This window comes from Nelumbo lutea, chromosome 3 (assembly GCF_056320005.1).
Source record: "Nelumbo lutea isolate HS-2025 chromosome 3, American lotus-T2T, whole genome shotgun sequence".
NCBI classification, from domain to species: Eukaryota; Viridiplantae; Streptophyta; class Magnoliopsida; order Proteales; family Nelumbonaceae; genus Nelumbo; species Nelumbo lutea.
Window position 1 is genome coordinate 56,058,571 of NC_142686.1, and position 72,089 is coordinate 56,130,659.

Below are 72,089 nucleotides of genomic sequence, written 5' to 3' on the forward strand. Positions count from 1 at the left end.
GACTCGGGCTGGGCTATTTTGGCAAATCTCGAACTCAGCTTGAATTTATTGCGAGTTGGACTTTTTGGCCCGAGGTTAAGTCCGTGGGCCCATACACCTGTTCAAACCCGTCCGGGGGTTCGGGGCACCCGGCCCATGAACAGGTCTACTCACGGCCATAGTACAGGTCTTTGTCTCAAGACAATGTAAGGGGTCTTTGTCACAGACCCTATAGTACAGGGGGGTTTATGTAATTTACCCAAAGATAAGTAACGACGAGCCGCGCGGCCTAAAGCTGCAAAAAGGCGAGAATTTCTCAAATCAAAACCATCGTTGCGAGGAGCCAAAATTGTTAACGTCTCGTCCTCCACTGTTCGCCACTTCGGCTCTTCTCTCTCGCTTTGACGCACAAGAAAAAGGTGAGGATTCATCAATGGCACTGTTACTTTCATTCTCTCCCCTTTTTTTTGTTTCGTTACTAAAATTCACTGGAAGGAATTGCAGTTCTCGTTATTCAGTTCAAGCTGCTGTTTCTAGGTTTTTTCTTGCTTTTCCCGATAGTTTAGACCAGGGTTTTGTTTCCGTAGTCCTAGTTATTCTTTTTTCCCCTCTTAATTTGATATCATAGGGTTTTGGGTGAAGCTCTATCATTTTATCAGTTACTTCTTCGAAATTCTATTAGTCCATACGGTGAAAGATCAGGCGTTTTATTATTTTACTCCAGTTGGGTCTGAGTAGATGTTTTTTCATAGAAAAATTACATCTTCTGTAATCCATTTTTGAAATTTTAGTACGATGTGGCTACTTGTTTTCTTTGTCTGGTAGTTGGGCCCCTAGTCGTCTACCCTAGGAGCCTCCTAATGTGTTACCGAATGGTTCAATTAGAGTTGTAACCATTGTTATGATAATAATCTGTTCTGTATTCGCTTTGTTATTTTAGGGGTTAAAAGACAGTTGGATAGAATTAACACTTAATGTCACTTAGATTGACTCTCGGGGTTATGATTTGGAGGGCTTTGCAGATCAAGTTATAAATTTTGTAGAGAGGACACGGAAACTTCTGATCGTTATATCATTAGCTTTAGCATTTATTCGTTTTGATAGTATTGAGTGTTGTGTTTTTGTTTATAACCTGGCAGCTTGTACATTCAAGGGACACGTTTACTGACTTAAAATGGGTTATGAAACTATTGTTGCCCAAATCCCAGCTACAATGGATTACCCAAGCTATGCTTCGACTGACTACACTGGCTCTGGTTCAAATGCCATTTCTGATGGTGTTGCTTTTGCCACTGGGGGTGCTGCGGATTCAACTACTCCTGTCATTCCAACAGATACAGCTAATCTCGAGCCAGATGGTTCTGGTTCAGGTCATGAAAATCCAAACAACAAAGATACTGGTTCTGTTATTCAAGGTACTTCTGTCTCAGTAGCTTATGGAGCTGTTGAAGCCCCTGATACTTCCAAGAATCTTGTCATCCAGGAAAGCGCAGAAGAAAAATCAAATCAAGCTGTTCCTATGGGTTCCTCTGTAAATATCAATGGTGCTACTGGTGCAGGATATCATGCTTCTGCTGGAACTGGTGAAAATGGGAATGTTTCAAATGAGTTTGGTGGAGCTGCTTCTGATCAACAGTTCAAGGAGGATTCTGGTATATTATAAGATTTCTAAATATCTTTGTGATAAAAAAAATAGATATTGCATCTGACTTGTTAGGAGTAGTATCTTTAAAATCAGCAATGCTTTGGAAGCTCACCTTAGTGAGCTTTAGGGGAAATACCTTCAGTGTCATCCTTGGGGCTCATGCAGAAGTCATGAAGCACATCCATTGGTGCTGACACCTTGAGATGTCTTAAGTGTGTTTCTATATGTATTTATTTGCTTCATGCTTATACCTAAACTTGCATGTTTAAAGTCTTAAGTGTGTTTCTATATTTATTTGCTTCATCCATTGATGCCGAAGTCACCTTCCTTGTGTTTATACATATTTGTGTTCTCCTAATATCCACAATCACTTTGTTTATGCTTTTCCTACAACCATTTTTATGCTTTTCCTGCATAGAAACATAATCCTCTTCTACTTTGATGCTTTTCTTAAAAATAGATGACACAGGAGGCTTAGTCCTCACATCTAAAGGTCTTGTTGCATTGCGTCATGCCTCCATGTTTTTGAAGCATTGGTTTTTTGTAATCCTCTGCTTGATAGTTTTTTAAGCGTTGGTTGCAAAGTTTTTGGGGTGATGGCAGTGTATTTGCACAGGTTAAACTTTCTGCAGTTATATTTTCTATATGGTTAAAATTGCAACCATGGCTGCAGGTATGATATGTTTGGCTGTAAAGTAACAAGTTATTGTATATGTTTTGACTTCTTGAAGGCTAGAATATATTTCATTTTAAAGATACGTATTTATTTGTCATTGTCATGTAGACCTAGTTCACTAATGTGGTTCTCTCAATATTCACTGTCGTGGTTCTTTCCAAAAAAGAAAAAAAAAATTCATTGTGCTGGTTACTTCTAGCATGTTGAAGTTTAGTATAACTGTTTATTGATGGCCTTGCATTCTGTGTGCCATAAAGTTAGGAAAGCGATCAAGGGAAACTCTATTTGTTATTTGCTTTTTTTCTGTTTCTTCACACAATGCTTCATAAACTTCCAAACCTAATTTCTTTTCCCAGGTTGACACCATGATTTGTCTAGAATGGCTACAACTTGAGCATTTATGGATTCATGATGGGATCACCCTGCTAAGAAAGTTAATTATGGGGCATATGGGCAGTTAATAGAGGTTGTCTTCATGGTGCCCCATCCAGGATTAATGATCTTTATGCTATATTGCTATCTAATAATTAGAAATGAACTTTATGGCGATTATGGGCAATTGATGGCGGTTTTTCAATTCCCGTACCAATTTCAGAATTTTTGGGTTATAGGGTTTTTTATAAATATTTTGGTTTATTACTGTTTCAAAATTATTATTTATAGTAATTCTCGGATGTGCTGTTTATGGTAATTCTCGTAATTATTATTTTTAGTAAACTCATGGTTTACTATTTTTAGTAATTTCTGATTTTTTAAGTTAATTTAGTTTTAGTGGGATTAGGTAAATGTTATTAGAGTTGTCGTTGCAATTAGGGTCCTCATTGGAGAGTCTTTTTTAGTCATCTATTGATTTATCTTAGTTCTAAGGCAATTAGAAGTTGTTTTGGGTCAATTTCCTAGTCCAAATTAGAGTCTGAAATGGGACATCCGAGTTAGTAAGTTGAGTCTATAAATAGAGTCATTGTAATTGGAGTTCAAGGAGAGTTGATTTGATAAAACAAAGAAAACAAAGATGGTTTGAATTCTTGTTGTTAGAAAAATTTCTCTCTTTTTTTTTTTCTCTCCTCTCTCTTATTTCTTCTTTAAGGCGATCTGTCTATTTGTTGTTTATCCTAACAGCAAGAGTTCACCTCTCTCCTAATGTCTTACTCTTCCCCCCCCCCCCGATTTCTTTTGAAGGGCTACACAACGGGGGGTAGCCCATCCCCCAACCCAGGTGCAGGTAGGATGCGATCCCATGTCTCCGCTATGACCAGCAGGAGACCTTACCAACCAGCTGGTTTACACCTTGCTTTTAATTTCTTACTCATTCTTTGGTGCACAACAAGAACTCTTCTTGCTTTTCCATCTATTTTCATCTCTAATCACCCACATCCCTCATTCACCAAACACAGTCCATCACCAAATCCTATGTTAGTAGGACTTACTAATAAAAGGTGCAAAGGAAAAATGTTATGTTTGTACAAAAGAAGCCATGAAATAAAATAAACTATTACTTAAAACTAATAAAACAATAAAAAACATAGTTTTCAAGGAGCCAAGGCGAGGCTAGGTGACAGGGGGGCGCCTTGCCACCTAATCACCTAGGTGATGGATTTTTTAAGTAAAAAACATAGATCCTGGGGTAGTTCCCTACATAACCATATTTCCTTAACAATTATTCATAATTTTCATAAGAAAAGTATAAAGTTCATGTTAAAGTATAGAAAATTAACATATTCATGAGAAGAAAAAGAAGAAAGAAAAGAAAATTGAAAAAATATAGGGGCTGAACCCTTATTTCTGTTATAGGAAAAGAAGAAAAGAAAAAGTAGAAGAAAAGAAGATATGGAAGAAGACAATGTGTTGATTAGACAAAATTTTAAGTTCTATCTTACTTATTGGTTCATGTTTTGATGTCTTTGAGGGTTCAATACAGCATTTAGTAATGCTTGTGTTGATTAAACCCTAACAAATGAGAAAATAATAAAAAAGAAATTAATATTTAAACACACAAAATGTATATATTTTTAATAATGTATATTTTATAATTATAATCTCAAAAGATAAATAATAAAAAAGTATTTTATAATAGAAAGTACAAAACGGCTTGGTAATTAGGCGAGGCAAGCCTAGGGTACCTTGCCACCTTGACAACTATGATCTCAAATAACTCTTAGAATCTCTTTACACCATGATTATTAGTTATTAGAGAGTCTATTATTATCTTGAAATAATCTTCTATTCCATTTCCATCATTTATATTTGACTGCTGAAAATCTCTTTATTCTCAACTGTCTGTTTATTTGTTCCATAGTGTTGCATAGCATTCACAATAATTCTGTTGAAGGTTTAAATTGCAAACCATTATCATGTCTTTTTGATCTTTTTGTTTCTGATATCTCATTGTCAGCACTTTCTACTGAAGAAGAACGGTTGTGGAGCATTGTTAGAACAAATTCTTTAGACTTCAATGCTTGGACTGCTCTTATTGAGGAGACAGAGAAGGTGGCAGAGGTATACCATATGATTCTTTACATAGGACAGAACTGACCAGGCTGCATCCTCATTTTTTGCTTATCATTAATTGTTTAGAGAAATGAAGTTTGTTGGTGATCTTGTGCTTTTGAAGTTTTGATGGCAGTAGCCAATATATGAATATTGGCCAAGTAATACTAGAATATAAGTCTGATGTAGGATTAGCAGTGGACTTTCAGGATAAACAAATGAGGGTTTAATGGATTGATGGAATCTACCCCTATGCAGGATGTATGCACTGTCAAGAAATGGCTTAAGGAAAAGGATGGGATTGTGGGGAACAGGGGATATGCTGGCTGAAGGGTTAAAGCACAAAATGGCAGGCTATATATGTTGATAGGTGATAGTTGGTCATTTTCCATAGTAGAAAACTAGGGTTAGAAGAAGAAATGTGATTGACAATTAAAACATAAAAAAAAGAACAAATGTGATTGTTTTTTTTTTATATGATTAGAAACATATTTCTGGCAATAATAAGACAAGAATCATCAATGTTTTCAACTGGTAACATTCTTAAAGGATGGGAGATGGTGGCATCTACCCCTATGCAGTGGAATATTCAAGTCTCTCCTTGGATAGGTCCTCCACATGACAACTTGACAAGATTAAAATGAATTTTGATGGCTGCAGCTTTGGAAACCCAGGGCTGTGTGGCATTGGAAGTATGTTTACAAACCATAATGGCTATATCTTAAAGCTGTTCACTTGATGAGCCAATTAAGAAGATCATGGGTACCTTTCATTGTTGGATGGCAGCCATGGATCATTTTAGCAATGTTTCCCATCATAATTATTTTGACTTTAGCAGGGTGGCTGTAATTGACATATGGTTTCTGTATAGTGATTCACTGAACATGGATATACTTGGACAGAGTGACATGATTCGAATGAATACCACACCTTACCTTTTGCTCCCCCCCAAAAAAAGAATAATGGCTATATCTTAAAGGCTTTTTATTTTCTGGACCTGTTGGCTATGGTTACTTCACCAGAGCAGAACTGATGGCATTACTTCCAGGTCTAAGGTTGGCAAAATCCTTGGAATTCAGGAAATTGATTATTGAAGGGGACCCTGGAAGTAATATTGCATGGCTTCAAGGCCTTGTGGAGGGTCCATGGAGGCTTGGGAACCGAATTAGAGAAACTAAATCTATGGTCCTGGTCTTACAGGCCAAGCTAAGTTGGCTGCCTAGGTCTACAAGCTCCACAGTTGACTCCATTGCTCAGGAAGGAGCTAGCAGACAGTCTCTGTTGTGGGCTAACTATACGCTTTGTTGAAAGGAAGTAATTTACTGATGTGTATGTGGGGACGGTAGGATACTGGCTCATCAAGGAATGTGCATTCTATTGTACTGAACAGTAAATAAAAAACTTGTATTAGATTTTCCAGATAAAAAAAACAGGATTCAGGCAATAAGCATGATAAATAAAATATGGTAGAAACTAGTTTATGTATTAGTATGAATAATAGATTACAAGAATGGAGAAAGAATATATGGGAAAAGAGGAGAGAGAGAGAGACTGAGAGAGTCATATATTACCATGGGACTTCAGGATAAATACTATGTTGAGGGCTTTTTCTTGGCATATAAGGGGGTTGGGGGGACTTTAGGAGAAGTTGTGAGAAATTTGGTGAGGGAGAATAGGGTGGGTCTTTTACTCTTATAAAACAAAAGTGGGAAAAAATAGAGGTGGCTTACATTTTAGAGTTATGGGGGTCACATAGTTGCAGCCCGGATTTCCTACTAACCCCATTTTGCTGCCCTTCCTACTAACTCAATGACTTGATGACAGTTGTCCCATCTTCGTGTGACCACATTATTACGTACAACAATTTCCACGTGAGACATCTCCTCCTCTCCCCTTCTAGTGCTCACCACAGTTATCCCTCCACACAGGATTCCGTTCGACGAAATGCTTGAAAGATTTCATATCCGGGAAGTTAAATGCTAGAGTTTTTAAACTTTTTTGAAGCTGGTCAGCTCCTTGGCCCCAGCTCTTATTCATCTGAGGTCCATTAATCCCTCTTCCTACTTCCTGCATATGTATTATCAAGTGTTCCAGCCCAGACAGATTTGATAACAAGCCACTGGGAGTCATCCTTTGACCTTTGGGATTTCTAGGTAACAAGATCATAGGCGAGAGGGCTTTATAGATTCCCCAACAGCTGGGGGTCGATGCTGTCTCTTCACCTTTGGGAAGACCAAATGACACACTCAGACTCCTAAGAGGACTCAGCTGCCCAATCTCTGTAGGCAAATCGTCCATCAATTCATCAACATGAAGCACTTCAAGTTCCTTGAGAAGTCCTATCTGGGATGGTAGAGACCTTATGCCAGTCAGGTGTAGATATAATCTTCGAAGGCTTACCAAGTTGAAAAAGTGGAAACTCCATGATGGGAGAAAAGCGATGGCAGCTCTTCAATTTTAGTGTTCGACAGGTTTAGGACTTGGAGATTACCAGTTCAAAATCTTGCACAGTGATTCTTCCGTATCTGCAACAGTGCCATTCAAAGCTAACTCCGACTGGGTGAACTCCCAGTCACCAACATCAAACGCATTTTTCAAGGACCCTCCGATGACAAGAATCACGAGTGGCAAACCATGGCATTCCTTAACCACCTTGCGAGCTACTTTTTCTATTTCAGAATCAATCAAAACATCAGCTCCTACCTTTTGATGAAACAGCTCCCATGCTTCATCTTTCGATAAAGTTTCAACCTTGATCTTCTCATCTATGCCCATCTAGTTACAAACTTTCATCAATACAATCTTACACCCATTCTCTGTGCTTGGGTCAGGGACTCCAACTTTCGTCAAATCAACTTCCTCCCATAAGTCATCCAACAGAAGCAAGAACTTCTTCTCCAGGTGTTGAGCACTAGAAGGGGGAGGGGGAGATGTCTCACGTGGAAATTATTGCACATAATAATGTGGTCACACGAAGATGGAACAACTGTCACGAAGTCATTGAGTTAGTAGGAAGGGCTGCAGAATGGGGATGGTAGGAAATCCGAACACACATAATTGTGGATGGGTTAAGTGTGAGGTGGATGGTCTTTCTAGGGATTTGTTAGTGATTTGGGATTCTAAAGTTCGGTAAAAAATGTGAGTTTTTAAGGGTTTACATTTGGTGTTAGTAGTGCTGGATCATTTGGAAACAAAGAGTAGACTGTTGGAATCAAATGTGTATAGTCCAATGGGGAAAAGAAATAGAGGGGCATTTTGGGTGGAACTTGAAGGGGATCTAAACAAATTGGTTGGCGAAGAAGTAGAGGTGGGTATGAAATTAGGTGTTGCTCTTCTTGGCAGAAGAACATGCTAGCAAAATCATATATATACACTTAAAGCACAAGGGGGCACAAGGAGAGGTGGGTATGAAATAGAGGGGCATTTTGGGTGGAACTTGAAGGGGATCTAAACAAATTGGTTGGCAAAGAAGTAGAGGTGGGTATGAAATTAGGTGTTGCTCTTCTTGGCAGAAGAACATGCTAGCAAAATCATATATATACACTTAAAGCACAAGGGGGCATAAGGAGAGGAGACGTGGCCGCTTGTGGAGATGGGAAAAAGCATATACACTTGTGTAAATGACCCGATTGGTGAAAGCCATTGGAGGTGAAAAATGTGCGAGCTTCATGCGTAAGGTTGGTCATCTAGACAAAGCCCGTTGGATAGAACCTGGAGCCATGTTGTTAGGTTGGACAAAGACAAAGGTAGAGTCCGATGTCCAATGAACAAAGGCAGGTTGCCTGAGCCCGATGGACAAAGGACAGAGGCCGAGTTGAACTCGATGGACAACCAGGTTGCCAGACCCGTTGGACCGATGAACAAAGGCATATTGCTTGAGCTCGATGATCTGTTGGATAGAGCCCGATGGATAAAGGACAGAGGCAGAGTTGAGTCCGATGGACAACTCGAAAAGAAATGCTCTCGCTATATCTCCCTCTTTGTCTATCTATCTCTATCTCTGTGTGTATCTCTGACGTCGACTAACAATTGACTGAAGAGAGAGGTGGCAGTGGAAGGGATATTATCGAGGGAGATAGGAGCGGAGGGGGAAAGAGACTGAGATCTGACTGAAGTGAAGAGAGAGGTGGTGGTGGAAGGAAAGAGAGAGGGAAAGAGACAGAGGAAGGAAATAAAGAGAGAGGGTGCCTAGAATTGCAGTGTTGAATGGCCACCTTCGACAGAAAAACAGGGATCGATTCTAGTTATCTCAGTTAAATGGCCACCTTTGATGTTCGATTATCAGAGGCCATCTCTTCAGGCCTTCAGCAGTTCGATCATCAGGTATTTCTTCTTCACAGAAAAACCAGGGGCTCTGCCCAATCTTTTTTTTCATTGTCTTATTGTCTCTTCACTTTTTATACCGAATAGGGGTTCCTCTCGCCCCCTTCTTCTTCTACTTCACAGAAAAACAGGGGCTCCACCCAATCTTTTTTTTTTTTAAATTGTGTTTCTTCACTTTTTACACCGAAAACAGGGGTTTCGCCCACTTGCTCTCTTCTTCTTCTTCTTTTTTTTTGGATCAATAACAGAAATTTTATTAAGATTTATGAAGCTTTATGTATAATAAGGGGGAGATAAAGAGTCTTATCTCCCCATCAGTAAATTACAATGAAAGAAGATTAAAAATTAGCCCAAAAAATAGCTTCCCTATTCACCCCTTGCTTGGCCAACCCATCTGCAAAAGAATTAGCAGTCCTTTTCACCTAGCTGTATCGTATCTCAATGCCCTTACATAGCCATAAGAATTTTTTCTTTTCATTATTGTAACTCCACAAGCCACTGTCCTCTTTCTTCAACCAGCTAATCACCACCTTTGAATCAGCTTCCAAAATTAGCCGACTGATATTTAGTTCCCTTGCTCTTTGAACCCCTTCCAAAGCTGCAAGGATCTCAGCCCTAATAGAGTCTCATTCTCCAATAGGGTCTCAGAACATAGCAATAACAATCCCTTCCTCATTCCTGAAAACTCCTCCAATCCCAAAGGGCCTTGGATTCCTTATGCCACTGCCATCAAAATTCACTTTTATAAATCTGGAGAGAGGAGGGGACCCCAAGGGACTAAGAGTCCTCTTACACAGAGTAGAGGTTGCTATCTCTTTCCAGTTTCTTAGCAGGTCAGCTATAGGAAAGTAACATTTCCATAGTTTTTAGCCAGTGGGCAGCCCTTAAAAGTATTAGGTCTAATAGTTCTTCCAGGGATCTTTCCTTTTCTGAAAATATTCGTAAGTTTCTTTCCTCCCATAGTGACCAACACACGGCTGCCCTAATACTCCTCCACATCACCTTTCCTCGCTCCTTAGGCCATCTGAAAAACGAAAGGGAGAGCAAACCTGGGACACTCTCAGGAGGGTTCCAAGTACACCCAAAGCGAGAGAGTACCCACTCCCGAACAGTTTTAGTAACCTTACAAGATACCAAAATGTGGTAATCGGATTCCCCATCATCTTTACAGAGAGAGCATCTATTACGAAGTAAACAAGAATTGGGTCTCTTTTTCTGAAGTAGATCATTTGTATTTATTCTTTCCTGGAAAGTTTCCCATCAAAAAAACCCAACTCGAGGAGGAATAGGCTTGCTCCAAATTTCCTTAATCGGAAAGGACACACCAGGAGGGACAGGTGACTGAGTTAAGGTTTCAAAAAACGAAGCACAAGAGAAGGTTCCTGAAGTAGAAGGGATCCAAATTCTGGTGTCTTCCATATTAGGATCAAGGAAGATATTCTCAAGGATGGCTAATAAAGGTAAGAGGCTGTCCAAGTCTGTATCCCTAATTGCCCTTTGTAGGCCGAGGTTCCACCCAAAGCCATAAGTGGAGTCTGAAGGAACTAAAAATGAAGAGATAGGTTCATTTTTCAAATCTGACAGATCATACAAGGAAGGAAACTGGTCCTTCAGAGGTGAAACCCCAACCCAAAGATGTTCCCAAAATTTTATTCGATTGCTAGAGTTAACACCATACCTGATTCAAGGGGAGAAAACTGGAAGCAGATCATGGATGGATTTCCACAGAGAAGCAGTTGTAGCCCTTGCCACAATTCCAGAATCCCAACCGTTGTCTTCCAACCCATGTATGCTAGCCATGATCTTTGTCCACAATTTTTCCTTTTCCACTGTGAACCTCCACAACCATTTTCCCAACAACGCCATATTCCTTTTCTTGATGTTTCCAATCCCAAGACCTCCTAGTTTTTTACATCTAATTACCACCTCCCATCTCACCCTATGATCTCTCTTCTCCTTTCTCGTCTCCCACAGAAAATTCCTCATTAATTTTTCCAATAAGTTGGAGACCTTGGTGGGGATCTTAAACACTGACAAATAATAAACAGGTAAGTTAGCTAGGGTGGACCTAATCAGAGTGACCTTCCCTCCTAAGGAAAGATAATTTCTCTTCTAGGACGCAAGCCTTTTCTCAAATCCCTCCACTACCGGAGTCCAAAAGCTTTTATTCTTAGGGTTATCTCCTAAAGGGAGGCCCAAGTACATCACAGGCCAATATGAGATTGCATAACCTAACACACCTGCATAACTCCTTAACTCCCTCTCCTCCACATTCACCCCCACCACACAACTCTTATCAAAGTTCACCTTGAGGTTAGACATCTGCTAAAAAAGTTGTATTGCTAGTTTTGAATTCCGAATCTAGCTTATATTCCCACCCTCACAAAACAAAATTGTGTCATCTGCAAACTGGAGATGTGTTAGTGGAACCTCCTCCCTGCCAACTCTCCACCCTTTTATCAGATTCCTCGAGTATGCTCTATGTATCAATCTCCCAAGTACATTAGCCATCAAGGTAAAAAGAAAGGGGGAGAGTGGGTCTCCTTGTCTTATACCTCTCAAAGAAGGAAAAAAGTCAACCACCATTCCATTCACCAATATAGAATAGTGACAAGTCCTAATACAGCCCCAAATCCAGTTACACCACCTTTCTCCAAAGCCATAGCTTCTTAACACCTCCACTAAAAAAGACCAATCCACCAAATCATAAGCCTTCTCCAAGTCCAATTTGCATACCACTCCCTTCTTAGATTTCCTGAAGCTCTCCAAACTCTTATTTGCAATGAGGATTTGATCAGTGATCTGTCTTCTCTCTACAAATGCTCCTTGGTTGGATGCAATAATAGAGGGGATGACCTTCTTCATCCTGAGGGACAACACTTTTGCAATTATTTTATACAAGCTATTCACCAAACTAATAGGTCTGAAATCCTTAGGTTGTGATGCCTATTTCTTCTTTGGGACCAAAGCAATGAAAGTTGAGTTCAGGCCCAGATTAATTATTATATACTGTTGCCTTTATCTCTTTCAGATCAAACGTCTTTTCCAACCATTCTTTGTTCTTTGCACTTAGAGTCGGCCACTCCAAACCCTCCAACCACACTCTCTCATTCAAAGGCCTTCTGAATATAGATTTGAAATGAATTACTAAGACCTCTGCTATTTCTATTGGGTTTGACAAGACTGCTCCTACTTCCAATTTTGATATGAGATTCTTTTTTCTCCTCCCATTTGCCATTGAATGAAAAAATCTAGTGTTTCTATCTCCCTCCTTTAGCCACTTACACCTAGATTTTTTGCCTCCAACTTATTTCCTCCTTAATCAGAATATCCTCCATTTGCCTCCTCAACTCCCATCTCATTTTCCTGTCTTCTTCTCCAAAGGATCCCCTCTCTTCCTTCATTTCCAAATCCTCAATCTGCTCTAGCAGGACTTGTTTCCTTTCCTCTATTCTCCCAAACTCCAACATATTCCACTCCTTTAATTGTGATTTTAGAAATTGAAGTTTCTTGTGGAACCTCATTCCCTCCCACTCTACTACCGGATTAGATTTCTCCCACCACTCCCTGATCATCTCACTGAATCTCGGATGGGTCAACCACATATTTTCAAACCTGAATGGAGTGGGTCCATCACCTCTCAATTCCTTCTTACACATCACTATAGGCCAATGGTTTGAAGTAATTCTTGGGAGTGCCCTAGATGCTAGGTTACCCCAATGTTCTTCCCGGTCTGTTGAAAACAAGAATCTGTCCAGCTTGGAGCATACTGGTCTCGACTGAAGGTTGAACCAAGTGAAGTTATTATTTAGGAGTGGAATTTCTTTAAGCTCGAAAGTATCCACAAAATGGTTGAACTTTCTCATGATAGTTGTCACTCTCTGTCTGGGGTTGTTGGTTTCCTCTGTAAACCGCACTACATTAAAATCCCCTCCTAGAGGCCCCTAACATCACTCAATTCCTCCCACCTCTGCCTGTAGTCATTGGGGCCATAAACGTTTGTTAGTACCCATTCGTACCTATCTTCCACCTGTCTGAACTTCACGGAAACAGAGTAATCACCTATTAGCTCCTCCACGCCGATTAATATGTCTCATTTCCACAGTGTTACAATCCCACCTGAGGTTCCCCAAGATGGAGCGGCCACCCACTTGATTCCCCTATCTCTCCACACACTCCTTGCCCATCTGCAATCAAATCCATTCTTTTAGACTCCTGGATCATTACCACATCTGGGTTAAACTTCTTAATCACCTCTTTAATTGTTGCTCTCTTCCTAACACTGCCCAAGCCCCTCACATTCCAACTTAGAATTCTCATTTTAACTTCTCAAGCTCAACCCCTATTCCTCCACCCTCTACTTAACCCCTTTCCTTCTATCACCTCTCACTTCAAACTTCTTGTCCCCTTCAATATCTCTTTTCAACCTCTCTACTTCACTCAACTTTCTTTTCTTTACCTTACTATCCTCTTTTTTATGCAGATAACTTTTAGATCATTTTGATTCTTCAGTTTACACCCCAGCTTTTGCACAAATTCTGCAACTGATTCTTCCTTGCTAGTTTCCTCCTTATCTAAAGTTCCTCTCTTCTCACTCCTAGGGATCTTCTCACTCCTTTCCTTATTTCCTCCATTATTTGTCCTTTCTATCCCTTCCGTAAACCTTCTCTGCATTTCGTTCCTTTCCACTTCACCCATTAGACCCTCAATGATTTCCCAAATCTTTATCTCCCTACAAGTTTTCTCCACCACTTCCTCTCCTTCCTTATCCCCTTGTTCCCTCACTGTGACTTTCTGACCATGGGCCTCGGACACTTGGTTGAGAAAGGAATCTGGAACAAGGGACACAGAGCATTCATCAGTAGCAAAAACTGAATTGACAGAGTTAACACAAATACCTGAGGTCAACTGAGGGTAGAGAGGGGTATTCAAATGAGGAAGATTGGTTGTCACTCCCTGTTCAGAGAATTTGGATCTCCCTATCTCTTCGGATTGGAGGAAATTAATCCCCGTCATTTGGTCTGCACAAAGACCTCTTCCTGTACCCAATTGTTTACTTCTTTGTGATGTACTCTTGTTCAGTTCAGAGTAAACTTGGGCCGACTCCTTCTTGGATTCTTGCAAGACACTAGAACTTGGGAGGGGCACGTCCAGTTTTGGGCTAAGGACTCTGTTACAGGTGTTTGTTTCGTTCACCCACTCCTCCCTTTTTTCCTTTTGTTTCTCCACTGCCTCCTCAAGAAACAGAAGTTCCAGATTTAATGTTCTCCCATTTTGATCTTCAATATTATCTTCATTTTCCGAGCTGCCCAAACTTTCAAATTCTTCTGAATTCTCATCACAATCATTCTCTGAGCTGCAGCTTATCCATCCTTTGTCTTCCTCTTCCCTCTCTTCTATTCTGTTCCTCGCATAACGCGGGCTTGGGTGGTCAAGACCAAGGCTTTTATGCTCGTCACTGGCCTGTCTACATTCCCAACTCAGAGTCCGATTAACCCCTGTCACGCGTCTGTTCTGGTGTTTCAGGTGTTCGGCCGAACCCTCCTAGATGATGATAGATGACAAGTTTCATCTATCATCGAGTTTTCACAAAGCCGCCCCACGTGAAAACTTAAGTTGTCACGTGAGCCTCTTAAGGTGCAACCGGGTTCCCCTCTTGTCTCACCCCTTTTTCTAGCCGGTTCAGAAAAAGGATTTCTTAACGTAAACCACTTGGCCCTTTCCCCTTCTGGCCACGTCAGCAAAGGAAGGGCCACCCCCGAAACTCAGTTTAGTTTCAAAGAAATTTGAATTGATAGCCTCAAAGGGAAGGCTTCGATACAAGTAACCTCCCTGCGACTGTTCCCCTTCCTCTTTCACTCTCGCATGCGCATCAGACTTCCCCTCCAATCCCTGAGAGCCATGTGTGCTCCAACCTGCGAGCTCCTCTCCGTCTCCTTCTTCTGTTTGTCTTCCCCACAGCGACACTTCAGCTTCTGAGGCCGCCCAAAGTCTATACCAAACACCATCTGAGTGCACTTCAAAAGAACGAGGCACATTTTCTGGTTTGATACCTGCGACTTTGAGTTCTACAGCACGCAAGCACCTCAAGTTCACCTCCAGCAGGACACCCCCCAAAGCTCTTGTGAGTCTCCTGAGAGTTGGTTCGTTCCAGAGATTAAAGGGTAGCCCTAGAAGCTTGATCACAAGACTACCAGCTTTTGGCTCTACTTTGTTGCAAACTGAAACCCAGTTTTGAACCTGTATTAGTCTTCCTTCTACTTGGGTGGTGCTAAAGTTCAATTTCTTATTGCCAACATCTAAGATGGCTTTCTTCTTTGCAAAGGGTAGCAGCATTGCTTCTTCTTCTTCTAGGCCCAGTTTCTCAGCAACTGCAACTAGTATCTTCGACCAGTCCCTTATCGCCTTATCTGCCATTAAGACCATCTTGTTCTCCCACTTGCCTCTCCCTTCTTCAAATGCTAATCTCCGGTGTTCAGTTGAACTAGCTACCAATATTTCCGGACTTTGATTCTTATGAGGCTCCGGGGAACAAGACTTTAAGGGGACATTTTTTACTGGCTTGCTATCAGAAACTTCCACTAGAACTTTCCTCTCAATCTCCACAAGAAACGCCTGAAGACTGAGAGCAAAGGACGCCCAGCCTTGCCCCTTTTTTCCTTCTGGAATACAAATCACTTGGCTTTTGTTAGTGCCAAAGTGCTCTGTAACCGAAATAAACCACCCTCTTCCATTCCTTAGAATAGATTCAAATCTTTTTCCCCGACGGATCACCGAGTTCCTCCATCCTTCTTCCCGGATGGAATTACAGTTCCATTAACAAATCCTTTCAACCAAAGACACACTTCACCTGGTAGGAAGACTGTCGCCCTGCTGCCTTCTCTGATTTTCAGATGAGCCTCCCCCTTTGTCCTTCCCTGCTCGAATAGGAATTTTTTTTGCTTCAATGGAAGTCTCCACACGCCACCTCCCTGCTGGCCAAGTTTCTCTCCTCTCCCGTGCTCCCCATCTCACCTCTCATTCTTCGTCTTCTTCTCTAGGCAAACCATCAATCTCTCGCTCAGTCTCTCTCTATCTGTCAATCTCTCTCTCTCATATCTCTCTCCCATACCAACCCAGGTTCTATCGGCGTTTAATGCTGGTTTGTTTTTATTCGCCAGGCCCAGGCTCAGGAGTGGCTGAACCTGTCAAAGCCCAAGTTGCCCAGTCCAAGTTACCACAGGAAGTCTCTGTACGGTGATATCACTCACAGGGCTCTTCTCGTCGACCACTGATGAGTGATGACCAATCTTGGAGGGAGAACGGGAGAACAGCGGGTTCAGCTACAGCAACCGAGCTGTCCTCTCACTGCAACTGCTGCGTCTGTTGAGCCGCCGCCTCCACCCAAGGAAGAAGATGTTGCCGGTGTTGCATTAGCTTCATTTTCTCCGTCGGCCTCACCACTGCCTTCCTGTGGCTCAACTTACACATCGATCATCCCAGTGATGATGAGTGGTGAGAACGAGCTTGAGATCAACGCCATTCTTGGCAGCCACCCGAAGGATCTTCTTTGGCTCCACGGGATCGACAACTGCAACTTCTTTAGGTGTCTTGTCGATGATTCTGCAATACAAGAGGTGACGATAAGAAATACACGATAAGAAATGCATGGTTCTACAATACAAGATGTCTCGTCGATGGTCCAAACTGCGAAGAACTTACATGTACGAGTAGTTGTCTTCGAGGCAAAGAACGGGGAGGATCTTCATGGCGAATTCTTCATTTCTTCTTTGTTTGTTCGTAAGTTCATTAGGGTCCGGTCCCTTCAGATTTTCTTGTTCCTACGATATTTAGTTGGAGAATCTCTCACTCTCAGGCAAGGTATTCAGCTCGTTGCCCGCCACGGACTCGAACCGTAGCTAGCCGGTGACACGTACCGTGGCAACAAAATAAAAGCTCTAGATCTTTAGAACCAATACATAAGTTCTACCCCAACGCGCGGTTGATGAGCGTTGATATGGACATTGGAAAAACGACAAACGAAACTTCAAGTGTTTTGAGAGATTTATATCTATATATATTATATATAATGAAACCAATAATTATTATATTAAAAGTATTATAAATTATGAATAGTAATAATATAATATTAATAATGCTAATATTATAATATAATCATATAATATTACTAACATTATAAATTATTAATAATAATAATTATTAGTATTAATTAATAATAAATTAATGATTAATTCATTAATTTTTAATCACTAATTATTTATGAATAGTTAATTATTTTATGATTAATTAATACCTATTATTAATAATTAATATTTATTACTAACAATTAATTAACTATTATTAATATTAATTAATTAATTAATAATAAGTAAAAATAATTAATTAATGAAATATTATTAATTAACAATTAATTAGTAATTAATACTTAATATTAAGAATTAATAATAATTCATAATCGATGAATAATTAATTCAAAGATTATTAATCAATAATTATTTATTTTTATGATTAAACAATACATATTATTAATAATTAGTATTTTTATTAATTATAATTAATTAATTATTAATAAGTAATAATAATTAATTAATATTATGATTAATTAATAACTATTATTAATAATTAATTAACTACTATTAATAATTATTGATTGATTAATTAATTATTACTTAATTATGAATTAATATAATTATTATTAATTAATGAAACTGTATGGTGATAATTAATATTGTAATTAATTCATTTTTATTAGAATATTACTAGAACATATTATAATGAATATTATTAATAATTAATATTAGGTAATTATTTTTGCCCCTGCATAGCAGGAGCCCCTTGCTAGTATTTTTGGAACTGGAAGAGGAGAGGATGTGAAATATAGAGGGCTGGATGGGCGTTGATATGGACATTGGAAACACGACAAACGAAACTTCAAGTGTTTTGAGAGATTTATATCTATATATATTATATATAATGAAACCAATAATTATTATATTAAAAGTATTATAAATTATGAATAGTAATAATATAATATTAATAATGCTAATATTATAATATAATTATATAATATTACTAACATTATAAATTAATAATAATAATAATAATTAGTATTAATTAATAATAAATTAATGATTAATTCATTAATTTTTAATCACTAATTATTTATGAATAGTTAATTATTTTATGATTAATTAATACCTATTATTAATAATTAATATTTATTACTAACAATTAATTAACTATTATTAATATTAATTAATTAATAATAAGTAAAAATAATTAATTAATGAAATATTATTAATTAACAATTAATTAGTAATTAATACTTAATATTAAGAATTAATAATAATTCATAATCGATGAATAATTAATTCAAAGATTATTAATCGATAATTATTTTTTTTTATGATTAAACAATACATATTATTAATAAATAGTATTTTTATTAATTATAATTAATTAATTATTAATAAGTAATAATAATTAATTATTATTATGATTAATTAATAACTATTAATAATAATTAATCAGCTACTATTAATATCTTTTGATTGATTAATTAATTATTACTTAATTATGAATTAATATAATTATTATTAATTAATGAAACTGTATGGTGATAATTAATATTGTAATTAATTCATTTTTATTAGAATATTAATAGAACATATTATAATGAATATTATTAATAATTAATAGTAGGTAATTATTTTTGCCCCTGCATGGCAGGAGCCCCTTGCTAGTATTTTTGGAACTGGAAGAGGAGAGGATGTGAAATATAGAGGGCTGGATGGGGTTTTGGTTTTCCATATTGTTTTTGTTTTGTTTTTTTTTTTTTTTGTTTTTTTTTGTTTCTTTTTTATTGTGGGGATGAGACATGCTTAAGTTTTAAGAATTTAGTGTTTACTTTTAGCTGGTTAGGTGGCAGTAGGGGACTATGAGGGTCAACTGTATGGGCCCTTGTTAGTTTTTCTTTTGTAGATAATCTAACTAATATTTTTGATAACAATGTGGTGTCTTTGATCAATAACTGATGTTGAAATGAGTATACAAGGTCCTGTTTTTCCATGTCTTCTTTTTGAACTTTTGCTCATCTCTGCGTTTGGCCTTAGCAAGCTTAAGTAGTTTAACAGAAGATACAGAGTTTGCATTTTAATTTAAAGATTCCAATCATTTCTGGCTGGAGTTCTTGTATTTTACTGAGCATAAGTTTACATTTCATGAAGCTCTTTATTTCTTGCAGGGTTAATATTAGTGTTTTCCTTGTTTCAGGACAATATATCAAAAATCCGAAAAGTTTATGATACTTTCTTAGCAGAATTCCCATTGTGTTATGGTTACTGGAAGAAGTATGCAGATCATGAGGCGTGTTTGGGTTCTATTGACAAAGTTGTGGAGGTGTATGAACGAGCAGTTCAAGCAGTCACCTATTCTGTGGACATTTGGTTGCATTATTCTATTTTTTCTATATCAACATATGGAGATCCTGATACCATTAGAAGGTAATTTAGGTAAACTTGTTTGTAGTGTTACATACATGTGTGTCTTTCTTGTTATAATGAGATTCTGGTGATTTGTTACTATTTCTAACCTTGTTTTGGCATGCCTGTAACAGTTGTGCCTCCGTAAGGAAATATTTGCTGGGACACACTTAAGAAATCCGGTTTTCTGATGTGCAAACCCATTTGTTCTGAAGCTACTATATACAGTAGCTGTTTCAATTTTTTTTTTAAGGATTCAACCTTGTGGCCTCAACATGTCCTTTCCCTTTCCACTTTTCTCCGAGGCATGTTTAGTAGTCATGTAGCTTGTCACGAATTTGCGTTTTTTTTTTTTTATTCTCACACTAAGGATATAATGGGTGCATTAATATTCAAAATGCTCCTGGGAAGTTCACATTCAGTTTAAGGGCTAAGATGGTCTGTATCTCTTCTCCATTTCAAGGGCATATTATGTTTTTTTTTTTTTTTTTTTTTTTTTCTGTCAGGAAGGTAATTTAACTTAATAAGTTTCATATTCTGTTAAGAGTAAAATTCGTTTTTTACTTCCACCTTTAACTTAGATAAGTGTCATAGGTGTCATATGCTGCAGTGTCATAGCTGGCACTACATATTTACATATGCCATAACCATCTTCAACATTCTTATGATGTTTTAGGTTGTTTGAACGTGGATTGGCTTATGTTGGGACAGATTATTTGTCCCATTCTCTTTGGGATAAATACATTGAGTATGAATACTCACAGCAGGAGTGGAGTCACCTTGCCATGATTTACACAAGAATTCTAGAGAATCCTATTCAACAACTGGATCGCTATTTCAACAGGTGATTTCTATTGTTAGCAGTTTACAGATTCATGCTTTCAACTAACTATTTGAATGATCAGGCTTCTGAAATCTGTATTTTCATCTGTATCATGTTTCAAATATTTTATGGGTAGGCTTATTTCTGGTAGTATAAATTGTTTTCTGGTTATCAAAGAAAGAATTTGTGACTGGGGATCTAGAATTCTTTGATCTTAGAGTGAGTTACCTTTTGCTCCTGGTAGTTCAGTTATCTTGGTACTCCCATGTTGTATATGAATTGTACCATGACATTGTTTTTGTAACCGTCAGGTTCTATTGTGTGTGTGTGTTTTGATTGATAACATGAATTTATTTCATTGTTTAAAATAAATGTACAAAGAAATATACATCAATGAAGAGGAAAACAGTTATTCTCTTCCCCTTTAAGATATATTTATGATTTAATTACAACTCAGCCCCAAAAAACTGATTTCTATTAATTTCTTGTTTAGCCAGATTATCAGCCAAAGCATTGGCTGTTGTTTCAATTCATTGCACCTGTGCATTTCTCTAGTTAACCATTTGAACTTCTTGATTTGATTCCTAAACCTCCATGGAGCTTCTTCCTTATTCCTCAACCAGCTCACCACCACCTTAGAGTTCCCTTCTATCACTAGCTTTCCAATCTCTATATCTCTTGCCTTTTGTATCCCTTGAGTCATAGCCTTCCATATCTCTATTTTGTGAGGTTTATTTTTGATTTGTCAAAGCGGGGTCCAGATCTCCTATTACCTTTTTTCCTTAACTTTCTCCCACACTACCATTTAGTCTGTGACAGGTGTCCCCTTACATGTTTTATTAATACTCATTCATATGAGAGTACACATGTAATGGGGCACCTATTGCACACTGAATGGAAGTGTTGGGGAAAGTTGAGGAAAAAAAGTGTAGGATACCAAGAGTTGTCAAGGAGTTCTCATGCTAGGGCTGCAACAAATTGGTCAAATTTGGATTGGGGTATATTTGATTTCATTCAACAAGAAATCTGACAGATTCAAATTTGACAAGAATCCAATGGATTTTTCAGAATGAGATTCAAATTTGATCTGTTAATAGAATGTTTTCTGATTTTGAACAACAAATGGTCATCTAATCTCATATTATTGCTTAAGAATGAAGAAAGAAATAGAAGGCAAAATGTTCAATAGAATCTTAGAAGAAAAGTTCAAAAGCGGTGGATAAGTTGGGATCTGGGGAGGAGAACTTGGTGGAATGACAGATGTTGAGTTGCAGTTTGTCTTGTAAGTTGGCTATGTGTGATCATGGGAACAAAGTGGTGGAGTCAGGTTCGGCCAAGGACAAGGGGGTGGCATTGAATTTGAAGGAGGTACAATGAAGATAGGAGAAGATGCTTCAGCAATGTCTGTGGTGACGAAACTCCACCTGGTTATAGTTGTCCTCAGCTTATTGATCAGAGAGTTAAAAGTATCAGTTAATGTTGTCATCAGAAGTAGCCACAATCGATTCTTCATAGATCGACTGAAGATGCAAACCATGATACAAAAAACTATTAGAAATGTTGTCGTGGGGAGATTGAGATTTTTGTCCATCCTTAAAATGTCGTTGCTGGGAGGTTGAGATTGGCCTTGATGGAAGGCTTGCTGAGAGGATGAAGACTCTAAATGCAATTTTGATAGGAAGGTTCATTGGAATGGATTTGGACGGGAAGAAAGTGGTTGTCTGGGCTTCTTTTGAATTCGGTAAGGAAAGAGTTTGGGGTGTCATAAGACTGAACAGGGGACTGTTTTTGTTTATGTTTTGTGGGAGTGAGGAGGCGGAGTGGGGTTATGGAGTCCAAAGCCAAGATGAGTAGGGGCTGTGATTTACATTTAATTTGGTAGTTTCCAGCGGCAGGACCTGTTCAAGAAGGCAAGAGGAGGGGACGATGCAGATTGGAATTCTGGGCATCCCTTTGCATGTATGGAGTGTTGATTCCTTCAGAGTAATTGGGGATGCCTGTGGTAAGTTCTTGAACGCGGATGAAAGGAATAGCAGATAGGATAAACTGCATGTTGCGAGAATTCTGGTAGAAGGATGAGGTCTCTAACATCCTGAACTGTTTAGCTTTGGCTTTTGCAGGTGAGAAGTATGACTTGAGGATCTTTGTCAAGGGAGAGGATGATACGATTTTTAGAGCTTGTGTTGGAAGGAGAGAAAAGGTAGGAAGGTTGAGGAGAATGAAACAAAATTAGAGCTTCAGGATGTTTGCTCTGCTGAAGAGGGGAAGCCGAAGGGTCGTTAGAGGGAGGAAGACGATGAGGGAGAAGATACAAGCGGTAAAGTGGTAATTTCTGGTGGGGCCGGAGCTTTATTTAAGAAACACATGGCTGGAGCTGGCAAAGGGAATTTGGAAAGTCATAGCTTAGAGGATGAAAGTTTAGGCGAAGCTTTTGATTGGTCTTAGTCATTGAATGTGACCTTGGGTGCTAGGAGTGGGGACCACTTGCCGAGTTTGAGGTTTAAGTATGTTTGTGGTGGGCTTAGGCACAATAAATTATTGGTATGCAAAGGGTTAGACACCAATATTTTGTAGTTCAAGAGGAGAAAGAAGAGAGATTTTTACAGGTTTTGTTGTGATAAGGTTGAGGGTTGGGTTTGGGTCATTTCTAAGTTTGACAACTTTGGAAAAAACTAATGAGCCTAGAGAATGAGAAGAGTCAAGCCGGTGAGGAAGTGCTTCGCCATCTTGTGTGTAGTGGACCTAGTAATGATTTAGAGGAGAAAAGTGTTGGGAAATCAGAGGAGTAGACAAAGTCAAACCGGATAATAGGTAAGTCTATTCGTTTTGGTTCTTTCATGGTTGAGATCCTTGCTGATTTGCCTCAAGTAGGGTGTTGGTTTCGTCTGAATGGGAAGCTGCTAGTCTTTAAGGAGATAGGGGAGGAAAGGAGGCTGGGTTCAAGGAGAGGAGGAAGATGTAAAGGGGGAAGAAAGCCTTAAGGAGAGGAGAGAAGGGGAGAGTCTCAAAGAAGGGGTAGCCAAGAGGTTGGAAGCGACTTGTCAATCTAAGGAAGCGAGTAAAAGAGAAGAGAGTGGTGGGTTAGAAGTTTGAGAAGAGTATTTAAGTTTTGAAGTCCCAATTGGTAGGCTTGGAGCTGATTTAGGCCGAAAAAGAGATTTTGAGAGCAAGGAAAAGGATGATGTTACTTCAGAGAAACTAAAGAAAGTGAGAGAGTCTAGTAGTTTCAAAAGTTTTTTTTTTTTTTTTCAAGATTGAAAGATGGATTGGTTGGTGCTGGCCCTACTAACAAATTCAGGAAAGTTTACAAGAAGAGAGTTTCAAAAGGTAAAAGACTGAGAATGTTGAGATCCGAGGAGCCAATTGTCAAGTTTCAGCAGGGGTTGAGGTGCAATGGACGCTGGATTTTAAGGATGGTTTGGAGTCAAGGTCAGAACTTGAGGAAAAGGAATAAAGGGGCGATTGATTTAGTGAGGAAGGATTAATTGTGAATTTCTCAGTTAGTGTGGGTGAGAAGGGAGGAAAGCGGAGGTTGAAAGTTTGGTGGATAGGGATGTTAGGGTGGGTAGGAGCTTGGGTTTGTTTGTTTGTTTTTTTTTGGGGGGGGGATTGAGTTCACTAGAAAAGGTTTCGAAGCTTTTGAAAGAAGCAAGAGGGAAGACAGTCTGAAGAAGATCGCAGTTGGAAAGGAAAGTAGTGAGACAAGGAAGGAGATCGATCTTCTCTTGTTTTGGACGGCTTTCCCTTGAAGAAGAATTTTAAAATTGCTCGTTTTCGATGACTTCTTTTTGTTCCTTTTGTATTGTGCTTTTAATTATGCTTGTTGTTGTGGTTTGGGCGGGTGTTATCTTTAATGCCTAGCTGTTGCTTGTAATCGATCTTCTCCTTTTTCTCTTTTAATAAAAATTTCCTTTTGTCTTTCAAAAAAAAAAAAACATAGTGGAGGAAAGGTCTGCTCTGGAAAAATTGGTTGATAGGGAAGTCCAAGTTGGCAAGATGTTGGGTTTGTTCTTCTTGGGTGGGGAGGAGTTCACCAGGAAGGAGAGTGTTTCTAGTGATAATTAAAGCATTATTGATGAAGCTTTGGAGGTGGTTTAGGAGTAAGCTTTTGAGCTTGGAAGTAGATTGTTTCAGGGGGGGGGGAGCATAGTTGTGAAGGCAGCACCTAGGCATGCGTTTAGGTGACAAGGCACCCATGGATGCTCGCATTGCCTAATAGCCAAGCAGTTATGTATATTGTGTTAAAAAAATGCTTTTATATTCTTAATTTTTGTGAGTTTATAATTATATAAAATAGACATTATTAAACTAAAATATTCATCTTGTGTGTTTGTATGCTAATTTATTTTTATTATTTTCTTATTTGTTAGGGTTTAATCAAGTAAGTCAACACAAACATTGCTAACTGCTATTATCGAACCCTCAAAGACTTCAAAACCTGAACCAATAAGGAAGAAATTAAAATTTTGTCTAATCAACTCATTTTCTTCTTCCTTTCTTCTTCCACCTTTTCTTTTTTTCATATAACAAAAATAGGGGTTCAGCCCCTATATTTTTTAAATTTTCTTTTCGTTCTTTTTCTTCTCATGAATATGTTGATTTTCTATACTTTAACATGAAGTTTATACTTTTCTTATGAAAATTGTGGAATTGAATCCCGCCTGCACCTAGGTTGGGGGATGGGCTACCCCCGTTGTGTAGCTCTTCAAAGGATATCAAAGAAATTCTGGATAATTATTAAGGAAATATGGTTATGGAACAGACTGCCTTCTAGCTCCTGGTGGAGATTATAATCCCGGCTGCAGTTCAGACTGCCTTCTTGGGTCTGAATTGCAGTTTGTTTTTGTTTCTCTGTGCTGATTAAAATTACATTACCTTTTCCAAAAAAGAAATATGGTTATGGAACATAGGGAACTACCCTAGGATATATGTTTTTTACTTGAAAAAATCCATCACCTAGGCGACTTGGGGACAAGCATATTTATCAAGGCCTAGGTGATAAGGCACCATTGGAGGCTCACCCCAGCTAATTGCCAAGCAGTTTTGTATATCATGTTATAAAACGTTTTTATATTCTTATTTTTTTTAGATTATAATTATAAAATAGATATTATTGAACTAAAATATTCATTTTGTGTATTTGTGTACTAATTTTTTTTTATTATTTTCTTATTTGTTAGGGTTTAATCATCACAAACATTGCTAACTTCTTCCTATAACAAAAATAGGAGTTGAGCCCCTATTTTTTTTTTTTTGAAGTTTCTTTTCTTTCTTCTTTTTTCTTCTCATGAACATATTGATTTTCTATACTTTGGATGAAGTTTATACTTTTCGTATGAAAATTATGGATAATTATTAAGGAATTGTTGCTACCGAACCCCCCCTTAGGATATGTGAAAAATCGATTGCCTAGGCGCCTGGGCAACAAAGCCCCCCCTTGGCACCTTGAAAATTATGGGGGTGGGGGTTGTTTAATCCAAAATGGAAGGGTTGTTATGGTGTTACTTTCTCTCGAATGATTCCTTATCTGTTTTTTTTTTTTTTTGACCAATTCGAATGATTCCTTATCACCTTCCTATTGTATTCTCCTTTTATTTTTAATTTAAAAAAAATTATTATTTTTCTATTAAAAAAGAAAAAGAAGGTGAAACCTGAACATTTTGACTCAGATCCTAGATCCCTAATATAAAATCTATGGCTTGAGGAACAAAAAAACCTTGTTCTAAGATCTTCCAACTACTGCCAATGATGCTAGATGGTCATTTTGGAATGCAAGAGAGTCTCAGATGTTCATCTCTTTAGGTTTAGGTTTAGCAAAGGTTAAGGGGACTGAAGAGAATGAAAGAGAGAGATTAGGGTTTAGGTGTTAGAGTAATTAACATAGCATATATAATGTTATATATACTTATCATCAAAAAATATTATATCAAATATGAAATATATATTTGAATCTTGATCTGATCTGATTCACTGAAGACCAAATGGATATTCAAATCCAGCAATAAATGGATCAAATCTGAATTTAAATTGGATGTAATCTGTTTCATTTGCACCCTAGATCATACTTGTTTGAGCTGTTGAAATATGGGTATGAGTCTTCGTAGCTAGGTGCATCAGGAATTTCTACTTGGGGTTCTTGAGAAGCTGCTTTTGCAGTGCTATGTGCACAAAACTTGCTTATCTATTTGTCCATGCAGCTCAACATGGCTCAAGCTCTCCAAATGATTTGGCCCTTGCTCTATTTAGACGCATAATATAATTAATTATGTGACAACTATATGCTTTCTCTATCCTTTCTTTGCATTTTTGTTCCAACTTCCATGTATGAGTGTTTTCATTGCCTTTATTCAAGGCATTATTTAAAACAAATAAACCACTAGATTTCTTTGGGATTAACCCACTGATTGAATACAATCAAAATTTTGGTTTCTAACTATCTCGAGTCTGCAGTTCTTACTGATCTACTTTTTGGCTCTTCGCTGAGGATAAACAGAATTTATGTGGATACAGACGTAACCTTTCGCATTTTGTTTTTCACAAATTGGCACTCTCAGACTCATTATTCACATTCTCAAGCTTGTCAGGCAGAGATTTTACTGTTGCACCAAGCAATAGCCCTTTTTGTCCTATAGAAGATACACATTGCACCTGGGACAAACTACGTAGTATCTTGCTTAATTACGAAGAATTAGATATCTTGATTAACTGAAGCTTGTATACAAGTCTTAGGGATTGTTTGATAATGGCTGAATTAACTGAACTGAATGGATTATTGATTTGTTTTGTGAGATCCTAAATGGTTGAATGACATGCTGTTTTGATTATTATACCCCTAACTATTTTAGTATATAACTATTTTGCCCACTGAAAGACAAGGCAATAAGACATTAAAGTCAGGTGCATCAGCTATATATGAAATGGCCCCTTAGGGGCCTTTGAACAAGGTTTTTGTGCATGTCATCATCATCATCTAAGCCTTGTCCCATCTGTATGGGGTCGGCTACTTGGCTACATGAATCCCGTTTTGCCATTCTGTTCTGTTTGTGTGCATATGTTCACATATAAATAGTCATGTGTGCATGCAACATGCATATATACACAAAAGATACATGTACATGTATATTATATTATTATTTTTGATTGTTTGTTTGTGTTGGTTTCTATTTATATTATGTTATATTATATTTCTATTATTTTATATTTATGGTGCCATCAATATTACAGTTTTAAGGAGTTGGCTGGAAGTCGTCCTTTATCTGAATTAAGGACTGCTGAGGAAGCTGCTGCCATGGCTGCTACAAATATGGAAGCTAGTGGGCAAGGAGTTGACAGCGAGGTTCATCCTGATGGCGTAGAACAATCTACTAAACCTGTAAGTGCAGGATTATCAGAAGCAGAGGAGATGGAGAAGTATATCGCCATTAGGGAAGAGATGTATAAGAAAGCTAAAGAGTACGACTCTAAGATCATTGGTTTTGAAACAGCTATCAGGAGGCCATACTTTCATGTACGACCCCTAAATGGTGCAGAGCTTGAAAATTGGCATAACTACCTGGATTTTATTGAACAACAGGATGACTTTAACAAGGTATGTGAGTTCACTTCAGCACTAATGGAAAGTGCTTGCTCTCTTCATGGTTTGTAGCTTTTAGTCGTCTAGCTTGTTGTTTATTGACTTACAATTAAGTCATATTTGCTGCATTATATACTTTATTGGCAAAAGTGTTAGGTGAAGCAACTTTTAAAACGGGAATTTGAACTGAGGTTAAAGCATGGGCCTACCATTTGGTTTCTTTAAGGCTAAGTACTTCAAACCCTCATTTGTCAGTCGACATTCTAGGTTCATGGTATGTGTTGTATGCTAAATATTATTCTTTTAAAATTCTAGTGTTATACATGCAGGTATCTTGTTTTCTGCCTAACCATCTATCTGTCAGGCAAGGAGGGTCCCTCCTTTCGTATTCGAGGGGCCTCCATGTTCAGCCATCGGAGTATCCCTTTATGCATTTCTCTTCATTGCTCTGTTCCATTCATTTAATTCATGCAACCTTTGAATCAAGAGTTTTGATGTCATGAATACCATTTCAGGTTGTCAAGCTTTATGAAAGATGCTTAATTGCCTGTGCTAATTATTCCGAATATTGGATACGGTATGTTTTGTGCATGGAAGCCAGTGGAACTGTGGATCTTGCTAATAATGCACTAGCTCGTGCAACACAAGTCTTTGTCAAGGTATGGGTGCTTTTCTGCAATGTCAAATTGTTGCTGAAGTATCAAACAGCAAGACGCATAAGACAAAGATAAGAATCGTCAAACATTCATGAATTGCATGCTATACATGCCCAAAGTCTATGGAATTTAATGTGCCATAAACTATGATGTACCAGACCTTGAAAATACCATGGTATCAATGCAGATGGAGGACAAAAAAGTATTAAGAAAAATCTAGATAAAAAAGCAGATGGTGTTTTATTATGGTCATCAGTCAACAAAATCTAAGATAAAAACATTATGCATCCAAGTCTAAGATAGAAAGGTCGATCCTGTAAATAAAATATATCATGTACCAGTTTTACTGTAGAGAAAACTTCCCAGAGTAGAATTGCTTACTTCCCAATTAAAATTGCGATAAAAAAATTTAAACTTAATCTTAATTCTCTGGGTTCCAAGATCTGCCAATAATTTGGCGGATTCCTTGGTTCATGAAGGGGTGGGTAGATAACAGCTGTGTTGAGGAGAATGTCCATTGTGTTAATACTGTTATATGTATAGGGTTCTTAATGGAATAGGGCCTTGTGAATAGTTGCTAGTGTTGCTTTCTGTAATTTATTTCTTACAGAATTATGAACACCGTGTACATAAGCACCATATTCTATTTTTTCAATAAAATCTACATTGCTGATAAAAAAGATGACTGCAAAGAAGTACTACAGGCAAATTGATAAAAAAAAAAAAAGTACTACAGGCAAAGCCATAGTTTTTTGTATTTCAATTGTTAGTCAGCATAAACTGATTCCGCTACCATTCAGGTCATATAGAAGTGCTATTTAGGAGTATGATACTTGGCACCTGTACAGGGCCTACAGGGCTAGCATACTGGTGTTGGATATGATTACCGGATACTGCATGGATATTTCCAGACATACTTTAACATTTTTAAAATATGTTTAACAAATCATACTTTAAAAAAGCTCTGATATGTTAGGACCTTCGGAATAACCTTGGGGAAGTTTGGGGTTTCAAATTTGTAATTTGGATAATTTATATTGAACTGTAATACTTAGTTTGTCTGGAGGTGTTGCCTCAACACCTGTCTAGGTTATATCATTTTTTCCTTTTAATGAAGTTTTATTTTTACTTTAAAAAATTTAATTAAAGGGCATAAGTCTTGAAAAAAAATGACAAATGACATCTAGCTTCAAAAGCCAACATAGCTGCATGATATAAACATATTACATGGGATACCCATACCCATATCCATATTGAGTGTTGAGGATTTTAGGAAATGGAGAGTTGTATCCCTGTTTCCTGTATACATGTCTGTGCACATCTCTATTTGTGCATTGTAGGTTCAGGAACAAGGCCACTTGAAATATTTAGTTAAGTTGAGGTATTGCTGATGATTTTGTTTCCCTAGTCTGATAAGTTTTGGTGTGGGATTGGTTCCTTTGTGTTTTACTTCCCACCACTTTTTTTTTTACTGTGTGAAATGTTGTTGATGTCCTTGACAGAGGCAACCAGAGATACACCTTTTTGTTGCTAGATTTAAAGAGCAGAATGGTGATATTCCAGGAGCCCGTGCTGCATATCAACTAGTGCACTCTGGAATTTCACCTGGTCTCCTGGAAGCTGTTATTAAGCATGCAAATATGGAACACCGACTTGTAAGACAATTCAAACCTGTTATAGGTCCCAATCTTTATTATGTTATTATGGCTAGTTATCTAGTCTTTCTATTTGATCTTGCAGGGAAATTTACAAGATGCATTATCACTATATGAACAAGCCATTGCCACTGAAAAGGGAAAGGAGCAATCTCAAACATTGCCAATGCTGTTTGTTCAGTATTCACGGTTTTCATACTTGGTAGGTGTGGCAGCATTTGTCCATATGAAGTATGTAGCTTTTTTTCTCTTTCATCCATGGGATCTAGAGCTGTTGGATTAGCATTTTAGAAGAATTAGTTATAGCATTTTTTATTTGAGGTTCATTGACATGAGATTTTTATTTCGCTGAATATTGAAAGCATAGTGCATTCTATTATGGTTTGAATTGCTCAGTATATGTTGAATATTCTCTAATGCAAGTTCAATTTTAGGTTGCTGGGAATGCTGAAAAAGCAAAGGAAATTCTAGTTGAAGCCCTTGAGCATGTACAACTGTCAAAACCGCTTTTGGAGGTTTAAACTCTTCATTGTTTTTGTGCAATTCTGTTTCATGTGTTGTTGATATTACTAAAGTCAATCACGTTTGTAGTTTACCATGGTATACTCTTCTCTGAGACATGCAGGCATTAATTCATCTAGAGGCAATACAGTCAGTCCCCAAGAATATTGATCATTTGGATTCATTAGTTGAGAAATATATTGTGCCCAGCCCTGATAATTCCAGTGTAATGAGTACTGCTGATAGAGAAGAGATATCAAGCATATACTTGGAGGTAATATCCTTTTTCTTTTGAAAATTTTTTGGGATAACCAAGAAGTAACTTAGCTTTTATTTTTGAACTGTTAGCTACTGTTTTATAATTTGCATGTGTTTTGATTTGTGACCAAGGGGCCACATTGATTACGGCTGAAGTGACTGAACTGAATAAGTTGTTGCCATAGTTTTCAAGGCGCCAAGGCGAGGAGGCTAGGCGACAGGGGGCACCTAGTTGCCTAGGCAATGGAATTTTTTATGTAAAAAGCATAGATCCTAGGGTAGTTCGCTAGGTACCATAACTATATTTCCTTAATAATTATTCATAAGAAAAATATAAAGTTCATATTAAAGTATAGAAAATCAACATATTCATGAGAAGAAAAAGAAGGAAAACAAAATTCAAAAAATAGGGGCTGAACCCTTATTTTTGTTATAGGAAAAGAAGAGAAGAAAAAATGTTGTTGTTGGTGGTGGTAGTAGTAGTAGTAGTAGTAGTAGTAATCTCAAAACATAAAGAAAATAATAAAAAGAAAATACGAGTTGATTAAACCCTAACAAATAAGAAAATAATAAAAAGAATTTAGTATATAAACACACAAAATGATTATTTTAGTTTAATAATGTCTATTTTATAATTATAATATCAAAAAGTAAAGAACAAAAAAGTATTTTATAATAGAAAGTAAAAAACTGCTTGGCGATTAGGCGAGGCGAGCTTCAAAAGGCACCTTGTTGCTAATGATTTAAAAGGTGTGCCTAAGGCGCACAAGCGAGGTTCATTTTGGGGTATGCGCCTCGCGTAGGTCCTAGGTGCACTCCTTTCAAAAGGCGCATGCCTAGTGCACCTAGGTGTGCGTTTGATGCGCCTCAGCCTCAGCCTCAGCCTCAGCCTAGGTGTGTGCCTTTTCAAAATTTTGCGCTTTTTGCTTTTTCTGATTTTAACGGCTAGGCCGGGGGCTCCACCCCTGGACCCTTGACCATGCCTCTCAAGGCAAGCCAGAACAAGTCTATGTTAGGGTCTGAAATTCGCTTGCTTCGCTCGCTCACTGAAGCTCCGAGAACCCCCAATTTGCTAATGTTGTTCATTCATTCATTGCAATAAAATATCTTCTTAAAAGGCACTTAAGGTTATAAAATCATTATTTTTATGTGAGATAAGAATTTCAGGCATTCATAAAAAAATAAGAAACTTAGACTCTAACATAGCCTTATTCGGGCTTGCCTCGAGGGGCATGGTACAAAGGTGACTCAGAATCAAGAATGCAATATGTTTTACATCACATTAGCTACTTGAAGCAATGCAATTAAGAAAAAAAGAGATTGTGGGTTTTACATGCTTGAAAATGCTTTATATGTTTGCTTTTATTTTAAGTTTTCATTTGAATACACTTTACATGTTATGTTTTTTTTTTTTGATAATTGCACTTTACATGTTATGTTTATGTATTTCAATTTTAGATAATAGGTATTTAAAAATTTATTTTAAAATTTAAGTTTATATTTTTTATTAACGTTATGTTTAATGTTTTTTTTTATTTTTTTGAATTTTCTGACTTTTTTATTTTTTAGCTTTTTTTTTTTTTGTAATTTTGTGCCTTGCTTAAAAAGGCATGCGCCTCGTCTTGCGCCTTGTGCCTCAGGCGCAAATTGGCCCTTGCGCTTTTAAAGCACTGCTTGTCGCCTAGGCGCCCGTCTAGGCGTCGCCCTAACAACTATTGCTATTGCTTTGTATTTCAGAGAATAAGTTATTAAGTAGGTCATTTATAAAAAAAAAGTTATTAAGTAGGTGTGAGCTTTCTAATCACTGAATGGTTTGTTGGGTTGATTGTTTTACCTAGCTGCTGGAACTTTGTCAACTAGAAGACAAAGCAACAAGTCATTCGGTTTGATTTGCATGATTTTTTTTATTGCATGATTTGTTTCTTATGGTCTGAACGAAAATCATGTTAAGTATTAAGTTTTTCGTGTTATGAAGTGTGAACATTTTGCAAGGATGTTCCAAATGCATTTTTGTGGTAGAAGGTTTTATTTTTTTCTTTGTCCAAATTTTTAATACAGGTTTTATCTGTACTTTGTTGGAGTTAATGCTCTTGAGAGAGTACAATGGCGGGATAGGATTCTTGTAGCTGATCCCAAATAGTTGGGATTAAACCTGAGTCAAGTTTTATCTGTCCTTGGTTGGAGTATTGTGATGGAAGTTTGATACAAGTGAAATTATGGAGCTTAATTACAAATTTGAGAGTGTACTTGCTGCTAACAGGCTTTAGACTCATTATCTGAATGCTATCCATCAGCAAGACTGGCAGAGCAACCTGGGCTGTGATCCCACTAGCAATTTTTTGGGTGATATGGTCTGAAAGGAACTCTCAAACTTTTGATCAGAAAAAGAGTTTGCAAGAAACTGTCATTAACTTGTCTTTTGGTTTGATTGGGGACTGGCTCTCAGCAAAATGTTTAATTAGTAGAGGGCACAATCATACCTTTTTTTTGTCAATAGACTTTTTGGTCATACTGCCCTGGAGATAGTTGTATAAAATCTTTATGCACATGGGTGTCATGGTGTTGACATCTAGTACAATACCTTTTTCAAAATAAAAGGTCATCTCATGGGCCTGGTTGCTTGGTAGTCGTTAGAAATTACCAAAATGTTCTTACTGCAACTATTGTTATGAGTTACCTGTAGTGGTTTTTGTTCCTAAATTGTAAGCGAGTTAAAAATTTGAAAGAAAGCTATTCTATTGGAGTTGTCTTGTGATTATGGGAATATCATTACTCTTTCCCTTTGTTGGAAATAAATCCAGCTTCCTACCCGTTTTGCAGTTTTTGGATCTCTTTGGAAATGCATCCTTGATCAAGAAGGCTGACGATCGGCATGCCAAGCTATTTTTACGCCATAGAAACACTTCAGAATTGCGAAAACGACATGCTGAGGATTTTCTATCTTCGGACAAGGTAAAGCTGAACAAGTCTTACACAAATTCTCCCTTATCAGCACAATCGTTGATGGGTGCATATCCAAGCACTCAGAACCAGTGGACTGCTGGATATGGGTTACAACCTCAAGCTTGGCCACAGGCACAGGGGCAGCAGTGGAACTCCAGCTATGGTCAACAGGTAGTTATCCTTCAATATGATCTCAGATGCATTTTTTATTAATAACAAGTCAAATTTTATTGATTAATATAAACAATATGTACACAGTTAGAGCATCAAGGGATAATACTTATCCCAAGCATTCATGGGGGATTATACAATTGGCTCCTTTGGAACCTTCCCCTAAAACATTTGGACTCCATATGCCCCTTGCCTAGCTAGTGCATCTGCCATACTATTTGCACACCTAGGCACCCATTGAAATGTAATCACCAACTCTTCAGCCAACTTTCTAACTTCTCTTAAAATATATCTGAATGACCATGTTCCTTAGTTGTTTTTCAACCAGTTCACAACCACTTTAGAGTCTCTCTCCACTACAATATTCCAATATTGAGAGTTTTTTTTTTTTCTTGATAGGAAACAGAAGTAAGTGTGTGTGTGTGTGTTAATTTTCTGAGTTCTGCTCTTTTTGGGTAGAGGCATGGTTTTTTGGAGTTCTGAGTGGGGACAGCTACAACTTTTAATTATATACAATTGGGCTGGAAAATGGACTCAGTTCCATTTCCACTCATTTTAAAAAACAGCTCTATTTATGATGGTAGCTTCTCATTTTGTTATGTTGTAGTTTATTCTGTGTCCATCAAACATTATGCCACGTGTATCTTTATAATTTCAGGCTGGGTATGCTGGCTATGGTGGTTATGTAAGTAGCTATGCTCATCAGCAGACGCCAACTTCAGCTCCACAGACTGCTGCTTATGGTACTTATCCTCAGACATATCCTGCCCAGGTACTGTGTTAAATAAATGTGGAACTCTCAAATATGAAGTTTCTGTTAAAGATTACCTCTTTTTGCTAAAGAGCACCCTTTGCTATTAAAGGATGGGATAGTCATTTCTTTACAATTTGTTTTGTTTTGTTTTGTTTTTTTTTTAATTTTCTAAGACTGCCTGCTGGAATGCATTACAATTTCCTTTCTTGAGTAATTTTTTTTTTAAATGTTAGTGAAGTTGGGATGTAGCCTAAGCAATGCCTAGGCCATTGCATGGACTTGTTTCATGCCTCTAGCTCAGAATAAATAGATGGCTTTCTGTTAAAGATTACCTATTTTTGCTAAAGAGCACCCTTTGCTATTAAAAGATGGGATAGTCATTTCTTTACAAATCGTTTTGTTTTGTTTTTTTTTAATTTTCTAAAACTCCCTGCTGGAATGCATTAAAATTTCCTTTCTTGAGTTTTTTTTTTTTTTTTAAATCTTAGTGAAGTCGGGATGTAGCCTAAGCAATGCCTAGGCCATTGCATAAGACTTGTTTCATGCCTCTAGCTCATAGAATAAATAGATGGCTTTGTGCTGAATGTAGTCAACCAAGGATTATTATGCAACACCCAGCAACAAAATCATAAGTTTTCAACATGTTTGCTTGCATGTTTTACTTTTTCTTTTTTTAGCAAGGTTTTAATAGGCTAAAGGCCAAGACAGGGCTGCTGGACTTGTTAGGTGAGGCTTAGGACGTAAGGTGTTAAAAAAACTCAAAAGCTCTGATTTTAATTTATAAGCAATAAAGTGCATTCAAAAATATTTATCTAAGTTCCAAATGTAATAGGAAAATGTTAAGCAAGGAGGTGGATGTAGCATTTGCCACCACCCCAACATGAGATATGCAGGCTACCTTTGTTGCCATCATACCCAAAAAAAGTTGCAGATTCCCACCTATTGGACTTTAGGCCTATCAGTTTAGTGGCAGAACTTCACAAAATCATGGCTAAGGTGCCTGATCTCATACCATTTTTCCATATTAGTGAATGTAAGGCAAAGGATTTCTCTCAGCTAGAAGTGGCCTATGGCAGGATGAACCACCCCCTATCTCCCTTTTTATCCACCCTAGCAATAGATGTCCTTAGCTGCTAGATCTCTAGTGTTGTTTCAAGGAGTATTATTAGAGGATTCAAGGTGGGGTGTGGTGAGAGTGTGGTCTGCTGCTTACAATTCATAGATGGTATCATAATCTTCTGCAAGGATGAGAGTGAACCTAGGAAAAAGGCTTATTAGTGGGGATCAAATTTGATAGGGATGAGGAAATGAGATTTGCCAAAGTTCATGGTTACTCAACCTCTTTGTGGCCATTGAACCACTGAACCTCTTCTTAATGGGGATCAAAAAAGGCTCGTCTCTTGGAGAAAGAATTACATTATCTTGGGAGAGAAACACTCTCATTAAGCCCACCCTTGGAGAATCACTCTTATTACTTCAACTCATGTCCTTTTTAGTCTGTCACTTGCTCTTTTTGCTCCCTCAACTTACAATAGATAACTTCTTATAAACATTGTATATGGTCTTCTTTGTACATCACCAAACCATCTTAGTCCACTCCTAGGTTCCTTGAAATGACTTTGTTGCTAACCCTGTCCTTTCTAGTTATTCCATTCATGCATCTCAATGTTCACATTTCTACAACGTTCATTTTTTGGGCATGTCTTGACTCCCCAATACTTCGCTTCATACAGAAATGCTTGCCTAGCAACTGTTTTATTAGTGATTTGTCGTGCCTTAGGCACACAGGCGAGGTGCATTTCAGGATAGGCGCCTTGCCTAGGTCGTAGGCACAACCCTTTCAACCTCGAGGGACGTGGTACAAAGGCGGCTCGTAGAATCAGGAATGTAATATGTTTTACATCACATTAGTTACTTGAAGTAATGCAATTGAGAAAAAAAGAGGGTGTGGGTTTTATATGCTTGAAAATGTTTTATATATTTGATTTGATTTTTAAATTCTCATTTGAATATTCTTTACATGTTATATTTATGTATTTTAATGTTAGATAATAGGTTTCTTAAAACATTTATTTTAAAATTAAAGTTTATATTTTTATTAATATTATGTTTAATAATTTTTTGATTTTTTTGCATTTTTTGAAAAATTTGGCCTTTTTTTTTAATTTTTACGCCTTGCTTAAAAAGGCGAGCACCTCGCCTTGTGCCTCAATTGCAAATTGACCCTTGCGCCTTTTTTGCGCCTTGCGCTTTTGAAATAGTGTTTTCTAGAATATTTCTTTTAGCCTAAGTGGTAATTGCTTATCATATAAGTCCAACCTTGCAAATCTTTGTATTTAGTTCCACTCTTCCTTTAAAATTCCAGCTTTAATAGGTAAGAGATTGGTGAAGTTGATGAGAGATTTCCTATAGGAGCCGGGTGAAATAAGGAATTTCCACCTTATCAAATGGGAGGTAGATTGTGGATTGAAAAAGGGTGGGTGCTTAGGCATGGGAAAATCATTAAAAGAAACTCCTAATTGTTAGGGAAAGGTTTGTGGAGATTCCTAATTGATGTCAGTAAACTATGACAAACTATTATCAAAAGCATCTATGGGATGACACCAAACATGTGAGAAGCAAAGGAGGCTTTGAGCATGGTTTCAAATGCCACGACATTTCGCTAATGTTGCCCAACATATTTTGATGTTGAGGCTCACCGACATGAAAATGGATGGTAGTATAAAGTTTACATTATTTCGGTCGATATTTCCTATATTTCGGAAATGTCGACCAAATTGGTCCAAATAACAAAAAAAAAAAAAGACAGTTTTTCCTATTATGTCGACATGATGTCGACTAATGTACATTTTGATGAATGATAATAAATTTATTAATTCAGAAGCAGATTTAGAGTGAGTTCATACAACATCCTAGGGAGAGGTGCGAGCTGCAGCCCCTCGACTAATGTACATTAATAATATAATATATTAGTATGTTATATTAATATAGTACAGTATATTAATATAAATTATTCCATTAAAATTTCTATTTAATATTTCAAATAAAATATTTACAAAAAAGAATTAACAAAAAATAAAAACAAAAGAATAAATTAATTACTTTATAATATAAAACATAAAATATTTTTGAAGTAATAACATATTAACTAGTTAGTATTTTTAAAATATTTATTAAAATCAGAAAATGTTTATTAAATTTTATAATAAACCATATTCTAAATTTAATATAAAAATCAGAATATGTTTATTATATTTTATACTAAATCATAATCTTAATACTACAAAAAGGAGAATCAGTTTATTAAATTTGTAATGAAACATAATGTATTATAACTTTAATATTTAAAAAATCAGAATAAATATATTTCTATTTATTAGTGTGAAATAAATATATTAGAATTTATAATAAATCAGAACTAAAAACAAGAAAAGAATATATCAGATAATCTTGTAAAAACATCAAAATGCATAATAAATCAGTACTCGTCATTTACTAATTTGTTATTGATCTTAGTTTCTTAGCTTTATATAATGATTGGGAATAAGATAACAGTCTAGAAATATGTATTAATGCTTCTTTTATCATTTTACAAAATATCATTGCATATTTCCACATATTTCATAATATTTCCACAATGTCTCTAATTTTTACAATATTTCCCCTCACCATTTCCGACATATGTCCTATATTTTGGTAAGCGACATTTACATCGACATCGACATTTTAAACCTTGGCTCTAAGGATATCCTTCCCTTAGAAACAATATTTGACCCATATTATTCCTTTTTTGGAGAGAAGGTAAAGTATAAATACATTAATATCAACAGAATCAACAGAAAGTACAGTACTCAGGGGCCCTAAAAACCTGTCCCCTCTAACATTGACCCCCTACCCTGCTTTACAAAAAGATTGTCATGTACAAAAAGGACTCAAAGCCTACACCTTAAACAACCTAATACAATGCAACCATGGAAACATCTTTCCCAAAATTTTCTGATAAATAGCATCAGCAGAACTAGACTTGTTTTTGAAGACCCTAGCATTCCTCTACTGCCAAAGACACCAAAACACCACCGCTGGAGTTATATTCCAGATCAGCTTTTGGGAGGACTTACGAAGGGAGGATACTAACTTCAAAGAAAGATTTCCTAATATTTACTTATTCTCAATAACGTGTGTTTGGACCCCTCTGAACCAAATAAATGCATTTAGACTCCCCAACATAAGGGCCTTTTTTTCATGGGCCTCCTTGTTTAAGTTTCTGTGCCTTTCTTCACTCCCTCCTGTTTTTTTCTTCTAAGGAGGCTTTGTGTAGATCTATTCCACCCAAAGAAGGACTGTAGGAGCCTTATTGGGAACTGGCTCATGGGAAGATCAAACTGGTTTCTCCAAATTGGTGTGTTCTCTATGAATCCAATGGAGAGAGAGTTATCTTTTACTAATCTCCTATCCTTTTACTATAGATGGAATTGCTTATTCTCTTTGTTTGGGTGCATGTGGAATCTGCCAATGAAGGTGAAGATACTTTTTGTCCTTATATTTCTGCTTGGCCTAATAAAAGTGGAAGATTTATGTGGAGATGTGTGAGAACAGCATGGATCTCTACCATTTGGGAAGAGAGGAATTCTAGAATATTCTTAGGGAAGGAGAGAAGAAAAGAAGCGGTGAGAGAATGTGTATTGACCAAAGTGATACACTGGATTAGAACTATGGACTTATTTTCCCAATTCTCTTTTGATTATATATCGAGAAATTGGGTGCTCATGGCAAGAAATGCTTCTAGAAAGGAGAGAGTGAAACCGATGTAGATGGCTCCTCTTGAAGGATACTTGAAGTTTAAATTTTGATGGGAGTAGCAAAGGCAACCCATGAACCTCTGGTATAGGAGGGGTGGTGAGAGATAAAGGACATATTATTTGCTTTGTTCTCAAGTCCATTAGGAGTGGGTAATTCTATTAGAGCTGAATTGCTTGCTGCATTACAAGGATTGCATATTGTAGTGATTTAAAAGGCACACCTAGGTGCACAAGTTAGGTGCATTTTAGGGTAGGCACCTCGCCCAGGTCCTAGGCGCAACACTTTTAAAAGGTGCACCAGGCATGCGCCTTGGCCCAGGCGTGCGCCTTTTGAAAATTGTATTTTTTTTTGCTTTTTTTTTGAACCTAGCCGCTGGGCTGGGTGCTCCGCCCTTGGAACCTCGACCATGCCTCTCGAGGAAAGCCCGAACATGGACTTGCTTGGGCTTGCCTTGAGGGGCATGGCACAAAGGCGACTCATAGAATCAAGAATGTAATATGTTTTACATCACATTAGCTACTTGAAGTAATGCAATTGAGGAAAAAAAGAGTGGGCTTTACATGCTTGGAAGTGTTTTATATGTTTGATTTTATTTTTAAGTTTTCATTTGAATATGCTTTATGTGTTATGTTTATGTATTTTAATTTTAGATAATAGGTTTTTTAAACCATTAATTTTAAAAATTTAAGTTTATATTTCTTATTAATATCATGTTTAATATTTGCTTTTGCATTTTTTTAACTTTTTGGCATTTTGTTGAATTTTTTGACATTTCTTTTTGATTTTTTAACGACTTTTTTTTGTATTTTTGTGCCTTGTGCCTCTCGCCTTGGGTGCCCTTGCACCTTTTTTTGCGCCTTGTGCTTTTAAAACACTAGCATATTGCAAATGATATGAATATGGTAAATGTGATGATTGAAGGGGAATCTAAAACTGGTGGTGGGGTGGCTGAAGAACCATGAGTCCATAATTTGGTGTTTTAGGAATAAGACGAAAAAAATTTAGATGGCTCTCTAGAAATATGAATCTTGAAAGTACAATTTGTAAGAAGAGTAGCTAATGATTGGGGGGGGGGGATACTTTAGCTAAATAATGGGTGTGTAGAAATAAATTGGGCTAAATTGTAATTTGAACTTCTACATTGATGGAAAAGGTAGCACCCCATGCCTCTCTAAGCGATGCTTATAATGCCAACTTTAAGGATTAATAAAGCTTATTTTACTTGCAGAAATTTCCTAATATCTACAATCTGTCTTTGATTAAGAACAAAATTAGCTGTCATTGTCTAATTAGTGCTCCATCAGGACTTGTCTAATTAGTGCTCTATCTGGATCCTCCACATCTGACAGTAGAGCTTGAGTACTTTGTCCATCTGGCAGTTCTTATGTTCTTTTTTTTTTTTTCATTCTTTACTCCCTTCTGTCTCCCTCCGAGGGACTTCCCTGGTTAAAGTTAATTGGTTGGATTCCACTCCTCAAGATCTGGGCATTCTCTTGGAAGGTTTACCATCAGAAGATAAATACTTGTGATATCTTACAGAAGAAGATAAATTCCTAATATCTACAGCCAGTCTCTTAATGTCTGCCTCCTAAGCATGGCAAGTGGTGAAACTACTTTCCACCTGCTAATCTTCTTCTTTTTTTCTAAGTCTTTTTGGCTTCAGCTGGTCATTTTGTTGGTGTATTTGAACACAGTTTTTACAATCCAAGAAGAAAAGATGTAAAATGATGTGGAGATGCACTAGGGCGACTGTACTTTGGATGATTTGGGAAGAAAGAGAGTAGAATTTTCAAGGAAGTGGATCATAGAAAGGAACCTTTGTTGGGAAACATAATAATATAGTGAGTGGCAAATTGGGTAAAAGTAACTTCGGGGCCATTTGGCAGTCAAAAGACGCATTGAGCTTTTGCATGAAGATTTGAGCAGACCGGAGCTAGTTTGGCAGATACATGTCTTTCCGTGCCTTTCCCAAAATCAGCCCCAAATGGGCTTCTTGTGTCTTTTCGGCGCTCCAGCTTCTGGCGACTAGATCTTCTGCAAACCAAACGGGAATAGACTGAAAATCGGCCTGCCCGGCTTGTAAACAGCCAAAAGATCGTGCAGAAAGACACGTTAAACGGGCCCTCCATTGTTCATCTACCTCATGCATGTCGAAAATATGTTGTTGGTCTCCGCCACCTTCCAACTGGGTGAGACTGAAATTTGACGGCTGTAGTTTGCGTAACACAAGACCATTAGGCATGGGGAAGTCTTTGGAATCAAGACGGAGCAGTTTTGACCATCTATTTGGGTCCTATAAGCCATGGAAACTTAGTGAAGTCAGATTTAATGGTCTTACTACATGGTCTGAGATTAGTGCAATCTCTCAATTTCATAAATCTGTTTGTGGAAGATGACTCAACAACTGTCATTGAATGGCTAAGTATAATAGGTCAGGCTCATGGTATTATAGAAAATATAAGTGAACTATGAAACCTAGCAAGGGAAATGAGTACAAGATTCTCATGGACAATGGCCATGAAACATAGCATGACAATCAATTCCCAATGGGTCGGCAGATCATCTAATGCTTTGTCAGATTCTTTGGCTAAGCAAGGGGTTTCTCGGGTATCTTTGCATTGGGCTAATTTCATAGTTGTCAAGGTGCCTAGGCAACTAGGTGGGCACCTAGGCGGTGGAATCTGAAAGCATAAAATTTAAAGATCCCTACTTCTCCTTAAGCTACTTTATTAGTTTTTTATACTAACCAACATACCTGTATACTTATAAAACCATTCAAATGAGTAATTAACTATAAATTTCATATAAAAACATAAACATGCCATCATAAATACATCATTTACATAATATATTAATTTCAATGTTTAATAACAAGAAATGCAGCAAGAAGAAGAGAAAAATAAAGGGGCTCTGTTTCATTCCCAAAAGAAAATTCTTAAAAAAAAATAAAGGTGCATGAACAAGAGGACAACTTGGACTGTGCTTAACGGGCAGAGACCCTATTTCAGGCCACTAAAAAGGTTGAATGCAGCTCAAAAAAGGAGAAATATAAGGGGACAGAGCTTCTCTTTCGTACCAAAATAAATAAATAGTGCAAAAATACAGGAAAAAATTTAGAACATTGAGGGGCAGCCCTTGTTTTGTTTTCAACAATATTTCTTAAACAAATGTAAGAAAAAAAAATACAAGAGCAAAGGACGACTTAACGAAGAAGAAGAATGGAAACTCTTCTCAGTCGTCTGTATTCTCTGGACAACGAGATCAACCAATGACATGGTTGGTACTCTTGCATGAAAAGGGGTGGACATATATCAAATATATTAGGGAACAATCTAAAATGATATAATGTAAAGCGTACACAAGGGGATTGCATTGGATTTTACTATTCATGTCTACTTGTAGCAACAATAAACACATTGTATAAGGAGCCCTTGTTGTAAGATTAGTACATTGACTATTCTATGATGCATAGGATGGTGCAAAGCCTGACGTTCATCCTGCTCTAAAAATTAGTTTTGACCTACCATGTTTACTGTTGGATTGGAAGCAACTCTTGTATCACCTCTTGGTTGTAGGCTTAGCATTCTCAATGTGATACTGTCATGCATGTGCATGTCTATATAAAGCTACTAAAGGGTTGTGGGATCAATTCTTATAAAAATTATTTTATGAATGTTATCAATAATACATAATATCTATATTTATAAAAAAAATACATAATATCTAAGTTATTTAGTTCATTTAAAACATAAAATATTGTATTTTGGCAAATTTAAATTGAATTTATTAATGATATATATATAATATCAAAATGTTATCTAGTGAAATCAGACTCTGATGGGTAGGATTCAATTTTATTTTCAATATTAATAGGATCTATTTTAAATAGATAGATCCAATCCCAATCTGATAAATTTACCTCCCTAATTGAGGTTATAGCCCCAAATAATTAGGGCTAAAAGGTCTAGACCTCATAGCCTTTTAAACTCATGGATTAGAGTGAAGGGGATTGGAGTTTTGAATAAAGGTCTGAGGCAGGCTGGTGAGAACCCAGAGGCTGGCCCAAGCCCAGCCCGTTATGCCAATGGACCACGACCACTAATCAGAGCCTCTTCGTTTCACCATGCCTAACACACGATCAACCTCTATAGACGATTGGATGGATCGCTTGGAAGTCAACATGCACCATGTGATGGCGGAATTGAAGGAGTTGAAGGAGGTGTTGTATGTAGTAGCTTCCCAGCAACGGGAGAAGTCGGTGGCGGCGAGATGGGATAATGAACTGGAGGAGTCCAATAGCAGTGGAGGAAGACGTCCAGGAACCTATGGGGGAAGATATGCTAAGCCCAACTTTCTGACGTTTTCTGGAGGAGACCCTATTTTGTGGATTTCCAAGGTGGAACAGTACTTTGAGTATCATGAGACCCTTGGTCATTAGCGGGTGACTATTGCCTTATTCCATCTCGATGGCAACGCCATCCTCTGGTTCCAGTGGTTTTGGAGAGCCCGCCCACAAATCTCGTGGCAAGACTTCACTGATGCTCTTTGTGTACGCTTCGTGTTGATAGCCTACGACGACTGGAATGAGGTTCTTTCGAAGCTGAAACAGACAAGGACGGCTCGAGAGTACCAGGGTGGAAGTTAAAGCATGGAGACCTTCGACCTTATTGGTAGTTGTTGGGCTAGCCCGTCTTCAGGAAGAACGCCTGGACTAGTCTAGGTGAGTAAATCGGACCATTGGACTAATTCTTAAGCCTCTGCCCCCCAAGTCAAATGGGCTTTTGCCTCGGCCCAATATCGAGCCAGACACGGCCACCTCCCAACGGCCCAAAATACCTTTCCGATGCCCGTCCTGGGCTGAAATGCAGGCCTAGCGAGAGAAGGGTTTGTGTTATAATTGTGATTAGAAATTTGGCCCAGGCCATAAGTACAAAGCCCAACAAGTGTTCCTCTTGCAAACACAAGATTCCAAAGGAGAAATGGAGGTTCTTGCCCCTGGTGAAGATGAGCCCGTGATCCTTGAAATAGAACCGAAGATCTCTCTCAATGCATTAAATGGTTTGGCATCTACATGGTTTATGAAGGTTACAGGACAGCATTGGGGGCATCCGGTGACTGTTTTGATAGACAATGGCAACACCCTCAACTTTGTGGCTCAGATTTTGGCCCAACAACTAGGTATTGCTGTCAACTATTATCCTTCCTTTCCCGTTCATGTTGCGGATGGAAACAAAATAGTATGTGATGGTATCTATAGAAATGAGAAGTTGTTCATTTAGGGCCATAAATTTACAGTGGACCTCCACCCCCTAGAATTTAGTGGGGCAGATTTTGTGCTAGGGGTTCGACGGTTGTGCCAATTAGGCCTAGTAAGGCATAACTGGGCTCAGATGACCATGGATTTTGAGTTACGGGGAACTCCCTACCGTCTACAAGGCCTGGGACCCCCGACCCTTAAATCGGGTGATGCCCGAACCCTCTTAAAGTTAAGCCACGGGAAAGGGTGTCCTGTATTCATGCATATAGGTCATGAATCCCTAAGCCCAACTCTCAGCCTAGACCCAAATCAGTAACTCAGTAATCAAGATTTGGCCAATTTGCCAGACCTTTTGAACCATTATGTGGATGTGTTTGGGGAACTTGATCATCTACCCCCCGCCCGAGCACAAGACCACCATGTACCCTTACTGCCAGGGGCAACACCCACTAATGTGCGCCCCTACCGTTACCCCTATTACCAGAAGACAGAAATAGAAAAAATTGTAAGGAGCTGATGGAGAAGAAACACATTTAGACGAGCATCAGCCCGTTTTCTTCTCCCATGCTATTGGTAAAAAAGAAAGATGGATCCTAGAGATTTTGTGTGGACTATAGGGCCCTAAATAAAATTACCATTAAGGATCGGTTTCTGATTCCTATAGTAAAGAGCTTCTAGATGAATCGGGAGGAGCCCAATTCTTCTCCAAAATGGACTTGCGGTCAGGGTACCACCAGATAAGGGTCCACCCGGAAGACATACCTAAGACGGCTTTTCGTACCCACGATGGCCATTATGTATTCCGAGTTATGCGTTTGGGCTAACCAATGCACCTTCTACTTTTTAGTCCATTATGAATGACATATTTAGGCCTTTCCTGAGGCGTTTCATATTGGTGTTCTTTGATGCTATTCTGGTTTTGAGCCGTGATTGGCCCACACACTTGCAGCATCTTGAAAGAACTTTGGAGGTATTGCGAGAAAATGGGTTCTATGCCAAATTGTCTTAGTGTTTGGGCCATATAGTCACAGCAAGGCAGGTTATGGCCGACCCAGAGAAGATCTCTTGCATTCAGGCTTGGCCCACCCCCATTACAGTGAAGGCTCTCAAAGGGTTCCTTGGCCTCGCAGGCTGCTACAGGCGTTTTATTCCTGGATACGGGTCGATTACAACACCATTAACTCAGTTGTTGAAGTGGGACTCCTTTATCTGGGGACCCGAAGCCCAGCAAACCTTTGAAAACCTGAAGAGGGCCGTATCCACACCGCCCGTTCTGATGCTACCAGATTTCAATGAGACCTTTGTGTTAGAATGCGATGCCTCGGGTATGGGCTTAGGCACAGTTTTGATGCAAAAAGGAAAACCCTTGGCCTACTACAGTAAGGCCTTGACAGCCCAGGCCCAAAGTTATTCTACTTATGTAAAGGAACTCATGGTTGTTTTGGTCGTCCAGAAATGGCGGGCCTATTTATTGGGCCGGAATTTCACCATTCGAATAGACAAGAAGTGTCAAGTTCTTATTGGAGCAACGGGTCCACACAGAAGATCAGCAAAAATCGTGGGTACGACTACTCTATTGAATACAAACCTGGGCCCACCAACAAGACAAGAAGTGTCAAGTTCTTGTGGGAGCAACGGGTCCACACAGAAGATCAGCAAAAATTGTGGGTACGACTACTCTATTGAATACAAACCTGGGCCCACCAACAAGGCAGCAGATGCCCTCTCTATGGTAATTGAGTTTCATCAGTTGACGGGCTCCCAACCCACTTACCCCTTTGTTTGAAGCAATCAGGTTGGAGGCTCGTAAGGCACCAGAATTGGCCCAGATATGGGTCTGTTATCAGCAAGATCCCACCACAGTGCCAGGATACAGCATGATGGGCCTAGATCTCCTATACAAGGCTCAGTACGTGCTACCTTCCTCCTCACCACACATCCTGCTCTCTTATGACTATTTCATGATTCACCTCAAGGGGGGTACTTTGGTGTTTTGTGAACTTATAAATGGTTGTCTTCACACTACTATTGGGCTGGTATGAGAAGAAGGGTCCAACAATATGTGGTTGCTTGTACTATTTGTCAGCAGCAGAATTATGATTCCCAGGCACCTCTCGGATTGATGCAGCCTCTCAAAATACCCGCCTAGGTATGGAAGGAGATCTCAATGGACTTCATTATGGGGTTGCCCAAGTCCAACCGGTATTTAGTTATAATGGTGGTCATTGATCGCCTGAGCAAGTATGCACACTTCTCAGCACTGCCGCACCCTTACACTTTGCAATGGTTGCTGAAATTTTTATTAGAGATGTTGCCAAGTTACATGGAACTCCGAAGTCGATTGTCTCGGATCGGGATCCAGCCTTCCTTAGCCAGTTTTGGAGGGAGCATTTCCGACTTCAGGGGACTAAGCTATATCGGTCCACCAGCCTTCATTCACAGTCCGACGGCCAAACAGAGGTGGTAAATAGGTGCTTGGAGACATATTTGAGGTGTTTTACAGGGGACAGGCCATGACAATAGACCTAGCCACCTTGGGCTGAGTACTGGTACAACTCTACATATCAAGGGGCAACAAGCATGACCCCCTTGAAGGCCGTGTATGGAAGGGATCCTCCTGCCATCTTGCCATATGAATTAGGGTCCACTAATGTGGCCGTGGTGGAGACGCAATTAATCAATAGAGATGAGATGCTACAGGAGCTTAAGTTCAACCTGAACCGGGCCCAACAAAGGATGAAGTTCTACTATGATAAGAAGCATCTTGAGGTAGAGTATCAGGTCGGGGAATATGTTTACCTGAAGTTGCAACCCTACCGTCAATCTGAATCACAAAGAGGGCTTGGCTGAAATTTGGACCCCGTTACTTTGGTCCTTTCAAGATCCTGGAGGAAATTGATCCTGTTGCCTATAAGTTGGAGCTTCACCCCTCCTGCATTCACCCAGTCTTCCATGTTGCTCAAGAAGTGCACCAGCCCCCAGGCCATCATCAGCCCAACATTGCCCACATTCACTGATGACGGAGGCCTAGTTACTGAACCCAAGACCATTACGGACTTCAGGTAGGTTAAGAAAGGGAAGCAGGTCATCCAGGAGGCTCTAGTTGAGTGGGAGGGACTACCTACAACAGACTACCATTTGGGAACCCAGAGGCTGGCCCAAGCCCAGTCCGCTATACCAATGGACCACGACCACCAATCACGATGGTGTATACACAGAAGAGGAACCCCCGCCCAGTACCAGAGCAGCTCTAAGCCCCAAGCCCATCCATCGAGAATAAGTTGTGCCTTCTATCAATCGAGAATAAGAATACAGAGCTCTCTCTCTCTGGAGGTCAGTTCCTCTCGAAGGAACCCTTAGGCAGGCAGTAACCTATCACAGGCTGAGGGGATGTAATAAGCTAACTGTTTTGAAGGTCAGTACTGATCATATAATGTATTGCTTTTTTTTTTTTTAATTTTTTTGTAAAGTAATATATCATGTATTGGTATATATAGCATGGCGATGTCAGTGGGATGCAGAGTAGACTCACTCCCAACAAAGTACTTGGGGCTGCCACTGGGTACTAATTATAGGTCCAAAGAGATTGGTGCTCATGTTATCGAATGTACGAGTAAGGAGATGGCTGAATGGAAAAGTGTTTTGTTATCAAAACGTGGAAAGGTAAGTTTGATACAGAGTGCTCTATTTTCCTATAAAATTTATGAATATATTCTCTTTGTTTTTCACCATCCATTGGAGATCATCCATCAGCTTGAGAAACTAAGGCGTGATTTCTTATGAGAAGGGGTAGAGGACCAAAAGAGCGTCATATGGTGGCTTGGGATCAGGTCTGTCTTCCCAAATTGAAATTGGGAATTGGTTTGCACTCATTTAAATCTATGAATATTGCCCTCTTAGGATAGTTTATTTGGTGGTTTGGTGTTTAGAGACAAAACTTTATTGATAAGCTTAATTCAAGTAAGTATTGGGTGGATGTGTTGGATTGGATTACAAATTCCATTTTACAATCTTATGTGTCTAGCTGTTGGAAGGACATCATGAAGCAATTGGACTCCTCACAGTGGATTTCTTTAAAAGTGGGAAGCGGTGAGAGAATCTGCTTCTGGAAGGATATTTGGTGTGGCCTTCACATTTTTGAGTTGGCAAGAGACAAAAAAATTTCGGTGTGTATTGATAAAATAAAAAAAGAAGTCTCAGTGTGGAGCTGTTATGGAATCATTGAAGATCATGTGGTGTCGACTCCTAGCCTGATGTCAAATATTCAGGCCTGGGAAGCGGAGGAACTATGTTCTTTATTGGTAAGAATCTATTCCATCCCCCCCTCCCCCCCGGTGTACCCGATTGCAAAATCTGGAGAGGGAGTAATGGTGGGTCTTTCTCTATTAAATCCTACTCCCTCTTGTTGGAAGCTCAAGGTTCAGATGATGACCCTTGGAAGTGGATTTGGAAGTTAGGGGTGCTTTCTAAAGTTGTACTTTTTCATAGGCTGTGATCTTAAACAAGATCCAAACTATAGACAATCTTATGATTAGTGGCATGGTGATTGTGATACTCTTCATGTGAGACTGGTTGGGAATCAGTCAACCATCTACTCCACTGCCCATACTCAACATCTCTACTCCGTTTTCCGTCTGGCCTGAAGAGGATTTCAGCAACTAGGGCCATCTTTTGCTCTTTTCATTTTCTGGGTGGGAGAGGAACAATTGTATTTTCAAAGGCTCAGCATCTCTAGTGGAAGCTGTGGTTGGTAATTGAAAGACTATTAATGGATCACTCTGAAGAGGAATTTGGGATCTTCTTTTCATCAATTATGTAACCATTGGAACCAAATCATTGGCATTCTCATTTTCGGCTGATCTCTTGTTGTCGTATCGTTTTTGTAAATGATGTGAATAGTTTACACCAAGGTTTTAAAAAACCGACCTGGAAACGGAACTGCTGTGGCCACCGGTTTCTGGGTCGAATGGTTCAGGCGGTTTGAATTATGAGGGCAAATATTGTTTGTTACTCAAAGTCTTTTATGAGAAAGAGAGACTATGAGTATGTGGTTGTCAGCTGAGAAAGAAAGAAAGAACACCAGCGATGACAATGGTGATGGCGACAGCGACAACAAAAATACAGATCTCAGATCCGAGAACTGAGATCTGATCTCTCTCTCTCTACAATCTTGTTTTCTCTTCAGTCTCTCTGCAAATGTTTTAAAAACCGAGCTGGAGGGCGAACCATTTTTGCCTCCGGTTTGTGGGTCACCAGTTTGACTAACCGGGTTGAACAGTTCAAACCATGCCGTGTCAGGACATGTATATATATATGTGTGTGTGTGTGTGTGTGTGTGTGTGTACAAATACATATTTTAACAATAGATAATGTATAAATATGTTTTAGATATGTTATATATGTATTATTTTATATTTAATTTATGTTTTTAAATTCATTTTTTTATTATTTATAAAAATATTAAAAATTGCAATTGAGGTCAAAAAAGGGTTTTTTTTTTTTTTTGCAAAAAATGCAATTTGGGACATAGATATCAAAAAGTTACCCAAAGTAAAAAAAATGGACATCGGAGTGCAAAGTTATCGCCTCCGAAAGTTTGCATGCATTGAGTATGCAACCTGTGACCTGGTCACCGGGTCAACAGTTGAACTGGCTGGGTCGAATGGTTCTTGACCAAGTCAATGGTTTTTGACCGTCTGACGGTTCTTGAGTGAACTGAACCCGGAATTCTATCTGGTTGATGGTTCAAATGGTTTGACCGTCCGGGTCAACGACAGGTAACATTGCTCTCTGCTGTCTGGGTTGAATGGGTCAACGGTTTGACTGCTCGATTTAGTGGTTCTCAGACCATGTTAACGATTTTGGCCCTAGGAATGGGTTAAGGGTGAAACGGAACCGGTTGCTTGGATAGTTTCTAGGCCGAACAGTCAGTCCATTTGGGTCAATGACGGTTCGAAAACACTGGTTTACACTCTCTGCCCTTTTTCTTGGAGTTGTATTCACTAGGATTTTTCCCCTCTTTAGCAATACAATACTTGTCTTCAAAAAAAAGAAAAATCATATAGCATGACAACATTCTCTATGCTTGTGGTTTTCCTATTGCCCATATATTGCCTACATAGGCATGGTTTAGGGAGTCCAAAACATCCACATGTTCCCTGGTAAGATTAGACTATGAGAAATTTTCCATGTCACAACCCTGCCCCAAGAGGCTCCATATTTCCAGCACATATCCATTATTGGCGAAGCATGTGTGAGGCTTTGAGTCCCATGAAAACCCTTTTCTATTACTAGTTTATTTTTTGAAATTAAAACCTTGAATCTTCAATAGCTTACTTTGGTGAAAGTTCGTGTGTGACCGTGGTTGCAGCGCTAGATGCATACTCTAATTGAGTCATTTGGAAGGGCATTTTTTGGTCTGTGTTTGTACATTTCTACAAGTGTTTTCATGTATGTTTGTGTATTTATTGATGTGTTTGGTTGCAATGCAAATAAAATTGCACTGATGCAAAACCATTACTGTAAATTCTGACCTATTTTTGCTTCAAATTTTAGCTTATTTTGTTTGATTTTTTTTATGAATAATAGTAAGTTTATTGATTCAGAAGCAAATTAGAGTGAATTCATACATCATCCCAGTGAGAGGCGCAAGCTGCAGCCCCTCCTTGAAACTTACAAGCAAACTAGGAAAGAAAAACAAGAATCACAACTGAGCCCAAAATAATTCTTCCCTATCCCTTGCTTAGCTAACACATCTGACAAGGTATTTGCTGATCTCCCCACCCATTGTACAATGACCAACATATTCCTTGTCAACCAACTAAATTTCTTCATTTCATTCTTATATTGCCGCATAGCCTCTTCAGAAATTTTCAACCAATCCACCACCACTTTGGAATCCTCCTCGGTTATTAGTTGTTGTACCCCCAACTGGTTTGCAAATTGGACCCCTTGTACAACAGCTAAAAGTTCTGCCCTGATGGAATTCCCAATTCCCAAAGGACCTGAGTAGAGCAGCAAAATCTCTCCCTTCTCATTTCTCAAAGCACCCCCCATTCCGGATAATCCTGATTACCCATGCTGCTTCCATCAAAGTTCAACTTAATTGAGCCTTCGGGTGGAGGAGACCAGCTTGTAATTGATTTGGCCTTTAAAGATGAGCACCTTGCTACTGCTAACCAATTTCTCCAAATGTCATTGAAGGAGAATTGACGAAAGATTTCCAAGGTCTTCAGCCAATGTATTGCCTAGAAAAAACAGTCTTTCAAATCTTGGTTCCTTTCCTTATCTTGAAAAATTCTGAGATTCCTTTCTTCCCAAAGAGTCCAAGTCAAGGTAGCACGAGCACATTTCCACATAATTCTCCCTATTTTTGTAGGCCAATAAAAGGTAGAATGGTTGAAGAGCATGTAAACTTTTGTTGGTAGACTCCAACTACCCCCAAACAACGAAAGTAGCCAAGCCCAAAGGTTTGCAGAAAAGGGACAAGATACTAATAGATGGTAACAATCCTCACCGTGAGCTCTACAGAGGATACACCAATTAGGAGAAATACAGAGAAAAGGTCTTCTCTTTTGTAGGTTGTCTAAAGTGTTTACTTTCCCATGGCAAACTTCCCAACAAAAAGCCATAATTTTTGGGGGGTGAGAGATGGACTTGAAAAAAGAAGCACAAGTGAAAGTTTCATTGGGTTTAGGAGTCCAAACCGTTTTATCTGGCTTGGAGGGATCCAAACAAACCTGATTAAGACACCCAAGCAAAAAAGAAAGAGACTCAATTTTAGCATCCGTAAGTCTTCTACGAAAACCAAAATCCCAAGTAGGATCTAAGGGTGTTCCCAAGGGTGAGACAAATTTTGGGACCACCTCTTTTTTGTACAAAGAAATAGAAAAAAGCGAGGGGAACAAATCCTTTAACGGTGAGTCTCCAACCCAAATTTCCTCCAAAAAAAAGATAGAGTTGCCAGAACAAACTTCATACTTGATAAAATTGAGGAATTGAGGAAGGGTGTTGTGAATAGCCTTCCAAGGTGTTGCTAGGTTAGCTTGCCTCGATACACCAGCATCCCATCCGTTCTCTGACCTCCCATGAATGCTTCCCACGACCTCATGCCACAATCTCCCTCTTTCCAAAGGCCATCTCCACAACAATTTCCCTAACAGAGCTTGATTCTTTCTAATTACCCTCCCAATTCCCAAACCCCCCTTCTTCTTTACTTCTGCACACAATTTCCCAATTAACCAAGTGATCATTTTTCTCTTGTCCCGGCTCCCATAAGAAGTCTCTCATCAACTTCTCCAGTTTCCTAGCTTCCCTAACTAGTATCCTAAAGACAGACAAATAATAGGTAGGTAAGTTAACCAAGGTAGCTCTTATTAGGGTAATTCTTCCCCCTAAAGAGATATAGTTCATCTTCTAAGAGACTAATCTCTTCTCAAATTTTTCTAACACTTGGGTCCAAAATCTACTCTCCCTAGGATTTGCCCCTAAAGAAAGCTCTAAATATGACATAGGCCAAGCAGAGGTGGAACACTCAAGACACTCTGCAATAGCCTCGACCTCCCCTACCTCTAAATTTATACCTGCTAGGCAACTCTTTTCCAAATTTATTCTCAAATTAGAGACACTTTCAAATCCTTTTATTAGCTCCTTTAGGTTTGCTACCTTTTCACTAAGACCTCCTTCACAAAAAATCATTAGGTCGTCTGCAAACTGAAGGTTGGTGACGGGGACTTGGTGTCTCCCTATTCTCCAACCCCTGATGGCATCTTCGCTGTCAGCCTTAGTAATGATCCTATTAATCACATCAGCTACTAAGGTAAAAAGGAATGGTGAAAGTGGATCCCCTTGCCTGACACCCCTGCAAGCTGGAAAAAAATCCCTCACCGTACCATTTACCAAAATAGAGTGGTGACAAGTACTGATACACCCAAAGATCCAACTACACCACTTGTCCCCAAAACCACCATTCCGCATAACCTCTAATAGAAACTCCTAGTCCACCAAATCATAGGCCTTTTCAAGGTCCAATTTACAAATGAATCCTTTCCTACTAGACCTTTTCATTTCCTCCACACACTCATTCGCAATTAAGATCTGATCTGTTATTTGTCGCCCTTGAATGAAAGCCCCCTGAGTTTCACTAATGATGGTAGGGAGGACTGTTTTGATTATCAATGAGAGCACTTTAGCAAGAATTTTATAGATTCTTGTCACCAGACTAATAGGCCTATAATCTTTTGGGTGGTGGGCATCATTCTTCTTAGGTATCAAGGCCAAAAAGCTGGCATTAATTCCAAGGCTTATAGTGTGATTGTCTGCAAATTCCTTAAAGGCTTCAGCTAGATCCTCTTTCAACACCTCCCAACAGTTTTGATAAAAACCCATTGTAAAGCCATCTGGACCCGGAGCCTTGGATCTATCCATTAGAAAGATAACTTTCTTAATCTCTTCTTCCTCGAAATCCCTTTCCAGCCACCTTGCCACTCCTTCAATCCTTGGCCAATCCACCCTTTCCATAATTGTTCTCTCACTCAAAGGCCTTCTATAAATCGATTTGAAGTGGTCCACAAATTTTCTAGCTATGTCATCCTGGTTGGTAATCACCTTCTCTCCTATCTCTAACTTGGTCACAAAATTCTTTCTTCGTCTCTCATTGGCCAAATCATGGAAGAATCTAGTGTTCCCATCGCCTTCCTTAATCCACTTGTGTCTAGATTTTTGTCTCCAACTGATTTCATCCCTCAATAACACTTCCTCCAACTCCTTTTTTAATTGTCTCCTTAACACTTTGTCCTCCTCGATCAGCCCATTGTGAGATTCCTTTACATCCAAATTCTCTATTCGAGAGATTATGCCCAATTTTTGCTGCTCAACCTTTTTAATTTCTTGTGGAACTTGATCCCCTTCCATCTTACCCCCCTCTCCTCCTCACCCCACCACTCCTTCACTTTTTTCACAAAATCTGGATGGGTAAGCCACATATTTTCGAATCTAAAAGGTTTGGGTCCTATAGGAAAAGACTCGGTTCCTATTTGGATAGGACTGTGATCGGAGGTGACCCTGGGTAATGCCCTAGCAACCAAGTTTTCCAAACTATTCTCCCAGGGAAGGTTAAAAAAGAATCTATCCAACTTCGAGCACAAAGGGGTTTCCTGAAGGTTGGACCAAGTGTAATTGGCTTGTAGTAGAGGTATTTCCTTCAGTTCACAATTTTCAATAAAACCATTAAATTTCCTCATGCTTGTTGAGATTACCTGTTGGGGATTACTGGTTTCATCAGAGAATCTAATGACGTTAAAATCGCTGCCCAGGCACCAAGGACCATCCCATAGCCCCTTAATTGCATATAGTTCCTCCCACATCTCATTCCTCTCTCTATAGGAATTAGGGCCTTAAACATTGGTTAAGACCCATACACACCCATTTTCTACATTCTTGCATTTAATGAAAACTGAGAATCTGCCTATCAATTCTTCCACCACATCCTCCCTTCATAGTGTTACAATCCCCCCCGAGGCTCCCCAAGAAAGAGACGAGCTCCAACCTAAACCTCTAGACCTCCAAAAACTCCTCACCCATCTCCCATCTAATTCCATCAGTTTGGATTCTTGTAACAACCCAATATCACGTTTTTCCCTTCGGAGTAGGTCTTTGATCTCCCTTCTCTTCCTTGCACTCCCTAACCCTCTTACATTCCAGCTAATAATTTTCATCGATACAAAATAGCAAAGGACCCAATAAGATGCCATATTCTCGTCATTTTAGGCCCTTCCTCCTATCCCCTCTACCACTGAATTCTAAATCCCCCTCAATGTCTGAGATTAGCCTTTCCACTTCATATCTTTTTTTCTTATTTGTTCCTCTTTTCCCCCCCTTCCCAATTTCTCCATCCTTTCCAGCCAATGTTTGAGAAAAAATTTTACCCTTCTCACACTTATTTTTGCTACAATCTTTCTACGAGTCCTTCCTTTTTATTTTGTTCCTCCATCATTGTACAGATCAACTCCCAAATTCTATCCGCCTCCCCCTTACTACGTCCTTCCAACACCCTCCCTCCTCCTTCCACTATCACCCTCTCTCTTGCATCAGAAACTCCTGGATGGGAAGCTGGGATATCTGTTACAGGCATAGAAAACAAGTCAGTACCTAAAACAGAATTGACACCCATACCTGATAGAACGGGGGTAGGACTAGAATCACTGAAAATGACTTGCTGACAGGCGGCACATGGTTTTAAGGCCTTTCCCCTTTTTGGACAAGGTTGGGAAGTAGACATGGTGAAAGAATCACTTCCTGACGACCTACCCACTTGGAAAACCTTTCTATGTGTTTCCGACACTAGAATACCCGCATCCATCCTCACGGCCATTCTTGTCCCTCTCCACCAACATCCTGTAATTCATTAGACTCAGAGTCAGCTCCCTCGACGAAGGGAGGAGTTTTCACAGCTTTAGAACCAATTTCTTCACCATTCCTAGTCTTCCCACCACTTGCCTCTTCAGTCTCTTCCTCTAAGAACAACTTTGTATGAAAACTTTCTGTTTCAAGAAGATCATTGTTGCTTTTTGGAGACAAACTTCCCAGACTTGGCGTTTCGTCTCTATCAGTATCGTCGTTACTGTTTTGTTCACTCAACCAATCTTCAAGCCATGTTCTGTTCTCATCACTAGGCTTCATGTATCTCGGGTTGTGCCTATCTGGTGAGAGACGGTTCGCCAGGTTGGATGGGACCCACTGTAGAGAGCCTCGAGACTGCGAGTCTTGAGACTTTTTTTGCGCCTGAACTGTTCAGTCAAGAAGAAGGGTTCGAGGTTGAAGAAGATAGACTTTTTATCTCGTCTATCAACTCATCCCTCCTCTCAGTCACGTGCTTACTTAACAAGTCCCTCGACCCATCTGTCTTATAATGGGCCTTGGGCTCAAGACTATAGGAGCCCAACTTTAAGTCCTTTATTTGAAAAGCCTTCTCCGGCCCACCATAAAAGGGATCCACTCGATTGGGCCCTTCTTTTCGTCCCACGTGACCACTTAAAGAGTCACGCCCCCCTGTTTTAATGGTCGAACCAGCAGCCTTCCCTGTATGAGATTGCTGGTTCAGCCTTCTCCCTTTCAACAGTAGAAGCTTTTTGTCTTTTTCCCCTGACACCACCTGCGCAAAGGATCTGCCATTTGTCATACCCTCTTCTTGCTTTCTCCAGGTTTGACCTTCCAACTGCCCCAAAGCTTTTTGGCTTCCCAGAATATGTTGGCCCTTTTTAGTGAAACATCCCTTCCCATTTGAATTACCCAATCTCACTAGTCCACGTAGTGCTTCTTCTTCCTCCTCCCCTCCTACCAACCGAGCCTCCTTCCACAGCCCTGCTTCAATGGAGGAAGCTAACCACAGAGACAAAGCTCCCCTCTGTTTGTACCTTTACCTTTCGTGGAATTTCTTCTAGCTTCACACCACTTAGCAGGATTGCTACTGAATAGAGATCGCCCCAGAAAGCACCTTTCAAGATTCCTCCACACAACACAGCTATAGACTCTGCTATTTCTTGTTTCCATAGATGGAATGGCAAGCCTATTACACGCACCACCACACCATCTTCAACAAAAAAATCCTTGGAGTTGGATGTTGGATTCCATTTGAAGACTGTGAATGATCCGAACTCAGCCTGAACATTGATAGCTAATATTTCCAAATCATTCTCTAATGGATCTAGGATGGCTTTACAGTTATCGAAGGGGGTTACTATGAAGACACTCTTCAACTTCAACCTGGTTGCCAGTAAGTCAGCTACCCTCCTCCAATCATTAACCTTTTCCTTGGCTTGTATCACAAACTTACTATCCCACTCCTCTCTCTCTAGACCTCCCACCATTCTGCAATGGCCTTTTGTTTTTGCCATGACCACTGGCCCTTGTTGTACCCTGCTGTTACTGAGATAAGCCTTCTCCTCCCTTATGGAGGCTTTTTTCTCATTTGCTACTCTTTGAACTAAGAACTATTTGAGCAACCAGTCTACTTCCCCCCAGCCTTGGTTCTGTTTTCCTGCAGGTAGACACACCAGTTGCCTCTGTCCCTTCCCAAAAAATTCAGTCAAAGCTCTGAAGAACCCCTTTCTATTCCTCTTACATTCTACAACATATCTTCTCCCTTCTAGTGTACTAAAATCCTGCCAGTTTATCTGCTTACCTTTTGAACAGGCTCCAGCTATGAACTTTCTTAGCCACTCGATCACTTCTAATCCTTCCAGCAATATTGTACCCTTTTTCGCTTCCCTCAGGCTTTCCATCCCCTTGATTCTCATCTCTTCGAACAGGAGATTTTTTGCTTCTATCTTCAAAGATCTCCTCCACTGACCTGCCTGCACGAACTCCATCCCCTCCATTTTAGAAGCGGCAATTGTTATGGAATAATTTCCCCACTGCCATCATCTGGACACTATGGAAGTAAAGTAATAATTGTATTTTTGACAACAAATTTTCTGCTTTGGAGGAAATGAGAAGTAATCTCATAGGTTTGCTTAGTTCTTAGCTGGGTGTATGAAGATTATTTCTGTGTGTCCAGCTAAGTTCTTTTTTGCAGGCTGGACTTTTTTTTGGATGACACTTCTTATTTTGTTTGATTGCAGTACAAATAAAGTAAATTAAGACATGAAGCAGACAAAGTAAAATCCAAAACAAAATTAGACAACAATTTGCATTTTTTACATTTGCACTCCCATGCATTTGTGCTAGTGCAAATAAATTTGCACTGACACCAAACACAGTCTAAAGAACAAATAAATAATAATATGCATGTTTTACCAGCAGGCTTTCCCACAGCAAAGCTATGTCCAACCAGCCACGACGGCAGCTTTTACCCCAGCTCAGCAACAGGCTCCAGTCCAACAGGCCTACTACGGAAGTTACTATTGAAGCGTGTGAGCTTATCCTTGCCAATTTTGCTACCATCTGTAAATTAGATTCTTACAAAAATCAGGAAAAAAAAATGAGGTCATTCAGGTGTACCCTGGGTTTTGGAACTTGGATTTGGGTTGGCTAATTCCTAATTGTAGCAAAGGTGTGAAAAAAGGAACTGGTGTTTCAACTAACCCGAGAATTGCATTGTAATGGAATTGTATTTTAGATGTCTAATGTGTTGTCTGTAATTCTATTTCCTGAATGCATTTAAGGTTGTTTGTACATTAGCAGATTTATCATACACGTGGGAATGTTTTCATGTCAGCAGCACTGTTTTATTCCCCATCAATCCATCATGTATCCACATTGTGTTATCAGACTTGTGTATATGCCCCGTTTGTGAAAGAAGAAAAATTTGGGTTTTGGCTGGGCATATGAAATTCTCATTCAGATTATTTATAGCGGTTGTGAAGTGGGAACCAATACTGCAAGTCGGCCCTGGTTAGGTCAGGTTGAGGCCAATCCTAGCCCAATTCTAAGTTCTAAACCCCAACCCTAACCCTAATCTTAACCCTAACTAAATTCCTTCAACCCTAACCCAACCCAACCTAACCTAAAGTCTATTTCGGGTTGGGTTGGAGCCCAACTCAACCTTCTTCCCATCCCTTAAAACCTCAGAGAATTTCTTGATTTTAGATCTTCAACTTTCACTACCTATATCAATGTTATGTTTCATTAGTATTTGTTTGTTAAAGGTTTTTTTTTTGTTCTTTTGGTACAAAATTAAGAAAAACAAGTGTTAGAAATGACTGTAGTTTATTATGTGTTATGGCTTATGATAGATTATTCTTGGGTGGCAAATAACATAGAGGAGATGAATAAAATTTTCAAAAAAAACATAAAATAATGTTATTAAGGTTTTAGTCTTGGTGGTAAGGATTAAGTGAAGTGATTATCTTAAAAGAAATACATAATACTATGTGGTGGGGGCTATACAAATATCATGCATATGGATGTTATATATTATATATAGCATATATTTATATATGACATGTACTATAGAGTCGGGTTCGGGTTGGGTCAGGTTGGCTAAGTGGTCATTAGGGGTGAGCATAATTTGGTCAAAACCGAAAAACCGAACCACAATTTTGGTTTTGGTTTAATTGGTTCAGTCTAATCGGTTATTCGATCGGTTTCGGTTTTGTTGTTTGGCTTTTTTTGTATTTCGGGTTTTGGTTTTGGTTATCATATTTTATAAATCGGTTAACCAAAAAAACCGATTTACAATTATAATTATATATTTTTAGTATCATTTATTTTATAATTTATAAAGAATGAAAGAGTGAAAAACAAGTAAAATGGCGCTTGCTAATTTCTGAAATAAGAAAAACGTAAAAGAGTGAAAGAAAACATTAAAATAGCACCTGAACCCACTATCCAATTGGTCAAAAAGCAGAGTGAAAGAAAACATTAAAATAGCAGCTGAATGTCTGAACCCACTACCCAATAGGTCAAAAAGCAGAGGGACTTCCACTTGCATTTGCCTACCTCTGTTTTGAATTCTACTCTACTTCACCGGATCAGCACTGCCATTGGAGTGTTGCAGAGTACTGTTGCTAACTGGTTAGTGGCTGCCCTGCCTCACAAGCCCAGCCATCTTCAATTATTTTGCTACAAAATAGATTGCCTCTATCTCAGCTTCTCTCACAGTACCAGCAGAAAGTGCTTAAGTCAACATGTCTTCACAATCAAACATCGGTTGGATAGGTACTTCTTCTCCTTCTTCTTCTCTATTTTTGATAGAAGGCTTTTCATCATTGTCGAGTGCCGTGGCTATTGTTGCATCTTCCTCCAAGCTTCGGTTCTCTTGCATCTTCCTTCGTTCATCTCCAATTTCTTATTCTTCTTCTCTGTTATGGATAAAACACATATTGACAGAAGGCTTGACTTAACGAGTAACCACATAACTGGTATACACTTTTTTTTTTGGTGAAATGAGACTCAATTTAAATAATTTCGGCTTTAACTGAAATATCTGAAATAACGGAAAAAAAATCGGTTCGATTTATTCGGTTTTCACATATTTTGGTTTCGGTTCGGCTTATCATATTGTTAAATAGTTTTTAAAATTTTGGTCTTTTCGGTTTGGTTTTGAACCGAAAAAAACCGAATGCTCACCCCTAAATCCTAACCCAACCCAAAGTAAAGTCGGGTTCATGAATTTCAACCCTAACCCTAACCCGAACATCAACCTCACCCAATCCAACCCAACTTTTTTGGGTTGGGTTTGGACCAACCCGGCCCAAATTGCAACCTTAGAACCAATGCATATATATCAATTCATTAACTGAAGCTGACTAGAGCCTTGCATATACTGTTCCAGGGAGTTGGGTGTGCAGGGAACACCAAACCGCTGAAATCAATTCCTGACTGCCTACTACATACGTAGGGGAGTACGATGAGGATGGAGGTTCAAATTAGGAGTCCGTGCCTGCTCCTCATAGAGCTTGCCTCGCACTGATCTCACAGCATGTTCTAACTACACATCGGGAACATCTTGTATATTTGAATTTATTATTCATGGGAGATGTTCCCAATACAGTGGGATGTGGCTGTGGTTGGTGTGAGGCATGCTCTGTGAGGAGCAAATCCAGGCACAGGTAATTCTCCCTGACCCTGAATGGATGGTCATTAAGGAATTGTGATCTACTCCTCACAAAGGGTGCCTCACACCGACCTCACAACATCCTACCCTGTAATGGAAATAAATAGTAGTATGAGAGATGCCCCCGATGTGCGGCCAGGACATGCTGTGAGGAGCAAATCTGGACTCGTCACTAAGATGGGACAGATTGGGCATTCAGAGGTGGCATTGAGGATGACAGGATGGAAAATTGTTGACATGGTTACCGGTAGAGCAGCGTCAGGAGGTATTTAGAAGGTTATCCATGCAAAATGGCATCAACGTAAACAAGAAAGCTAACAAACCACGTCTGCTTCTGGAGAAAAAGTTGTTCGAAAAAAAAATGAGAATGCAAACGATAAGGTAGCAAAAAATAAAAGATCAATATGAAACAAAATAAAAAGAGCAAACGGGGTATAAGAAAGCATAGGAAAAGTATATTGGAGTTGGGGCTTGTGTGAATAAACTAATGCTTCTCCCTGAAATGCATAGGAAAAGTATATTGCAATTCATCCCAATCTAGAATACAGAGAGCTTTTACCTTTGATAAGAAAGCAAATCTTGGTTGCAGAGAGGACGATTTGAATTTGAATTTGATACAAGATAACCTGACCATTGACACTGTATCATGGAAACATTTATAAAATTAGCCTTTGCTGACTATCCCTAGCTTCTCTACAAGATAAGAATCTATTTATCAGTTCAAATTCAAATTCTAAAGTGAAGAATCAATTCAGTCCAACAAATTCCATGCCCAACCATTTCTCTCAAGTATCAACCACTGCTAACTGCAGCACCACATTTTGTAAATTGGAGTGCATAAATATAAAATCTTATATAGATTAGTTACCTGTTGCATTATTATTTGTGTTCAAGTGACGGAAGATTCATATACTTGTTTCTGCTTCTACCTTTTCTTTTTCTTTATTTTTTGGGCTGATTCTCCTTGTCTGCAAGATAGATGAAGTCATATTTCTGTGATATTGTCAAAAGTAACACAACATTCCTAGGTCAAAAGTAAAACATCAAAAGAAAATCTATAAAAGAATCTCATTCTCTGCCTGAAAAAAAAAAAAAGAGCTCACTCATTTTACAATTTGGATGAAGCGCACATGACTACTAAAACAGCTGGAGGGGATATGTTTATCCCCTACCATATCCACTAGGTAAAACCTATATTGTCTGGAACAGAAGAGTATTAGTTCATACAAGTTCAATCTCAATCACCATGTTCAGCAAGTTTAGAACACAACAGACACTATGAAACTCAGGATGTGAACAATCTCCTGCAAGAAATACATGCACAGTGTTGTTCACTTCAATCCAACTACACCCAGGCTGCTTCTTCAAGCCCCTCTCCTTCATCCTAACCCATATCCTCTCTGCATCTTCTTTCCTTCGATTAATCAGATACATTTCCGCCAAAATCATATATACACCAGCATTATAAGGCTCTATTTCTAAAATTTTCTCTCCAACCATCTCACCTATTTCAATATTCCCATGGATTCTACAGGCTCCAAGTAGAGCTCCCCAAACGCTTGCACTAACTTCAATTCCTTCTGCTTTCATTTGACCAACAAAACTCATGGCCTCATCTATGAGTCCAGATCTCCCTACCAAATCAACCATACAAGTATAATGCTCACATGTTGGCTGAAGAAAACACTTGTATCTCATGAAGTGAAAAAAGTGCCAACCTTCATCTATCAAACCTGCATGGCTACAAGCTGATAGAACCCCAACAAAAGTTATCTGATCAGGTTTTACATTCATTAGCAGCATCTGCTTGAACATCTCAAGGGCTTGCATACCATAACCATGGTGTGCAAACCCACAAATTATGGCATTCCAAGAAATGGTATCACGATTTTGCATGTGAGAAAATTCCAGCAAAGCATAATGCAGACTCCCACATCTTGCATACATGGTAACTATTGCATTGGAAACTGCAACAAAACAATCAAAGCCCATTTTGATTATTTGTGTATGAGATTGTTTTCCAAAATCCAAGGACGGCAAGTCTGAACTGATGGTCAGAACACTAGTAAAGGTAGCTTCATCAGGGGGTGGACCTCTCTCTTTCATTTTAATAAAATATTTCAGTCCTTCCTCACCATGATCATTTTCTCCCAATCCAAAGATTGTAGCATTCCATACAGCTTCATCCTTACTAGGCATCAACTCAAAAAGCTTGATTGCAGTGCCAACATCTCCTAGTTCAAAATACCCAACAATCAAGTTTGTCCATGAGATGATATCTTTAAATGGGTTTTTCTCAGAAAATGCATGAGCTTCTTCAACAAGTCCACTTTTAATCAATCCCAACATGATTGAATTCCACAGTCTTGGGCCCTTAAAAGGCATCTTGGCAAAAATTCTCAGGGCGTCATTTATTCGTTCACTGCCCAACAACCCATTTATCAGTTCATTCCAAGAATCCATATCCCGCTCTGGCATTTTCCAAAACAACCCTTCTGCAATTTCAGTATTGCCATTTTGTATGTATCCAACGATCATTGTATTCCATGCTCGAATATCCTTTACTGGCATCTCTTCAAACAGTCCACGGGCCTCGACAATCCGACCAGCACTTGCAAGCCCAGATATCATGATTGTCCATGACGCCACATCTCGCGTTGGCATCTCCCTAAACAGCTCTTCCGCTAGCTTAATTGATCCAAGATTCACAAGCCCCGTCATCACGAGGTTCCATGAAATCACATTTCGAGACGGCATTTGATTGAACAACAGAAAGGCCTCCTTTACCAAAGAATTTCGGGCGTAACCTGCTATCATGGAATTCCAAGTAACAACATCTCGACATGGCATCTGGGCAAAAATTTGCTCTGCACCTTCGGTGTCACCATATTGCATCAATCCCGCAATCATAGTGTTATAAGTGAAGAGGTCACGCTTGGGCATTTCGTCAAATAATTGGACGGCCAGGTCAAACTTTCCGTTCTCGAAGTACCCTCGGATCATGGAATTCCACGTGACGGTACTTCTGTGGGACATTTGGTCGAAGATCTTCTGAGCTTCTTCAACGAAACCATTTCTCATACGGTACGTTATCTTGGCGTTAAGAGGCTTTGGATCCCATAATGTTCCTACAGCATGGTTTCGCCGGAGTGACAACCGGTCTAACGGAAAGCTGCTTCCGGTGAGCCGAGAAAACAATATCCCGGCGTGCTTGAGTCGTGGACCGAAGCGAGACAATAACATACTCCATTAGTTTCTTGATGCGACTAGGAGAGTCGGGTCTCGAGGAGCAGAAATAAAGAACAACCGAATAGGCGAATAGGGCGAATAGGGATATCAAAGGGTCGTTCGGATACTTCCATAGACCAAACCAAACCCGAACCGAAGTGACGACAGATGAAATGACCGACCCGTCTAAAGGAAAGTATATCGAGCCCGACCCGGACTAAAGTTGACCTGACCCTGACCTATATCATCCATCTCATCTCGAATTAATGGAAGAGTAGCGCACCTAACAGTGCATCACTTTCTAGCCGTTGGGATTTTAATTAGACGGTTTATTCTATTAGGTGGATTCCAACATGGGTCCCACAGGAACATGTATCAAAGGCCTCGAGTTGGAAACCCTTGGACCAAGATCCAAAAACCCTACCCACACTACAAGGCTACAACTACACACTACACATTCGGAATATCTCCTTGTCACGTTGGGAGTAGGAGTGATCTGAAAAGCCAAAAAGAAATCGAATCGAAAATTCGGTTAATTGAATTGGTTGTTTCGATATTTTTAAAAAGCCCATAGGTATTGATTCAGTTTCGGTTAATTAATATAGAAAATTGATGGTTAATTGAGTCGACCGGTATATTTCTATGTATTTTATATATATTTATGTATATTATATATTTTTTTATATATTATAAATTAATAAATATGCATTATAAATAAATATATATCTATAATATATAATATATTATTTATTATTTAAAATATAATATTATATATATATTTCTAGTTTTTTATTATATATTTACATATTTTTTATAATATATACTATAAATATAAAAAAATTGAAAACTTGATGAATCGAACCAATGGTTAATCGAACTGGTCAACCGGTTAACTGATCGGCTTTGGTTCGGTTTCGATTATCGATTTTCCAAAAACTAATAACTCCAGTTCGATTTCAAAAATAGGCCCATGATTCGATTAATCGTGAACAGCCCTACTTGGGAGATGTTGCTAACATATGACCGCATCAATATCTTGTGAGTAGGGAGGTTAGAAGAATTTGTTGGTAGGAGATTCAGAGTGACCCAATATGCCCATAATCCATTCATTTGAGGAAAAACACAACAAAGAAAAGCTCATACCATGCATCTTATAAATACTAGTGAGTGGGTATATGTTTTGCACATGACAATTTTTTTATAATGATAATGATGACGACAGGAAATAATATGTTTGAAACTTTTTTTACATTTTTATATCTATAAAATTTATTCTTATTTATCACACTTATTTTTTGTTTAATATAATGAATATACAATATTAGATGTGCTGAAATATTTTTTACAATTTTTTAGTATTCTTATACTTTGTGTGATTTCACCTTTCAATTGTTGTTGTTGTTGTTGTTATTTAATTATGATATCAAGGGTAGACACATTTTGATCCAAATTTTTGAATTGTTAACTTGCCACCAAACAAAAAACAACTCAATTTTTTTATTGTTTTAAGGGTCTGTTTGGTTCATAGTCAGAATCGGAATCGTAACGGTCCATTCCCATAGTCTGATTGGTTTAGATAGGAATGGAATGGGAATTAAAATCAATAGGAATGAGATTTCATTCCCAAGGGAGGGGCAAGGAATGGCCATTCCCTCAAATTGGGGAATGCCATTCTAGTAGGAATGGGAATGGGACTCCGATTCCGCCTAACCAAACAGTTGGAATCAGAACAGCCCATTCCGGTTCCAATTCCAGACCCCTATTCCTGCAAACCAAGTGGACCCTTTTGTATTTTATTTATATCATCAAGTTCAAATAATTATTCTTTGTTACACTTATTTCTCTTTAATATGGTTAATTAATATAGGATTGAATGAAACCAAATTCAAAATTACAATTCAAATTACTGAATGCAATTCCAGTAGGAATGGGAATGGGATTCTGATTCTGCCTAACCAAACAGTTGGAATCAGAATAGTCCATTCCGGTTCCGATTCCAGACCCCTATTCGTACAAACCAAGCAGACCCTTTTGTGTTTTATTTCTATCATCAATAAAAATAATTATTCTCTTTAATATGGTTAATTATTTTTTGTATTTTATTTCTATCATCAATAAAAATAATTATTCTTTGTTGCAGTTCAAATTACATTTTGTGCACTCACAATAAGGGACAAACCAAATTAAAAATTAAGGATATTTTAGTCAAGAATATGATTCAATGAATGTTAATGTGATTTAATACCTTAAATATAAGATCTCATGAGACGGATTTGAATGAGAAAAATGGTTGTTCAAATTATATTTTTGTCCTCACAATTAAAGATGAATCAAAATCAAATGATTGGGGATATTTCAATCAAATGAAACTTCTACACTCTCATTCACACTTTTAATAGTAATACATTCTTTGCTCCATGCAAAATCAAACCTTATCTCTCTCATTTCGCCTTAATTCACTTCCCTCCTTATTAGAGAATGTTGAGACCACCTTCACTTCAACGGAATAAACCACCACCACCACCAGTGCCACCACAGCAGCTGCATTTGTTGGCTCTTTCTTCCACCCCAAACATGGACCACCCATACTACAAAATGTGCACATGCATACACTAGTAGTATCTATATCTCACTCGATCGAGGTGCTTGTAATCGGTGTGATCTCTTAGAAATGGTGAACGCTAAAGATCTTAGCTATTGTTGCACAATAAAAGGCAGCATCGGCAATCTAAAGGGCACCAGAGGAGTGTGTGGAAGAGGTAAATGAAGAAGGGAATGAGAAAGGAGAGGAACAAGTATCCATTGAAGGAGAGGCCAAGGGTCTGATATACACCAAGCTCTACTTTGGCAAACAGTGCCCAACCAATTTCTAAAATACAGAATATCATGAGCATTTTCATTTCTCTAGTTTAAATAGATACAAATGAAGGTTCGAGAATAAATAAAAGCAAGAAAGAAACACGTAGTAAATATGCCACGTGGTACTCTAGCTGGAGAATTGTGTGGACGTACTTGCGTGGCGAGCTGGATCAATCTGCAAAACAGTGCTCAGAGGGACCGGGGTGGAAGACTTGGTGAGGTCGCTCCGATGCTTAAGTCAGTATTTTGTGTGTTTGCGAACTAAGTATGAATGCTAGAGAGCTTGGGTGCAAGTAATCGTGTGTACCTTAACCTTGAGGATCGATGCCCTTATATAGTTGAGTAGTCGTGAATCTTACAAAAGGGCTTTGAGATCTCTGGGCTGCATAGATAAGATCTGTTCCTTTTCCGAAGGAGAGCAATGCGCCAATTGATAAGGTTTATCACTTTCCTCCGATTCGGGCAGAGTGAGGATGAGCCCTGTTATTAAATGTCATGATCCTAAGAAATTTGGAGTCCGTTGGGGAAGCTTCTGGAGTCGATTATGTGGCGCTTTGGATCTTTGGCCCCGAACTGGTACTTCAGTTCTTTGGCCCCGAACGGGCACTTTGCTTCTTTGGATCGAACTAAATTGGGTGCCGAGGTGCCTTTATGCCGAGATGACTTTATGCCAAGGTGCTCAAGTTCCCAAGCTCCCAAGATTCCAAGCTGCTGACAAGGCTCCTTTGCTGAATTGTCATCCTAATGGCTGATTGCGTCCACGTGTACCTTAATCGCTAGGCTGGGCCAAATCATCATTTATCATCTTACTTTAAGGAATGTTGACAGGAGTTTGGTATGTGTGGCTATAGTGAAATATTCTTTGGGTTTGGTGTTACTAAGTTAGTCTTACTGAAATCTCATAAAGAATGAATTTAGTTATTGCTGTAACTATGTTCACTTCATCATGGAAAATGGTGGCCAATCAGGCCTCTTGTCATCCGTATCTGCCAGATGAAGGAATCATGCAGCTAACCAGACCATCCATCAGGGACCCTACTTGCAAACTAATCCCCAGAGAGTAAAAGATTTGCTACACCTTTGTGAGCATATCCTGAACTTGAAGATCATAGAGATCAGGTCAGGCAAATAGTCTGACAATGCAAATTGTTAGAACTTCTATGCTTCCATGCTGAATTGGGTATTCTAAACACTTCCTTTGATATTTTATCAATAGAGGACCAAAATGGACTAACCAATAAATGTATAGCATGCAATGACATAAGAGTTAAAAGAAAAAACAATTAGCAGCAATTCAATTGATTCTTTTCTCCCTCTTGGATCACATACAAGTGAATGGATGTGAATAGACCCAAGAATGAATATCAGAATGCTGAAAATGAAAACTACCAAAAACACAGCAAGGTTGTTATTATAACCAGTTCGACCATGATACTGAAAAGGCATGATACCTAAAAATTTGATAACCAATTAACCGAAATTACAAAAGTGGTAACCGAGGTATTCATAAAAAAAATAATTGGGTGGTTCTCATTGGTCAAAGTTCTTTTGGTATCATTAGGGGTGTTCATGGTCTGGTTCAGTCTGTATTAGAAAACAGTCTGGTTCAGTTTCATAATTTTGAAAAATGCAGTTTAAGTTTTCGGTTTGGTTTATTGAAATTTATAAATCAAACCAAACTATAAACCGTATTAATATATATAATTATATATAATTATATAAATTAATATCATTCAATATATATAATAAAACCAAGATACTGACCGAATGTTTTTATAAGTAAATACATATTTAATAAAAGAATTTATTTTATAAAAAAAATAATAAGGAGTTCAAGTTAATGTTTTTATGAATGTTCTGATTTTTTACTGAATTTATTTAATTGGTTTTTTTACATTGTTCCTATGCTCTTTGGTTGTTGTTATAAATTGTACATATTTAAATTGTTAACATATGTTCCATTGTTTCAAAATTATTTACCGAATGTTCTTTGGTTGTTTCAAAATTATTAAAAATTTTACATAAAACTTATGTTCCATTGTTCTTTGTTAAAATGTTCATAGTTTTATATGTTATGTGTTACAGATTTACATACTTTTTTGGGTCAAATTAAATATAAAAAAATAAAAAAGGTGTGATCTATTAATTATTGAATTGAATTCAAATTTCTCCTAATGGTATTGGTATCTATGTTGTTCATGTTTAGTTAATTAATTTTTTTGTTCTATACCAATCCAAGTAAATCATAGAAAGACCCAAAGTCCCCATACTCTTAAATAATTTGGTTTGGTCTCAAGCCATAATTTACTGGCTTTGTTTGAGATATACTCCAAACTGCACAAAATTGGACCTCGAACACTCCTAGGTATCATACCTTTCTGGCATAATGTAGAAATTTCATGTAACTCATACTCTTTTTTGGGACTTCCAATTCTCCCCAACTGTCCGTGACTTCTGATGAATATCTCATTCCACTAGTTATATACTTTTATAGATGAACGTGTTAAACTTAGCTTGTCTTAAAATTAGGAGTCTTGATAACAGCTGAAGTGGCTGAATTGAATGGCTTATATTGCTTTGTCTTTTAAGTTCAGTTTTTTTTTTCAGTGCAGATTTCATTTGCATTAGTGTAAATGCATGGGAGTGCAAATAGGTAGAAAGTCAATTGTGATTTACTTTTCCTTTAGATTTGATTTGATTTGATTTGTTTGTGAAAAGTAAAAGAGAGTAAAATGGTGTAGTCTCAACTCCCCACCTTATATTTGAAAGGGAATGGAGGTAGGAGGGCTATTTGTTTCAAAGCAATGTTTTAAAAATCAACGTAGAACCAGAATTACTTTGGTCACTGGGTTCCAAGTCAGCGATTTGATTGTCCTATCTTAAACGGATCTGCCCATCACATTTAAAAAAAAAAAAAATTGTTGATCCCAAAAATTATTGCCCATGTTGACAGTTTGATTTTTTGGGTCAACGAATCGTTGATCAATTTAACAGTTTTTGGGAGAATAATAATTTTGGGCTGAAACGAAATCGGTATTTCGTTCAGTTTTTGGGCCAAGCGGTCTGTCTGGGTCAATAACTATTTTAAAACCTTATTTTAGAGTAAGGTAGAAAGCAAGATTATGTGGTTCCCACTTTACATAAATGAGAGAGAATTGAACTAAGGGCAAGGTGGTGCAAATTTTGCATCAGTTTTTAAGATGCAAAACTTGCATTGCCAATGAATGCAAATGTGAAAAAAAGTACAAATTTCATATTAAACATAAGTACAAATCATAACTACTGGGGTTGTAAATCTACCAAACTGACCAAATCGACTTAATCCGACCCGAGTTGGTTTTCTAATTATTTTGATTGGTTTTAGTTCAGTTTTTATGCTAACTTGAGAGGTTGGGTCAGTTTTGGTTTGATCATTTGAAATCGAATCAATCTGACCATAGATATAAATTAATATTTATAATTTTAATATATGAAAAAGAAAATTTTCATATTTCCAAATCGAAAATCGACTCAAACCGATACAACTCAAATTTGTCGGTTTTAAGTGACTAACTCTGTAACCCAACCACGTTGGTTCAGTTGGCCAAATAGCCTAAAATCGAACACAACCAACCTATGAATACCCCTAATAATTACAAACAAACAAATGCAAAACTAAACCAGGTACAAAATTTGTATTCAATTAAGATTTGCACCACAAACAAACTAAGCCTTAATGCATACGATGGTCATGTTATGGAATATTTTGGGGCAAAGTAATCAACCAAGGGTATGTTTGATTTCCAGGAATAGGTGCCTGGAATCAAAATTGGAATATCCCATTCTAATTCCTTCCATTTGTTTGGCAAGAATGAGATTTTGATTCCCATTCTTAGGGGAATGGGATTCCCATTCTAGATTCTTTCAAGAAGTAGAGAACTCATAATAAAATATTAACAAAATATTAGTAAAATAATATATTAACAATAAAATAATAAATTATTAATAAAATGTAATTATAAAATATATATATAAATATTATTAAAGTAATAATAATATCATGATATATTAATAAAATATTCATAAGTTAATGATAAATATTAATATATTAATTATTAAATAATAATAAATTAATATTAAAATAATAAACAGAAATAATAGAAATTAATAAAATAATAATAAATAATAAAATATAGCAATAAAAATATGTTTAATTTAATAATAATATATTAATAAATTAATGATAAATATTAAGATGTTAATTATTAAATATTAATAGAATAATAATAACAAAGTACTAATAAAACAATAATTATATATTCATAAAATAGTAATAATAAAATAATAAATAGATTAATAAAAAATTGAAATTTCTTGCTCATTGATTTGCGTTTCTATGATCGGGGAAAGACTAATCCTACAGGAGGCCATCATTCGTGATCAAGGAAGAACCAGGGATTCTAATGTGAGTGTGGTGGTAAGGCTA

The 72,089-nt window shown here is 38.2% G+C and overlaps 2 protein-coding genes across 7 annotated transcripts; one reads left to right on the forward strand and one right to left on the reverse strand.

Annotated features, from left to right (window-relative positions):
* Positions 1-273: 273 nt before the first annotated feature.
* LOC148865099 (pre-mRNA-processing factor 39-1-like) lies at positions 274-59,196 on the forward strand. Of its 3 annotated transcripts, XM_088977423.1 has the most exons (15): positions 277-398; positions 1,119-1,394; positions 1,539-1,631; positions 4,693-4,796; positions 19,383-19,612; positions 20,268-20,435; positions 27,639-28,002; positions 28,503-28,646; positions 30,146-30,298; positions 30,384-30,500; positions 30,733-30,813; positions 30,924-31,073; positions 33,878-34,171; positions 34,830-34,943; positions 58,780-59,196. In XM_088977423.1, exons 2-15 carry the CDS (start codon positions 1,154-1,156, stop codon positions 58,885-58,887), a joined length of 2,361 nt encoding a protein of 786 aa, XP_088833549.1. In that variant the 5' UTR covers positions 277-398; positions 1,119-1,153; the 3' UTR covers positions 58,888-59,196. The 3 variants fall into 3 exon arrangements, with proteins under 3 accessions (XP_088833547.1, XP_088833548.1, XP_088833549.1); XM_088977421.1 differs by having other exon boundaries at positions 274-398; positions 1,119-1,631; XM_088977422.1 differs by having other exon boundaries at positions 274-398; positions 1,119-1,631; positions 58,783-59,196.
* A 1,019-nt stretch (positions 59,197-60,215) lies between these two features.
* Positions 60,216-65,158, reverse strand: LOC148865100 (uncharacterized). 4 transcript variants are annotated; one of them, XM_088977427.1, is made up of 4 exons: positions 63,043-65,158; positions 62,406-62,505; positions 62,097-62,176; positions 60,216-60,782 (listed from the first exon to the last, which is right to left on the reverse strand). In XM_088977427.1, exons 1-2 carry the CDS (start codon positions 64,778-64,780, stop codon positions 62,480-62,482), a joined length of 1,764 nt encoding a protein of 587 aa, XP_088833553.1. In that variant the 5' UTR covers positions 64,781-65,158; the 3' UTR covers positions 60,216-60,782; positions 62,097-62,176; positions 62,406-62,479. The 4 variants fall into 4 exon arrangements, with proteins under 4 accessions (XP_088833553.1, XP_088833550.1, XP_088833551.1 ...); XM_088977424.1 differs by having other exon boundaries at positions 62,765-65,158; XM_088977425.1 differs by having other exon boundaries at positions 62,641-65,158.
* Between the last annotated feature and the right edge of the window lie 6,931 nt (positions 65,159-72,089).

Excerpts from the sequence above, each read along its gene's own strand:
- LOC148865100 (XM_088977424.1), bottom strand. The coding sequence starts at position 64,780 with ATGTTATTGTCTCGCTTCGGTCCACGACTCAAGCACGCCGGGATATTG. Across the intron at positions 62,506-62,764 it reads TGGTGATTGAGATTGAACTT|ACAAGGAGAATCAGCCCAAA; the intron begins GTATGAACTAAT and ends TCTATCTTGCAG.
- LOC148865099 (XM_088977421.1), top strand. The coding sequence starts at position 1,154 with ATGGGTTATGAAACTATTGTTGCCCAAATCCCAGCTACAATGGATTAC. Across the intron at positions 30,501-30,732 it reads ATTCACGGTTTTCATACTTG|GTTGCTGGGAATGCTGAAAA; the intron begins GTAGGTGTGGCA and ends GTTCAATTTTAG. Across the intron at positions 31,074-33,877 it reads TATCAAGCATATACTTGGAG|TTTTTGGATCTCTTTGGAAA; the intron begins GTAATATCCTTT and ends CCCGTTTTGCAG.